Here is a 72,089-nt window from a genome sequence, read left to right as displayed (position 1 = left end):
TGTCTGGATAAAGGGGGCCTTGATAGGCAAGGAAGTCCTCCTCTTCCTGCCTCTGTTCTGGCTCAAGTGCCCTGTCCATTATTCCACGCAGCATATGCTCCAACATGTGGACAAGATGTACAATGTCACTGATGCATGCACTGTCACTGCTCACCATCCTCATGACCTCCTCAAATGGTGACAGGACAGTGCATGCATCCCCGATCATGCCCCACTGGCGTGGTGAAAAAAAAGGAGCTCCCCTGACCCTGTCCTGGTGCCGTAGTCACACAGGTACTCATTGATGGCCCTCTGCTGCGTGTGCAGCCACTGCAGCATGGCCAACGTTGAGTTCCACCTGGTGGGCATGTCACATATAAGGCAGTTCTTTGGCAGGTTCAACTCCTTTTGGAGCTCAGCCAGCCGAGCACTGGCATTAAATGATCGACAGAAATGCACACAGACTTTCCTGGTCTGCCTCAGGACATCCTGTAAGCCCGGGTACCTGCCCAAGAACCGCTGCACCATCAAATAAAGGACGTGAGCCACAGATGGGAACATGGGTCAGTTGTCCCTGTTGGAGGGCAGAGAGGAGGTTGGTGCCATTGTCACAAACCATCATTCCTGGCTTAAGACAAAATATCTGCCCCACTGTGGCTCCTGTCCCCCAAACAAACTAGCGCAAGCACGGCATGGCATCTTTTTGCCAGCGTACTTGCGTAGCCCCTTGAACGCCTACAGAGCACCGCTGGTTCCGAGGCCAAAGCACTGGAAGAGGCCATGGAGGAAGAAGAGTAGGGAGTGGAGGTCACAACCAGTAGTAGCATTTTGGAGGCGTGGTGGCGGAACAACCTCCAACACTACTGTACCTTGTCCTGCATCCTTCCCAGCTGCCAGAAGAGTGACCCAATGGGCCATGAAAGATAGGTAACGTCCCTGTCCATGCCTGTTGGACCATGAGTCAGTGGTAATATGCACCTTACTGCTGACTGCACTGTCCAGAGAGACATGGACATTGCCTTCCACATGCTGGTAGAGAGCCGGAATCACTTTCCGGGGACCTGCCACTGTGGAACCGCACATTGAACAAACTCACGGAAGGGGGCCGAGTCTACCAACTGAGAAGGCAACAGTTGACATGCTAGCAATTTAGCCAAGCTAGCATTCAACCGCTGGGCATGTGGATGGCTGGGAGTGAACTTCTTTCGATTGTCCAGCAGCAGGGGCAGGGAAATTTGCCTGCTACAATCGGACATGGGTGTACTGCTAGCAGAGTACTTGGCTGTGGCACACCTTATTCTACACCTTCATTCCTCTCAGTGCAGGTTTCAGAGAGGACTGAAGGTCTAGTGGGGTTGGGGATCCCAGCTGATGAGGAGAAAGGAGAGGTCTGCTTTATTCTTTGGTGTGGGTCTTTAAGGTACGCTTGCCAATGAGCCACATGGCAGGTCAACATATGTCTGCTCAAGCATGTGATGCCCAAGCGGCTCATGTTTTGGCCATGCGAGATACGCTTGAGACATATGTTGCAAATAGCAGCAGTGCAATCTGATGCACTGGTCTCAAAAAAGGCCCACACCAAAGAACTTTTGGAATAGCACGCAGAGGCAGCGCCCTGCACAGGCAGAGCTCTGCGGTGTGATTCAGTTAGTGTGCTGCCCCTAAGCTGGCCCCCGGAGGGCATCCTGGCACGTTGGAGATGTGCCTCCTCCTCCTCCTCTCTTCTACCAGGCACCCACGTGGAGTCAGTGACCTCATCATCCCCTCCCTCTTCATCACTGGAGCAAACCTGGCAGTATGCTGCAGCTTGTGGAACATGACTGCCAGATTGCTGTCCTTCTTGAGCATCCCCTCTCTCTGCACTCACGCTGCTGCCTTCCTCTAGCTGGGTATCATCAACAGAGCCTTCAAAACGCTGGGCATCCTCCTGGAGCATGTACCCAACACTGTGCTCAAACATTTCAGGGACTCCTCAGGAGGACATGGTGGGTCTAAGGAAAGAGTGACTGTTGACATTGAGACGAAGGGAAGAGGATGCGTTGGCAGCTGCTTTGCTAGTACCCTGAGCCTGGGTGAGAGAGGATGAAGAGGACTTGGCCATCCACTCTACCAAGTCTTCGGCAAGATGCGGCTCAATGCATCCAGCTGCCGATAATAAGGACAAGCGTGTCCCATGGCCACGTGCTGATGACGATGCACCGCGTCCACGACCAGCACTGTTGTCTCTAGACACAAAGCCTGCTTGCCCTCTTTTATTGGCTCATGACTGTCTGCCTCTCCTTGCTGGCCTTCCAGGCATGTTAATGGCCTGCAGGGAGAGGGGAAAACCAGCAATTGGGTAGTGTATATTGTGCAGATGCCTTTATTATAGAACACCAGCAATAAAGGGTAGATACATGTGTATACTGTGCTGTGCTGGAGGCACACAACACCCATTAACTCCTGCAGATGCCTGTATTAGAGAACACCAGCAAAAAAGGGTAGATACGGGTGTATAGTGTGCTGTGTTGGAGGCACACAACACCCACTAACTCCTGCAGATGCTTGTATCAGAGAACAACAGCAATATAGGGTAAATACAGATGTATACTGTGCTGGAGGCACAGAACACCCACTAACTCCTGCAGATACCTGAGAAAAGAACACACTGTCCCTGCCTATCTTGCTCTTTTCCTGCACGCCGAAACACACTACACAAGGCCACCGTGCTGGTGGCATTTTATAATGTGGGCAGTGTACTAAACCCTCTGAGCTATAATTGGCCACAGACATCCTGCCTGTGGCCAATTATGGCTCTCTTCGCTGCCGGCGCTGTGATTGGCCAAGCATGTGAGGGCACAGTGCATGCTTGGCCAATCATAAGCCAGCAATGTACTGCAATGGCATAGTGCATTGTGGGCTGTGAGCGGCACACTAATTTGGTGCGAATGGCCCATAATGTTCGGAATGTGCAAACAGCTGGTGTTCGAGTTGAACATGTGTTCGACTCGAAAACCAAGCTCATCCTTAGTCCCTAGAGACCAATTTGAGAAATACGGCCTCATTTTGATTGGAACTTGGTGGTGGATATAGGATGGACTTCTTTTTCAAAGGTTTAGTAGATGTTACAGGTGGTACATTGGTTGGATCATCCATATCTGCCAATAGAGCTTCAATGTCCACAGAGTCTATGAGGTCTGATAATTAATTTTCCCCTAAAAGTGAGATTAAATGGTTAAGTGCCTGGAGATCCTAGTGGGTTGGGCCAGGTTCCCCAGAAGTGCCTTTATTGGCATAGAAACTTTTAAGTAGTAATTTCTCCATGAAGAGGTAAACGTCCTTGATGGTCCCAAACCTTTCCAGACAAGAGTCTGGGCAGAAAGTGAGACTACGAGCAAGGATGATCGACTCATCAGGGGTCAAATAATGGGACAATAGGTTTACAACATTTAACAATGTTTCTGTGAATTGTGTTTTGGTGTCTTTCCTTAATATGTTTGCATCCTGCCCTGTGTTTGATGTAAAAAAGTTCCCATCATTTGTTGATGTGGAAGTGATGTGGATGGTGTGGACTTAGGCATGTTGCTGTGTGGCCCCTCATCCCGCGTAGGGGGAACATAGGAAAGCATCATGTCACCACGTGCATAATTATGGGAACTACCATAACTGTTACCTGATTGTGAGGGAGAGGAATCCATGTGAAAAAAAAAATTGTATGACCCATCATCGTGACAATGGCGTTTTTGATGCCTACATCCTTTAGCCATCTGAAACACTATGTTAATTGCAAAGCGTCTGGCATAATATATCTACTCTTATGTGACTGTGCATCTTACTGTGTCGGGAAGATGAAATTGGAATTTTGAAAACTGATTTATCACCATCTCACGAGCATACGTAAATGCGACCCTGACTTACCGGTGGTTCACCACATGGCCCTTGTTTACAATGACCGCATCCTCAAGGTGCAATTTCTAGCTCTGGACCACATTCACTACAGCCCCAGGAGTGGCCATTTCAACAAAAGCCTTCTCCAACTCGAGTTGAAGTGGATCTTTGACCTTAAGGTCACCTCACCACTAGGGCCTGAATGAGGCATTTCATTTTAAGCCTTTCCTCATTGAATTTTCATCACAAGGCTATGAACGCAACTTATGATGTCAAGCATTCCTAGTTGTTCTGACCAATACACTTAGGTGATTGAACATATGTATTTGTACTTTGTGTAAGGTAAGGTGTCATATATCCTTATACTTACCTATCTATTATTCTCCTTGGTCACCTTCTCTCCTCACCTTACCCCTATGCCATGCTCTCTACAGCTGTTCAAGTGCCTGCAGATGGAGACCCGGAAACCTGTAGCATGAAGTTGCAGCTGGTCGCAGGACTGTAGCTGCTGAGCAGGAAGTCACAGTTGATTGCAGGACTGTAGTTGCAGACACTCGGGTAGTAGTGCTGGGCCTAGCAGAACAAGGTCACAGGGATACCCAGGTTCGAGAACAGACGGGCAGCAGGGTACCGGAACATCAGGCAGAGACGGGACAGATAGGAAGTCAGGATCAGGAACCAAAGATCAGGTATAGCAGAGTTCAGAGCAAGGTCAACAGGAGCCAAGGTCAGCAACGGGAATCAGGCAGAACAAACACAGGTTTCAGGATAACGGGAACACAGCTGAAGACCAGTCAGCACCGATCAGTTTCGGGGACCCCCTTTAAGTAGGCTTTATGGTGCCAACTGGCACTAAGGGCACACTCCTGCGTGTGTACACTGGGTGCCGCGCATGAGCGTGCATGGGCATCTGTAGTCGCCCGTACGCACCCACATGTGCACCAGCACGTGCCAGGCGATTTCCACTGGTTTCCTTACACCCAGCCTGCTGATACTGTGCTTGCTAAATTAGTTCCTGATGCGCAGCTCACTGCTGCCACTGCCTAGCCTATTGCTCCAGTGCTCTCTGTTCAGCCTGTCACTCCAGTGCCCACTGCCCAGCCTAATGTTCCAGTGCCTGTGGCCAGTCTGATGATCCAAAGCCAATATCCAGCTTGATGTTCCAGTTCCTGATGCCCAGCTTAATGTTCCAGTGCCCTCTGTCAAGTCTGATGTTCCAGTGCCCTCTGTCTGACCTTATGTTCCAGTGCCCGCTGCCCAGTCTGATGTTCCAGTGCCTGCTGTCCAGTCTGATGATCTGATGTCCGGCTTGATGATCCAGTTCCTGACACCTAGCCTGCTGTTACAGTGCCCGCTGTCCGGTCTGTTGTTCCAGTGCCTGTTCTCCAGTCTGATGATCCGATGCCTGCTGACCAGCTTTATGTGCCTCTGCCCTCTGCCTAACTTGACATGCCTCTACCTGCGGCCTAGCTTGATGAGCCGTTGCCCAGCTTTATGTGCCTCTGCCCGCTGCCCAGCTTGATCTGCATCTGCCTGCTGCTCAGCTTGATGTTGCCGCTGCCCAGGTTGATGTGCCTCTGCCTGCTACACAGCTTGATAAGCCTCTGCCTGCTGGCCAGCTTGATGTGCCTTTGCCCGCTACCCAGCTTGATGTGCCTCTGTCTGTCACCCAGCCTGATAATCCAATGCCTGCGTTCCAGCCTACCTCTGATGATTCTTTAACCAAGGATCGGCTTAATGTCATGGACTTTTTGCAGCTATGACTAGTTACAGCGTCCAGAGGTCACTCCATCGAGGAGGGGGGTGCTGTCAGGAAAGTTTTCACCTGCTCGTGGCACTGTCAGATCTATGGGCCGCAGTACTGGTGTCCAACAGCGGGTGTCTCCCAGCAGTCTGGATATGTACCGATGCTGCACATATTTGCCTTGGTATTGTTCCTTGAGCCCTGACCTGTGTTCGCTAGCTTGTGATCCTGATCCTGACCCTGTATCCTGTTATCCTGCTATTCTGTTATCCTGCTATCCTGTTATCCTGTTATCCTGCTATCCTATGACCCTGTGTCTGTTCCTGGATACCTGCCCTGCAGCCTGACCCCTTCCGCCTGTCCCCCTCATCTCCTCTCTTTCTTGTCTTGTTCCCAGCCCAATCTACTTGATCTCCTGTGTATGACCCTGGCTTGTTTACTATTACCTCTTACTCCTGTATATACTTTTGGTTTAGGCAGTTATTTTTTGTGTGTCACTGGGGTTGGTTGCTGGCTAATCACTGTTTGTCATATTGGAGGTGCGTTTACTTTTGTTTATTTACTTTCCTTATAATAAATTATAATATTTTCACTTTACACGTGTTTAGTTCACTCTGTTGCAGTCGTTTACACAGTCCTGGTCACACCAGTCCATGACACCCATATTGTCAGATTTTTTTGTAAGGATTGGGCTGCCATGTGCACCTCCTCTCATTGGAGGGCACTGCAGGTTTTGCTGGTGGCCTTGCCATGCACAACGCAGAGCACAGGCTCTCGCTGTGTTAGGGATTGTTTGGTCTCCCACTAGATGGAGGCTTGCCTTCTTCCTCTGGGTCTTTCTGTGCTCGGCTTCTTGCGAGACCGCACTTCCACTCACACCACAGCAGTCAGCACGGTTGGGCTTATGACGCATGTGGGACATTGACGCATGATGTCACTCTGCCCCCTTGGGCGGGATGGCGCTGCAGGTCACCACCTCAGGAGAGTGCCCCTAGTTTGCCCCTCCCCCTAGTTTTTTTTTTATTTAAACCCCCTGCACTATAGCAGGTGGAATCAGACATAATTTTCCCAGCCATGCTTGATAAATATCAATTCTTGACTCCCAGGGGCTTTATGTATACCCTTTGCCTAATCACCAGCCACTTGCTATGATGCATATCTGCAAATGGCACCTTACTCTCTAAAAACTCTTCCCAGATATGACTATTTGTGGCTATCCTCTTTGGGTTAATGGATGTGACACTATATTTACACTGCATGGTTGGACTCTCTATGTCCTTTATGCGCCATATTATGAGTCTAAGTTATTACATTCATATGCTTACTTCCATTACTATCTTCCATCCATTTCAGATATCTTTACCTGCATACATTGCACTGGTTGTCTATGATTTGGTGGTCCTTGTGGCTGCACGGCTGTCCACCTTGTTGCCCACTCACCTGTCATTGGGTGAGTGGTCTACTTGCCAGCTCCATCTATTGAGTATCCTTCCAATGATCCATGTACTGTAGCTCCATGGCTATTTGTTTGTTCAGCCATATATGTTTGATTTTTGTAAGTATGTACAACAGCTTTTATGTTGGTCTATATTATGATACACTGTAATACAGATATGATTGTACAATAATTATATATTTGCATTCCAGTAATTGATGTACGACTATATTTGCATCTTGAGGATTGAGTACTTGGATCTCCACTGAAGAAGGAATATAATTCCGAAACATGTTGGGATTCAACGCAGCAACTCGTGTGGACTGACCACCATTTATCTTTAAAAAAAAAAGGAAAAAAGGAGGTAGCACCGACCTTGTGTATTACCAATGGCAAATTTTTATTTAAAGCATAAAAACAATGTTTATACTCACAAACGAGCAAGAAGTTAAGGCTTGTCAAATAGTGTAACAGTGTCTCTGAACACCAGCAAACCGGACCTGATGTTGTGGGGATCACACCATATCCTAAATGGTTGACGAGTTTCAAGGGCGTACCCTTTTTCTCAGAGCCTAGACAGACAGTAACTTGTCTTCTGCAGGGACTTCTATATATATTCAAGTGCCCATGCACCAAAGGACACCCACCCAATTAGGACACACCTATCTGCATGGGCTAACGCCGCCCAGTGGATCAGTAAAAGTACATTCCTATCTTCTGATAAGGTGGGGTGGGTTAGGAGTACATAAACCCCCATCAGATATTCCATCATGTACATAAACCTCCATCAAATATTCAAGCATGTGTTACAAACTAGGGTTAGTAAGGTTATATCTCCCTCACCCCCCCACAGAGAAAGGTAACCAATAGTGTCACTGTGTCAACCATATCCTACCTTCACTTCATGATCCCAGTGTATATTTCTAAGGAGGAGTGTTGGGAGGATCATACCAGGTGGTGGGTGGTAAATAGCCTGTAAAGTGCATGATGAGAAGAACAGGCACCAACAGTGGATGAAGCACACGCCGCTTTCGTCTGCCAGGAAGTGTGGGTGTATTTGTGTTTCACCCACAACTTTCTGTAAACCACAGCGTTGCTTCCGCTCCTGCGCACACATTCTACCAATACCATGTACGCAGGAGACATGGCCAGGAAGCATGAGTGCGCATCCACGCATTGCGCACATACCTAAACCCCTGTGAACCTGATATCTCCCCCCTCTAGTGGCCTAATCCAAGATTTCAATGGGGCCCTTTGGTGCAGGCATATCGAAAATTAAATGCATAACTATAGCAATATATAATATATAATGGTCTCACAATGAGCATATATGGCACGCGGATATATACAGAAGACCTACTAGCTGCACAGTGGATAGAACCAATGGCCCGCTCCATAAAAGCCACTAATTGCAATTAACATCAATTAAAATTTGATTTGAATAATTAAAATCGATTAAAAACTAAATAGTTTCACCTTTACCATAGTGGACTTCCCCACTCTTCTGGGGAGGCTCAAGTATATACTCAATTGAAATCAATAAAATCATATAGACATATACATGTATATGTGCGTGTCTATATATATATATATATATACTGTATATAACGTGTGTGTGTGTGTGTGTGTATACATATATATAGGACAGGACAACTATTTTGTCAAACAAGATAAGTGAACAAGATACATGATGAGGGGAAGATCACATAAAACAACAGAACCTAAAACCCCGAGGGAGAGTTTAAATACTAGTGTAACAGCTAGTTCAATACAAAAATACTTGACAACTAAAGAGGGTAACCAAAAAAGCCCAGATGTAGAAAAAAAAACATCCTTGCCAACCAAAAACGCAAAAAAGGAAATGGCTAAGTTAAAAGGAGCCCAAGGAGATAAAACAAGAGAAGAAACACAAACAGAGAGAGAGATGGAAACTTACGAGGGGGAAGGGGAAGAACAGCGAAGTATAGCTCAAATGCCCACGAAGATCGAGATGATGGCAATGTTTGAAAGCATGGAAAGTTTAATTAAGAGTGAGATTACAAATGTCCGGATGGATCTGGGCCATTTGCTGCGGAGAGTAGAAGAGGCTGAGGAGAGAACTGAGAAACAAACACAAGAAATCGCAGAATTAAAATCGCAAGTGAAAGCACTGCAAATAAACCAAAGAAATACCTTTTATAAAATGGAAGCACAGGAAAATCAAAATAGATGCCAAAATCTAAGGATAAGAGCCCTCCCAGAGCAAAATGGTGTAATTTATTACAAAAGAAACGAGATGGGAGAGGTAAAGTAAATAAAAGTTAATGTGGGTATGGGTGGAAACGGGAAGAGCCTCCCTGGACTATCTGCTCCCTCCTCTCCCCCCCCTATGTCTACCGGGCCTTCAAGGCCGGGGGGGAGTGGAGGGACACGGAATGCCGGGCTTGGAGCTTCACCCCAAGGGGTGAGGTACATATTCCAGGATGGGGATATATTCTGGATATAGGTACAAGGACCAAAGAGGGGTCTGGGAGGGTTGGGAGGAGGTTGGGAGGGGGGGTGGGAGGGGTGGGGGGAGAAAGAAGACCCGACAGCAGAGAACCTCGTTAAGTGAGAAAAGAGGAGAAACCAGCCTGACTAAAATATATGTCTATAGTTAATTGTTTGTCATATAACGTTAGGGGGCTAAATGAATCAGCAAAGCGGTTTAAAATTCTGAAAGAAATAGAACAATATGAAGCGGGTATAGTGTTCTTACAGGAAAGCCATCTATCATACGAAAGCAAGATTAGAATATACTCCCCTAGGTTCCCGGTGTGGTTTTATGGAGATTCTTACTCAAGGAACTCAAAAGGGGTAGCTATCGGTATAGGACGGGAGGTATACTATAAAATAGAAGAAAGATTAGTCGACCCGGAGGGTAGATTCCTCTTTCTGAAGGGGAAACTATGGGGAGTAGACTATACCCTCGCTAACATATACTGCCCAAATAGAAGTCCAACGGTTTTTCTGAAAGGAATATTGGAGAAATTATGGGATTTTAAAAGAGGAAGAGTAATTATAGCTGGAGATATGAACTTTTGTATGAATCCGCAAATGGATAGTTCGTCCCGTGTGCAGGGGATTGGGAAGGAGCAGAGGAGAATAATAAAACACAGGCTATATCAGTACCAGCTTATGGATGTGTGGAGAACTATGCACCCAAGGATACGAGACTACTCGTTCTATTCCCCGGTACACGGGACGTACACAAGGATCGACTACTGGTTAGTGGAACATAGGGTTCTGGACGAGGTGATATCCACAGATATAGGAATTAGAACATTGTCTGATCATTCTCCAATATGCCTGAAGATCAAAATCCCAGGATTTCAGAAATCTCCTTTTTCCTGGAAATTGAATAGGGAACTGTTGGACGAGAAGGGAGAGGAAATAATTAGAAAGGAATTGGAGTTTTTTTTTACCACTAATTTAAATGAAGAGAATATGGAAAATATTATTTGGGAGACACATAAAGCTTATATAAGAGGGATATATATTTCACTAGGTACAAATAGGAAGAGAGAAGGTATTAAAAAGAGTAGAGAGTTGAGGGAGGAAATCCATGGATTAGAGCAAGAACATAAAAAGGCAAATGGCAGGGAAAGTGGACAGGTAGTGGACCTATTACATAAACTGGCTATGAAAAGAGAGGAACTCGGGGAATTAATGGAACAGGAAATGAGGACGATATATAATAGGATTAATAAAGAGAGATATTATAGCGGCATTAAAAATAGTAAGATCTTAGCAAAGATATTGAGGAAAAAAAGATCGAAGAATTATATAGAGAAAATATTAAATAAAGAGGGAGAGTCGGTCTATAAAACTAAGGAAATAGCAGAAGTTTTTAGAGAATATTATGGGCAGTTATATTCCGTGAGAAAAAAAGAGACAGAAAAGCAAGAGATGAAGAGAAGGGGAAAAATCAAAGACTATATATTTCAAGCAAATATCCCTAAAATACCGGGGGAATTGGCGCAGGAATTGGAGAATCCAATCTCAGTCCAAGAAGTAATACAGGCAATAAAAGAGACCAAAGGAGGAAAGAGTCCAGGGCCTTATGGCTATACAATAGAATATCTAAAAAAGTTTGGAGACATACTAGCCCCAATTTTATGTGCATATTATAATGGACTAGGTACAAAATATGGACTGAGCGAGGAGGCCTCCACTGCGACAATCTCCACGATATTGAAAGAGGGAAAAGAGAATACAATATGCTCAAACTATAGACCGATCTCACTCCTCAATACGGACATTAAATTGTTCGCAAAAATATTGGCCGCTAGAATAAAGAAGTTAATGCCTAGCTTAGTCCATGCAGATCAGGTGGGATTCATTGAGGGGCGAGAAGGAAAAGATAATGGAGTAAGGTCATTATTACTGCTTCAGAGGATGAAGGAGAGTAGAATCCCCAGTCTACTCCTATCAATAGATGCTGAGAAAGCTTTTGACCGAGTAGACTGGGGATTCATGATGGGTACCCTAAGGGGAATGGGGTTTGGTCCCAAAATTTTGAAGTGGATAAAGGCACTATATAACAGCCCCAAGGCAGTGGTAAGAGTTAATGGGGTACTATCAACAGCCTTCAGAATGAACAATGGGACTAGACAGGGGTGTCTGCTGTCCCCCCTATTGTTCGTTCTGGCATTGGAGCCACTCCTGGAGACGATAAGGAGAAACCCAGATATAAAGGGGGTTGAGATAGAGGGGGAAATACATAAGACAGCCGCATTCGCGGATGATATTCTGTTTTATGTATCCAGCCCACGAATCACCATGCCAAACTTGTTAAAGGCTTTACAGGAATACGGAGAATTATCTAACTTTAAAATCAACCCAAGCAAGTCAGAAATCTTAAACGTAAATATAAATCCGAGAGAAGAACTTGACATTAAGAGAGAATTCCCATTTCTATGGCAAAAAGAAATTAAATATTTAGGGATTAAACTGACTGCATCAATAGAAAAAATTTACCTAATAAACTATATCCCCCTTCTAGAACAATTGAGAGAAGAAATAAGGAGAATGAGAACAAAGCCCCTGTCATGGTTAGGAAGAATTAATGCCTTAAAAATGATTATTCAACCTAAAATCCTTTATAAATTTCAGCTATTACCAATATATATCCCCCCCCCTATATTTTAAAATGATAAATTCTTTAATCTCTAAATTTATCTGGAACAACAAGAAACCTAGAATCCCACTGAAGACTTTGCAAAAGGGAAAAGACGAGGGGGGTCTGAATGTCCCAGACTTTAGAAAATATTACGAAGCAGCAGTGTTAACACGGGTGGTGGAATGGGCAAAATTAGAAAGTAAAAAAAGATGGGGAAAAATAGAACACAGTTTATCAGGCACAAATTTAGGTAGAGAAATCTGGACTCCTTTAAAATATAGATCACTAGGGAAGACAACACCTTTGGTCACAAAAAATGTGTTTAGAGTATGGGAGGGAATACACAAACATAACAAGTGGAAATATAATTCCCCTTTAATTTATTTAAAAGATAATGATTTTTTTGCACCTGGTAAAAGTACAATAGGAGGGAAAAGGATAAAACAAGATAATATGCAATTACGACACATAATTAAAGAGGGGAAATTGAAAACACTAGCAATATTACAGAAAGAAAATGATTGGATGGATTTGAATGAGTGGCGATACCTGCAGCTTAGACATTTTGTCTCAAGACTACCACAACCGCTTAGAGATGGAGAAAATTTGACTGCCTTGGAGCGGATATGTGAGGGGAAATCCCCAAGGGCAGGTATTGCCCAGTTTTATAAGGTCTTGAGACGGGAATGTGAAGCGGAGGTACCAACTTTCATTAAAAAATGGGAAGAAGAGATAGGAGCACGGGGTGAAAACCAAAATATAGAAAAAATATTGAAGATGGTGCACAGATCCACAGAAAATAGTAAGATGATAGAAACAAATTATAAAATTTTAGTAAGATGGTATAGGACCCCAGATATAATGGCAAAGTACCAGGAGGGACAATCTGGGAAATGTTGGAGGAATTGTGGACAAACGGGAAGTTTGGCCCATATATGGTGGGATTGTCCCAAGATTAAAGAATATTGGAGAGAAATAATAAGATATATAGAAGTAATAGCTAAAATACAGTTACCTGAGAACCCATGGTTATGCCTATTCCATGCAGTAGATACCCCAATTAAGGAGTATAGGAATTCCCTCACAAGCTCATTAATAAACGTGGCAAAAAGCCTGATTCCGAAAAAATGGAAAGAAATAGAAGCACCCAAAGTAAAGGAATGGCTAGGAAAAGTTGAGGAAATGTATAGTATTGAAGGGCTGGGAATGGAGGAAGAAAGAGAAAGAAAGAGATTCCATGTGAAATGGAAATACTGGAAAATCTTTAGACAATCTATGATTTTTAACGAGGTAATGAGTCGGTAGGGGTGGGGAGAGGGGTGGGAGGGAGATATTTTAGAAGAACTCGAGAAGTAAAGAAAGAAAACCAGGATAATGTGAAAAATTGAAGGGCATGAATGTATTTTGGTCCTATGGTTTTCTTTTATAATACTTGATTATGTTTTGTACGCAACTTAAATGAAAAATTTAAATAAAGAATAAAAAAAATATATATATATATATATATATATATATATATATATATATATATATATATAGACACGCACATGTAAAAAGGAGTACGCATTCATGTGCACGCACACGACAAAATATTTGATTATCACTAAATGCATATACACACACACACAACTACAGTAGTATATACTTCAATGGACGCACCATTGCTAACCCACTGTGCATTCGATAGACGGAACTAGACTAATTAATACATAAAAGGTCGCAATACTACAAGAAAGCAATAATGAAGCTTCCATATGTATATTAAGGGTATTTGTACTAATTATAACTAGTTAGCCTGAAATGTATAATCTTTCTGTTCCATTCTACTAAGACAGGCCCATTGGTCTGCTTTAATCTAACAAATTTTCTAAAATCGAATCATATTGGTTAAAAATGTTATTACTACTGTAGTACTGACCCCCGAAGGAGCGGCTGGTTTTAATGGGCTTACCGTTACCTTCTTTACCTCAATTTGTGTCTAGGGGTTTGGTTTCCCATGGTAGATGGCCCAAAAACTTTAGAGATTGACGACAGATCCACTTAAAGGGATTTTTATTTGCAAAAACGTCTCTCAGTATAGGATCAGAGGTTTAGGAGAAAAGTCCAGGTACTCTTAGGCCGCGTACACACGCGGGGACTGTTCGCTCAACTTTGTCCGCTGAACAGTGTTTCAGCGGACAGTCCGCTCGTGTGTGGGCTTTCAGCGGACAGTTTCAGCGAACAGTCTGCTGAACAAAGTTTTTCGGAATTTCTGAAAAACTGTCCGCTGAAACTTTGTTTCAGCGAACAGTCCCCTCGTGTGTAGGCTTGTTCGTCAAACTAAGTTCCGCGCATGCTCAGAAAGGATTTACACGCCGAAGGTTGCATTGCAGTGTATAGGACGTCGTTTTCTAGTCCCGTCGTACGTGCCGTTCACGTCATCGAGCACGGTTTCAGCGGACTGTTCATTGATCGTGTGTGGGCAAGTCCGTCCATGCTAAGTTTGAGCGGACTGTCCGCTGAAACTGTTTGACAAACAAAGTTGAGCGAACAGTACCCGCGTGTGTACGCGGCCTTAGTGTCAAAGTTCCTCTCTCACAAGGCCTATCAGCCAACAGGGTATGTGAGTCAAGAACAAGTCTCTGCCACTGACTTTGTTGTAGAACATGAACAAGGAAACTAGAAAACTTGTAAAACACTCATGTGGTACCATTATCTTACAACCAGTCCGGTGATACCACGCGAGATTGGATTCACTTAGATCCTTCAGCTTTACCAGGCTCCTGCTCAGAAGCCAACCTGTGCGTGGCCTTCTTCTGAAGATTCCTCCCCTGGATAACTATGAAGTTGCTGGGCCTCTCCACAACCTGAAATGGCACCGGACCACCTTCGAATCCTTTCTGTAGTTTCCTCGCCTCGGGCTAGCCAGCCCTGAGACGTAAAGTCATAGGCCACCTGGGGGCTGCTCAGGAGGACCAGGACCATGGAGTCACAACATACTTCTGGACTGGAACCCCGGACCACATGACATCCGCATCTTTTTTTTTTTTTTTTTTTTAATAATTTTTTTTTATTTAGAAAAAAAAGAAATAAGAACATACAAAGGCATACAAGAAGGCACAATCAGCGATAAAAGGAAAAGATATAAATATCCAGGGCTAGCCCTGGGGCAGAGGAAACCGTAAAACACAGAAGAGTTCAACGAACAGTATTACTATAATAGCATAGGGCAGCAGGGACCAACTGGATGAATCGGGGACTGTTTCGAACCCTAAGTAGCACAGGTATTGATACCAGCTCCCTAGCGGAACAAGTGCCTAATTACACTTTATAGATCCAAGTAATTGAGAGGGAGGGGAGGGGGAGGCGGGAGGAGGGAAAGGTAGGGAAGGATAAATAAAAAAAAAAAAAAAAAAAAAAAAAGGGGGGAGGGGGGGAGAGAAGGCAGATTAGGAACAAGGATGACAACTTAAGAAGGGAATCATATGCAATGACCACATAGGAGAAACCTGGGAAGCAAGTAAGGACTAAGGCAGTCTAGGCAGTTAAGCAGATCCTGAAGATATATTAGGAGTGAAGCAAATCATTGTAGGTGAAAGACAATTGATCCAATGCACGTTGATCAGGCGGTGACATGGTTGCGGTGATAAACAAACACCATTTGGCGAAGAAGGCAGCTTTTTGGGAGACATGGGAAAAGTCAGCCAGAAGCCTCTCCTTGTACAGAAGAGATAGAAGGTCCTTGGGAAGTTGGGAGGCCGGAGGTCCAGGAGGCGAAAGCCAAAAACGAAGAATAAGGCGGCGGGCCAGAAGTAGACATAATAAGATCCAGTCGACTGTAGCATATTGGGAGTGGGGCCCTAGTATGGGTCCGGCACCCGGCAGTGTAGACCATGGCAACAGCAAGGGGTCCCAATAACCAAAAATTAGGAGCAGAGGGTCCTTGGGTAGTTTCATTAGAGTGATATCAAAATGAAAGCTATGACCTGGTCCCAGAATGCAGATATTGTTTGGCAAGTCCAGAAACGATGAGAAAGGGGTGGCTTTAAACATTGACAATGGGCCGGAAGTCGAGGACGTCGGACGTGTCTGGGGAGAGCTCCGCCGAGGCCTAGCTCAATCTTACCCCATCCTCGTCCACCGCATCCCTGTTTTGTCCACCGACCTCTCCATCTCGCCGGTGGGACATTGGAGCTCCGGACGGAGCCGTTATTTTTGTCGGATCCGCCGCCGTTATTGCCCTGCGGCGGCGGGCGACGCGACAGGCTGGACGCCGCCATCTTGCGGCCTACACCGCTACCCGGAGCCTCCGGATCGAGCATCCTGGGTCCCCCCTCAGCCGGGATCGCAGCAAGCGCTCACCGCGGACCCCTCGGGACAGCCTCTCCTGAGCCAGACCACCGCTAATCACCGCTTGGATGCCTGAAGGGACTCCCGGACCCCAGCTAGACAGGTGAGCTCCGGCGGCCATCTTGCTACACCCAAGGCCTTCAGCAACGTGCCTGCCCTCTCCTGCAGCCGGATTATTGCTCCTGCCAGCACAGGCATTGCCCCTGCATCAGACTAACTTGCTAACCCTCCTGAGTGCCTGCCTGTACTCCCCGGTCACATCCTCCTGTACTGCACTTATCTCAGGCCTACTCAGCGGCCATCTTGGTCCACTCATCGCCTTTCCCAGCTGCCTGTGGCCTACATTGGCCTGCTACTCACCCTGGTTTTTGTGCCCTACTTTGTGCCTCCCCCCTTTGTTTCAACCAGTGGGGCAGTGGTGTCTGGATTTCATTCACCTGGCTGTTTGGAACTGCTGCGGCCTGCACTCCTGCTTCATCCCCCCCCTCCCCTCCCCCCCACGGTTGGTTTGGGCCTCCTGAACGGCAGCTTACTATTTTGGGGTCTCATCTTGGGTCCCAATTGTTTGACAGCCATGTGATCATCTCACGTAGGCCTTAGCCGCCTTCCAATGCTCCCGTGCTGCTCACAGCTGCAACTTTCCTATGGGAATCACTGCATGTAACTGAATATACGCCTAGTCCCAACGCCTCATGGTGAAATACGGGCCGAAACACCTTCCTCAGTCTACGTCCCCGGATTTGCGGCCCTCACAGACACAGACTCTGGATCGATTTTTAAGCAGGCCAGTCTCCCCAGCCCCTTCTCCAGGTTCTTTCACATACGCACAAGTGGCGTCCCAAGCACCGGCGCACGACAGTCCACAATCCCTGTCACACAGCCACTCAGACGCAATGTCCGCCCCGGTCACAGTTGATGTACTTGACGACAAACTGCGAGCTCTCCTACAAGACTTGACGAGTAATGTTTCTAAGGAAATGGGTAAGCTGGCCCATGAACTGCGGGGAGAGCTTGCCCAGATTGGAGAACGGACTGATGTCCTGGAATCCAAATTTGATGACCTGATACAATATGTCCACGTTCTGGAAGAAGACAACGCCGGTCTGAAACAATCAGTCTCTCAGCTCCAATCCCAACAGGAAGATTTGGAGAATAGGGAACGTCGCCAAAACCTTCGGATCAGAGGCGTCCCGGAGGCTATTGGTGAGGGGGAGATCAGACCATACCTACTCAGCCTCTTTAACGTTGTTGCCCCTAAAGTCCCGGACATAGACTGGAGAATGGATAGGGCCCACAGATCTCTGGCCCCAAAACCACCGGCCGGAGCCAATCCCAGAGACATTATCGTACGCTTCCATTACTACGATAGCAAAGAAGCTTTGACCATGGCCACCCGGAACAAATCCCGTTTGGAGTTTAAAGGAGCCAAGATACAAATTTTTAGTGACTTATCCCCTATTACTCTTGCCAAACGTCGCAGCTTCCGTCCCGTGACTGCCCACCTACAAAACCATCAGTTTCCGTATCGTTGGGGGTTTCCTTTCCGCCTTTCTGCTACTAAGGATGGGATTCAATACTCTATGAGAGATCTTCAGGAGAGTGAAGCTTTCATACGTAACCTGGGCCTACCACCGCTTCCAGACGAAGACCCCATGCCGCTTCCGACGACGCCCAGACCCTCATCCATTCCTGCTCGGATCTGGACCCCAGCACGCCAGAAGCCGCAGAAATCCTTTTCTACTCCTCAACGTAACCTGCATCCTAGACTCCCTCCCTGATGGACGCTTCCATGAGTTATGTTTGGCTGATCCTGGCCTCGGCCCCTATCTCACCATGTTTCCTCTTTAACAAGGGATTTTTGCAATTTTAGTTACAGGTTCTATTTTCCACCGCCCCTGTTTTTTTTTTTTTTTTTTTTTTTTTGGTTGTTGGGACTACAGTGTTTTGCTCTCATTTCCTGTAGATATTGCTGGAAGGTGGCGGGGTCTCTCCAGATGAGCTGGAACCCCTGATGTGCCTTCTTTGGTTCCATGGCTACGGCTGTGGACTCCTGGGTGGTTTTTACCCCCCAGGCTTTTTTTCTTTTAGTAATGTTTTTTTTTTCTATTTTCTAGGCCTTTTTTTTGGCCTTTTTTTCATCTTTTGTTCAATTTGGATACACTCTACTACAATTCATAATTACATTGTTGTTATTATATGTCTTCATTTGCCTTTTACTTCTAGGACACACCACGAGTCCCGATTTCTTCATGGTTGGTATGGTTATGTCCGTTTTTTATGTGTATATTACGGTTGTCTTAAGCTTTCTCTGATTTCTAAACGATGGCTTTGAAGGTACTTACCTACAATGTTAAGGGCCTGAACTCAATCCATAAGCGTTGGTTGGCTTTGAAGGAGTTCAAGTCCTCTAACGCAGATGTGGTCCTAGTCCAGGAGACCCACTTTCGCCCGGGGGGATCTCTTAAATTTGCGGCCAAACATTTTCCGGTCTCTTTTATGGCCTCCGACCCCTCTGGCAAAGCAGGGGTGGCAATACTGATTAAAAAGACATGCCCGCTACGGGTTAAGTCCTCATTTATTGATCCTCAGGGCAGATACATTCTCCTGGACTGTGACTACTTATCTCGTTCTCTTACTATAATCAATGTTTATGCTCCTAACTCAGGCCAGATTCACTTCCTCACTGAGGTCTTGGACGGCCTGGGCACCTATGCCCAGCCATTCATGATCCTTGGCGGGGACTTTAATATGGCTATGTCTGCTAGGAAGGATAGGCAGACCCTGTTTTCAGACAATCCCTCTTTAAAAACGGAACGTCAATCTGCTGCGTTTCGCAAGCTTATTAGGTCTCATAACTTTTTAGACACCTGGAGGATTAAACACCCTACACATCGGCAATTCTCCTTTTACTCTCCCCCACACAAGATGTACTCTAGATTAGACTACATCTTTGTTTCGGCGCCTCTCCTAACGTCGGTAGTGGCCTCGGAGTTAAATCCCATGACGTGGTCTGATCACGCATCGGTACAGCTCGATCTCGTCCTCACCCTCTCCACACCTAAGACCTGCCACTGGAGATTCAACGAGTTCCTCCTCCGCGATCCAGTTACCGAAACTCATCTATCTCATGGGTTAGCCGAATTTTTTCAGCTTAATGAAGGGTCAGTGCGGGACGTGTCCACCCTTTGGGAAGCTCACAAGGCTGTCTTTAGAGGATTATGTATCTCGGCTGGCTCTCGCCTAAAGCGGGACTCGGCAGCGCAGAGACTGAACCTCCTCTCGCAATTGCAAAGAGCTGAAGCTCTGCTTGTGTCCTCCCCATCGGTGCCGCGTCTTCGCACAGTGACCTCTCTCCGCGAACGGTTAAAGTCTTTAGACATGCACAATTGTTCTAAGGCTCTGCTTTGGACTAAACAGCGGTTCTATGAATTTGCCAACAAGCCTCATAGGATGTTGGTGAACAAGCTTAAGCCCCGTCCGTTTCACTCCTATCCTGACCTCCTGCTGCAGCCGGACGGCACTCCGACTTACTGCCCCTTGACGATGACTAAAGTGTTTGGCACTTTTTACAAAAAATTATATAACTGCCTAGCTTCTGACCCCAATCATGAGTTCTCCCAAGGTAGCTTTGATGACTTCTGCGCCTCCTTGAAATTACCAGTGCTGTCTTCCCCACAAGTAGACACCTTAAATGCCCCCGTTACACCGGAGGAGCTGGCTGCGGTTGTAAAAGACCTTCCGTCCCATAAATCCCCGGGTCCTGATGGGCTTCCTTATGTTTATTATAAAACTTTTCTCCCGACACTAAGCCACCACCTGCTTAATCTTTTTACCTCCCTGCAAAGGGGCAATATCCCGCATTCTCAGTTTCTCCACGCACATATCACAGTTATCCCGAAACCGGGTAAATCCCCTACACTGCCAGATAATTACAGACCCATAGCCTTACTCAACTCCGACTATAAAATCTTCACCAAAATTTTAGCTAATAGGCTTTCCTTATTGATTCCTGCTCTGGTTCATAATGACCAGGTGGGATTTGTGCTGGGCAGACGGGCTGGGGATAATACCAGGCGTACCATTGACCTCATCGATCTACTCGATAAAATGTCTCGTCCGGCCATTGTTTTGAGTTTAGACGCACAAAAAGCCTTTGACAGGCTGGGATGGCCCTATATGTTTGCAACGCTTAAGCGCTTTGGTTTTTCTGGTTCTTTCCTATCAGCCCTGCAAGCCCTATACTCGTCTCCCACGTCCCAAGTCCAATTGGCATCTTACAGATCCCCGTTATTCACACATAGTAATGGTACCAGACAGGGATGCCCCCTCTCCCCCTTGCTGTTTATATTATGCTTAGAACCCTTGGCTGCAGCTATACGAGCGGATTCGGACATAAGGGGAGTCTCCCTCAGACTGAAAGAATACAAGCTGTCTCTTTTTGCAGACGACATTCTCCTCACACTGACGAAACCCCTAACCTCCCTTCCCAAACTTCACACTATTTTAGATTCCTTCGGTAGGCTCTCAGGTTATAAGGTAAATGCGTCCAAAACCGAAGCGCTCCCTATTCATGTCCCCCCCGCACTTCAAGCTTCCTTGGAATCCACGTATCCCTACCGTTGGTGCCCCGTTTCTCTCAAATATCTTGGCATTAACCTGACCGCCAAGTACGGCTCCCTTTATGAAGCTAACTATACATCTTTAATAGCGGAAACGCATAGTCTACTCAGAAGTTGGTCGTCCTGCCCCCTATCTCTCCTGGGTAGGATTAATGTATTGAAAATGTCCATACTCCCTACGTTTTTATATCTTTTTGAAACATTGCCAGTTGCTATCTCTATGCCTCAGCTTAGGAATATTCAGCGAGCCTTTGCTAAATTTATATGGGGGAATAAGAGGCATCGGATTGCCCAAACGGTGGTTTTTGCTCCACGATCTCATGGAGGACTGGGAGCCCCCGATATCGTGAAGTACTACTATGCGTCGCACCTGGTGGCGGCTATCTCCTGGTCGTCGTATTTTGCTACCAGTAGATGGTCGGAGCTAGAAATGAGTGTGGTCACCCCGGTCCATCCATGCTCCATGCTATGGTCTGATTTGACCTCCTCTATGGCGCAGCTTAGGCGTATATGCCTGGGACCGATGCTTTTTACTCTCTCCGTATGGAAACAGTGTCACAAACGGTTCTCTCTCTCTTCTCCATGCTCACCCCTGCTGAATGTCATTTTTAATCCGGATATGCCTGACAGCCTCTCGGTGAAGAATATGTTTCCTTGGTATAGGTCTGGCGTCTTTCAACTCCGCCATCTGGTGCATCCAGTATCTCGCAAATTCCTATCCTTTTCTGAGCTTCAGAACAAATATGACATTCCTGATCGACTCTCTTTCTCTTACATTCAATTCAAACATTATTTCCACTCTAGATCTCCTGACCTGATTCTGGCCAACCCTAACACCTTTGAAACTTTGTGCTCACAAGGCCCGTGCCAGAAAGGACTTATATCCTCTATTTATAGTGTCCTCCACAATTCGACCTCACCCACTACGGACACACATCTCTATATGAGAAGATGGGCTGCGGTTTTACCTTCCCCCTTAACCATTTCCCAATGGCAGGACATCTGGACCTCTACCTCTAGAGTCTCCAGATGTGTGGAGCAGAGAGAGACGGCCTACAAGATACTAATGTTCTGGTACAAAACCCCTGAAATGTTACATAAATATGATCACTCCGTATCTAAGTTGTGTTGGAGATGCCAACGAGATGAGGGCACCCATTACCATATTTTCTGGAGCTGCCCTTTGATTGTGCCTTTTTGGTCCATGGTCCAATCCTTACTACAATCTGTTCTGGAGGTAGATATTCCATTAGACCCTAAACATTATTTGTTAGGCCTGCCTGTCGCGGCGTTATCTAAACACGCCAAGAAATTGACAGCCTATATTCTTCTAGCTGCTAAGAGAACGATTCCCACTCTTTGGTTATCCACCTCCCCTCCGTCCCAATCGCAGCTAATCTCGGCTATTGCATATATACGCAGAATGGAACATATGACTGCGTTGGTGCAAGATACTCTGCCCAAGTTTTCTAAAATATGGGACAGGTGGGATATTTCCATGGTTAACCCTGAGACTGTACCTTAACTCTTTTGACCATTTACTCTAGGGAATGGTTTTCTCAGGTTTGGCCCTGGGACTTCTACTCCACAACCCCTTCCACAATGATATATATATCCTTTGGTTTATCTATGTGTTCTTACTGGTAGACTCGTGGTGTGTCCTTTTTTCTTTTTCTTTTTTGATGTGCTATATTGAAATGTTCACAGTCCATTTCCCGCCTGCGGCGGTTTTCTTTGGTGATGTTACATTATCAATAAGTGACTATTTGTATCGCTGTGTACGAATTCACCTGTTGTATGGAAAATTTTTCTTCAATAAAAAACATATTTAAAAAAAAAAAACATTGACAATGGGGGCAGGATGCCCCGTCTTGCTTTGATTTAGGAGACAAAAATGGGACATAGGCCCTATGGGCAATCTTAAGCTGGGTTTCCCTCCAGATTTCGTTGGGCGTGAGTCTCATAACTTTGTTGAGACCTAGCATAATCTTATAGACGATGTCGGGGTCAGGGAAGGCCGAGGACCAGTTTGCAATGGAGGTGGTGGAGGCCGGTGGCGTCGAGCGTTCCAGAAGGGGTTTGTAGATATCAGAGATCTTAAAACACTCATCCCGTATCAGCTGATCCATGAAGCTGGGTTGGAAACGAAGAAGCTCTTCCTTGCAACTCTGGGCAATAAAGCTGACACACTGTTGGTAGTGCAGAAAGTGTGAGGCGGGTATGGAGAACAATTCCATCACTGACTGAAAAGGAAGAGGTCTGCCAGTAGCCGGGTCACACAGGGAGGAGAAAAGGGACAGGCCCGTGCTGTCCAGGACGAAAAAGCTCTGCAGTGAAGGCCTGGAGTGAAGCAAGGATTTCCTTGAATGGGCAGGTGAGTAGAAAGGAAGGGTGGGAGTTTAGCCAGTTTCCTAGACTCCCTCCAAGCTACCGCTGTGTCTCTGAGGACAAGGTTATGTTGATGGGGGGGGGGGGGGGGGGGGGGGTACCGACTTCCAACGGCAATGCAGCAGGGCCGTTAAGGAGAAAGGGTAAGCCATAGCAGTTTCGAGATCAAAATTAGAATACCTGGACGAGTGGGTGATCCAATCTAGGCTGGTTCTAAGTAGACAGGCTAAATTATACAATCTAACATTAGGCAAACTGATACCCCCTTTGCCCCTGGGAAGGTGTAGCTTTTTGTAAGCAATACGTGGTCTTTTGCCGCGCCATAAAAATTTTGAAATAGCAGAATCCAAAGAGGTAACATCTTTGTGTTTAAGTAATAGTGGGAGAGTTTGCATTGGGTATAAGAGTTTGGCAAAGCTGACCATTTTCACAAGGTGGCACCTTCCCAGGAGCGAAAGGGGCAGATCCATCCAGTTGGTCAGTTCTTGGGAAATCTTAGAGAGCAGGGGAGGGTAATTCAGCTGGTATAATGAGGAAGGTAGTTTCCCAATTTTGATTCCTAGGTACGTGATATAGGAAGGAGCAACTGAAAATAAGGAGCCAGTAGCCCGGGGGGGGGGGGTGGAATGGGAGCCAATGGGAAGAATCTCACTTTTGGAATAATTAATGCGAAGCCCTGAGCAAAGTCTAAATTCGTCAACATTTTTTTTAATAGTGTGAATGTCAGCTGCTGGATTAGATGTGAAGATAAGTATGTCGTCTGCGAACAGAGATGTGCGGAGTTCCTTGCCTCCTATGTCTATGCCGTGGAGGGAAGCCGTATGGGTTAGGTGTCTAGATAGAGGTTCGAGGGCGATGTTAAAGAGTAGAGGGGATAGAGGGCAACCCAGTCTGGTGCCTTTGTGCAGGGGAAAGCTGGGCGAAAGGAGGCCAGACTGGCGGAAGGGGAGGAGTACATAGAGTTAATGAGGTGGGAGAAGGGGCCTGAGAAACCAAATTTGGAGAGGGTTAAAGAGAGCCAATCAAAGCTGACATTATCAAAGGCTTTCTCTGCATCTAAAGTAATAATGGCATAGGTGCCCTTGGGGTTTTGTTTGGCTGCTTCAAGAGCTAGTAGAACTTTGCGGATATTTAAAGTGGCCATTCGCCCCTTAATAAAACCCGATTGGGCTGAGTGGATTAAGTGGGGAAGGACATCAGCCAATCTCGTGGCAACGATCTTTGAGAGTATTTTTACGTCTAGATTGAGGAGGGAGATGGGCCTGTAAGAGCCGGGCTGTAGTGGATCCTTTCCTTTTTTTGAGAGGAGCTTTATGACAGCTTGATTCCCTGAGGGGAGATATGGACCTCCCGCCCAGATAGCGGAGTAGACGGAAAGGAGTGTGGGTGCCGCGATTTGGGTATGATTTTTATAAAAGTCACTAGTGAAGCCATCGGGGGCCGGGCGCCTTGTGTGAGTTGAGATGGCGGATGGTGTTCTCTATTTCAGGGAGAGTGATGGGGCCATTAATGGCCTCTAATTGCTCAGTCGAGATGGAGGGGAGAGACAGAGTATCTGAGGGGAAGAGAGTGAGCGGCCCGTGTGGTCACAAAGGGCGGTGATGTGTGTGGGGCGATGACTACCTTTACATAATCTGGAGAGGAGTTTCCCAGATTTATTACCATACCTGTAAAGAGTGGCATCTAAGTGAGCCTTCTTCGTGCGCTCAAGGGTGTCCGCCCAGTTGTCAAAATTTGACTTGGCGGAGACCCATTCGTCGTGGTGTTTAGGGGTACTGGCGGAGGATAGCTGCCGTTGGGCAGTGTGCAATCTGGCACTGGCCAATTTGTAGTGTTGGAGAGCGTTGCGTTTAAACGAAGTGGCATAACTAATAATGCGCCCCCTAAGATAAGCTTTCCCGGCATCCCAGAATAGGTTAGGATTAGCAGAATGGGTAGCATTCGTGGATGAGTATTCTGCCCAGGCCTTGTCTAGATATGTGATAAAGTCAGAGTTATTGGTTAGAAAAGCAGGGAAGCGCCATAGGTTAGGTTGAGGAGGGAGATCCAGCCTATCAAGGGAGATTGCTACTGGGGCATGGTCTGAAATCGCAATGTTGTGTATTTCGGAATCCGAAGTCAAGGTTATGATGTCGTCTGACACAAAAAAGTGATCAAGTCTTGCCAGAGATCTATGGGGGTTGGAGTAAAACATGTACTCCTTGTCAACCGGGTGTGACAGACGCCAGAGATCTGTCATGTGCAGGGAGTCCATGGTGGACGAAAATAGGGTAGGGTTTGATGCGGCCGTGCCCGATGTCGGTGGTCTTGGAGAGGATCTGTCTAACGAGGGGTGCATGATGTCATTAAAGTCACCACCTACCAAATGAGGCAGGCGGGTGAAGTCAAGTAGCCATGTAGAGAGTTCCTTATAAAATTGTTTAGTGGGGTTGTTAGGAGCATATACATTGGTGATGAACAGCTCTTTGGTACCTATCCGTACCGTCGCGGTAAAGAATCGGCCTGTATCATCCGAGTCGGTGGATAGGATTGTGCATGGGAGATTTTTGTGTATTAAAAGCAGGACACTAGCCTTCCGTCCCAGTGATTCAGCTCCATGCACTGAGCCCACCCACATTTTTTGCATGCGCGGAAAATCGGATGCAAGTAAGTGGGTTTCTTGTAGAAGGGCAATATCTGCCTTGAGGCGTTTAAGATGCCGAAGGATCTTCACCCTCTTATGAGGAGAGCGAAGGCCCTTGACGTTCCAGGAGACTACTCTAAGAGGGGCATTGGTAGGGGACTTGGAAGGCTGGTGTTCTGGCTAAAAGGTGCAGGAGAGATTAGGTGGCCTAGGTTGGAGATAATATGGATCTGAGATGATGAGCCTTGTTCATAGATCCTAAACGGATGGGGGGGCGAACCCAGGTAAGCAGGGGGGGAAGAACGGGGGGGGGGGTTGGGGGAAGTAAAGGGGGAAGACGGTGGTGAAAGAAGGGTAACCAAACCAATAAACAAAAACACACACTTCACTTTTTTCCGCATGAGTTCACTGTGTAGAGAGGGAAGCTCCTCAGACAGAGCCCCTGGGAAAAGATGGAGTGCCAGCGGTTCGTCGTGACGGTGCTCAGTAAGCACATAATTCAGGGACGAATGAAGCGGCGTGACGGCCGAATAGTAGCGGTGGAAGAGGATACACAGTGGAGTCATGCCAGAAATTGTCACGCTGAGGTAGCCATAGTAATGTATGACATGACAGTATAGTACATAAAAAGAAATAACAACAACGAGCATAGTGCAAAATAAGACAAAATGAGATAATAAACATAACCTGAGTAGTCCTACGTGAGCTCGGGGGAGAACAACGAAGGTGGGGCAGAGACAGGAGGCCTGCAGTGCCCAGTGTCCAAGTCCTCCAAGGTTGGCAGGGAAGCGGCTCCCAGAAGCGGGGGGTAGCAGACCTTATGACCTGTACGGAGGAAGGAAAAAAGGATAGATCGTCATTAGGAGACAGGTGAAGCTTCAGCGTGGAATATTGCGGTGTCGGTGATCCGGGGCAGATGCTCTAAAGCGCTTAGGTGAGTCCTTCCCGGGGCTCCTCTGATCCAGCGCTCGGATTGATGAGGCTGGCTTAGAGGGTGTGACTGGCAGCGTATCCGGGCGAAGAGAACGTAGAAACGCTTCTGCTTCCGAGGGGTCCTGGAAGGAGAGCTGCTCCCCTTTAGGGGATTTGAGACGGAGTACTGCGGGGAATGCCAGGGAGAATTTAATCTGCATTTTAAACAGTTCCGAGCAGATCGGTTGAAAAGCTTTGCGTTTCTTTGACACTTCAATAGAATAGTCCGCAAAAATTAGAGTTTTGACACCATCAACATGTAAGGATGGGGATTGCCGAAAAGTTTGAAGAATAACGGCTTTATCTGCATAATTAAGATACTTGGCAATGATGGGGCGAGGATTTTTGCGGTCAGCGTTGAAGGAGCCCATGCGGTGTGCCCTTTCCACTGTAAAGGAGCCCGAAAGGCCCATGGCCTCTGGCACACGTTTGGAGCAGAAGTCGTTCAATTCGGCTGTGGGGAGCGACTCAGGGACACCGACGAATCGCAGATTGGATCGTCTGGATCTGTTCTCCAAATCATCTAATTTCTGGATGATATATTGGACTGTTTTTTCCTGGGACTGCTCTGTGGCCTGGGCCTGATAAAGATCATCTTCCACCTCAGAAACACGGTGCTCAAGGTCGTTGAGCCTGGTACTATGTTCTGTGAGCTGGGCCTTGATCTGCTTCATGCCTGCCTGGATGGCTTTTTCCACGAGGCAGTGATCATAGGAGACAGCAGGGCCGCCACCGCCTGAGCTATGCGGTTGGTGTGGCCATCCTCACTGGGGGACGGCAAATTGGTATCCCCAGGCATATTCTGAGGGGTTACAGTGGCTTGCCCCCGTGAATGGAGGGGTCCGGTGAAGGCAGGGGATGTGTGAGAGGTGGCCCCGCTTACCTCCATGGCCGCATCCGGGAGATCTGGAGCTGAGGCCTGTGACGCCGGAGCGGAGTAGGCCGAAGCCGGGGACTTGATTTGCGGCCGTTCGGGTGGCGCGGCCGCGGCCGCGTACGACCGGGCCCCCGTTTTTTCCACAAATCGATCCATAGTAGCAGGGATCGCGGGGGGACGCTCGGGTCCAAGGCAAGGTGCCGTGACCGCTGGCGATGGCTTTATAAGCCGATTAGTGAGGCTCTGTGGCGGGAGCTAGGCTGAGACGCAGCTAGCTCATGCGGCGCCGGAACCAGAAGTGACATCCGCATCTTAAGTACCCTCTCTCAGAAAGCACAGCAAGAGTGACACTCCCACTGGGCTGACTCAGAGAGAAAATAATCTTAAAGCACCCAATCAGACTGTGTTTCCATGCCTGCCAGAAGAGACAGCGCCCCCTATAGCCAGGCCGAACACCCTATAGTCCAGTCAGACTGAAGTTGAGGTCAAAATTTAGAATAATTATACCCAAACCAAACTGCAGTTCAGGTGTAACGTTAAATTTCAAAACACATAGCGCGTGTTCTTCAGGAGCCGGCGCTACACACTCCCCCTGGTGATTTAGACAATGTCCCCATCGTCTAGGTAAAAAAATAGTTCCTAAACCTAGAAAAATGTGAGTACCTGAACTTTAGGGTAGGAATGGGGAAAGGGAAGGAATGAAGGAAACAACATATTTCAACATCACAGTATACAAAACCGTTTGCATTAAGAGAAATACACATACCACCAAATCTCTACCTATCTACACCACCCCTGCTCCGGCAGTCTTGATAGGAGATCTTTGGTGTATCCTAAAAGAAAGAAGAAAACACACAAACAACAAAATACACACAAACTAATTAGAGAGCAGGATTCCATCCCAGTCTAAATGGAATCCTCTCTTCTAAACTTTAAACCCTTTTTTTTTCTAAACAGGTGAGAACAGTAAGATTTGTGCCGACTCATGCCATCTAGTGATCAGAGTCACTGAAGTGAAGTCTTTCCCTAAAGCAGGTAGTGTGACCCATAAGGTAGCCTTGACACAGTGTTCTGTTGAGCTGGCCCTGTCTAACTACCCGTCAGTCCTTGCTTTTTTTTTTTCAGGAACCAGGGAAAAAGTAAAACTCTTGCAAATCCAGAAAAAACACAGTTCCGGTAGCCTCTCTTCTGCCAATAGAAACGTGGGTCTGGTAGAGTTAAGTCTTTTCCCTGTGCATCTACTGTAGTAATGAAGTAGATGGCACTGTCTTTGTCCGGTTGGCAAATAACAACTTTGTCCTCATAAATGTGCCGACCGTAACTCCAATGCTGCAGACATCTGACAAAACGTTCATACAGCTCCAGTGAAAAGGCCTTCTTGCGAAGCGGCTTTGGTACTTTTAAATAGTTCCAAACATCGTCCTCATACCAGGCCTCATGGTTCTCCTCAATTACATCCACAATTTCCCTTGGGACATATGGGAATTCTAGTCCATATTCAGTGGCTACTCTTTTGTTAAGGAGCCGCTGCGACCTTGCAAGTCTTGGCAGCACGTGGGCACTCCCCTTCCTGGGAGGTATGCAGGAGTTTGGGGACCTTTGCACCAAAGCGGCAGAGTCCTTCTGAAGTGTGGGGAAATTAACGATTCACGGGTTTGGGCAAAGTCACATTCACCGTGATGGGATTTTCTGCACTCGGCGTTCCACCCCTTGAAGTAAGGGATAACCAGCCCGAAACCTCTGCACAAGTGGTGGCTACATCATCCCCTCCAGCCCATAACAACTCCTGGGACAGTGTCTCAGAAAGGTCATCGTCCCCTATGTCTGACAAGGACTCTAACTCCGAGTTCCGGTATTCCTCTGCCGGCAAATAGTTCACTACAGTTTTACTTACTGTCTGTGTAGCTTTCCCTGAAGCAACCTTCTTCCACCGATCTGGTCCAGCTGGACTTGGTAACGGTCTTCCGTTGCGATTACGGGAAGATTTTGTACGCCCCACTTTCTCCAAAGTAAGCATGGTGGCTTTGGTAACAGTAGAAGAGGTAGTATCCATCCGCTCCAGAGTGGTCTCTCCGGCAGTCACAGTAGTGGAGGTGGCGACATCTCTTTCAGGGATGTTAACGGCATCGGGTATCACCGCTGTGGAAGGCCTCACTGAAGGAGCAAAGATGGCAACTCTTCATTTGTCACGCCCATGGCCCAGTCCACGCGGTAGGCCCTCGGCAGCGTGATTGACTATTCTACTTCAAATAAATATTCCCCACAGGCAGGACAGTGGACAAATGGCCGGGGATTAACAAACAGTGCATACAGAATGAACCACTCTTGAGGGGCCAGGCGAATCCCTGTATCAGTCAAAGTAGCTCCCGGGAGACTCACATCCATAGGACCTTCTCCTACTGGCATTCGGGTTTCCATGCTGGGTAACACTCCCGGAGCTCGGAACATTTTTGTGTTTAAAGTCTCTTTTCTCCATGACCAGACAAAACAATCTGCTTCTTCCTCTCCCGCAACATATTCACGCAGTGCCTCGTACAGGGAAACTAAACAGGCTAGACTCCTACCACTGGTTCCCTCGGCTGTGCAACTCGCAAGCTTTTTCCAGGCTCCCCCCATGCTTGCGCACCAACAGTGGATGTCCATCATTTCACAAAATGGCATAGTCAAAAAAAACAACCCTCTGTCCTGTATTCACCACGTACACAGTTCTTTCTTTCTAGGGGTAACGCTAAATCCTGGACTACGAGCCTCCACATGTAGCACTGACTCCTGAAGGAGCGGCTGGTTTTAATGGGCTTACCATTACCTTCTTCATTTGCGTCTAGGGGTTTCCCATGGTAGATGGCCCAGAAACTTTAGAGACTGACGACAGATCCGCTTAAAGGGATTTTTATTTGCAAAAGCGTAGTTAATGAACAGTCTCTCAGTATAGGATCAGAGGGTTAGGAGAAAAGTCTAGGTACTCTTAGTGTCAAAGTCAATAATGAAGAACACTCCTACTTTGAATAAATCCAGAGAATAGCCATTCACAGCTGGATATTCACTCTAGTTGGATAGTCCCTCTCTCAGAAGGCCTAGCAGCCAACAGGGTGTTTGAGTCAAGAACGAGTCTCTGCCACAGACTTTGTTTTAGAACATGAACAAGGAAACTAGAAAACTTGTAGAACACTCGTGTGGTACCAGTATCTTGCAGCCGGTCCGGCAATACCATGCCAGATTGGATTCACTTAGGTCCTTCAGCTTTACCAGGCTTCTGCTAAGAAGCCAACCCGTGCGTGGCCTTCTTCTGAAGAGTTCTCCCCTGGATAACTGAATGAATGAATGAATGAAATACTTGTATAGCGCACAATGCAAACTGAATCGCCTCTAGGCGCTGTGGCGAGCTTTGATCATCTGCTAAAAGAGGAAGGTCTTGAGTTTTTTCCTAAAAGCCAGGTGATTTTCTTCCAGGCGGATGTTGATTGGTAGAGCATTCCATAGCCGAGGCCCTTGGACAGCGAATCTCCGATCACCCTTGGATTTATACCGGGCTTTGGGCACGAGGAGGAGGTTTTTGTTGGCTGATCGAAGACTGCGGTTTGGTGTGTAATGATTTATTTTCTCCATTAGGTATTGCGGAGCTTCTCTATGCACGCATTTGTGGGTGAGGCAAAGGGTCTTGAACGTGATCCGATTTTTTACGGTTAGCCAATGTAAGCTCCTCAGTGAAGGAGAAATGGATTCCCAGGGTTTCTTTCCTGTTATCAGCCTTGCCGCCGTGTTTTGGATCAGTTGTAATCGCGCAAGTTGATATTGTGATAATCCTATGTAAAGCGAGTTTGTGTAGTCCAGTCGTGAATTAATGATTGTTCCAACTACCGCTGCTTTGTCATTCTTTGGGATAAAAGGGATGAGTCTGCGAAGCATGCGCCGCAGATGGTGAGATCGACTGACTACAGATCCTATTTGTGCATCCATTGACATTTGTGCGTCTAAAATAACCCCAAGACTCTTTGCTTTGGTCTTTGGGGAGATAGTCTGCCCAAAGACGGTTGGTGGAGACCAGGAGGTTTTGGTTGCAGGCTTATGATTTGGGTGTAAGATAAGAAGCTCTGTCTTTGATTGGTTCAGCTGGAGGGAGTTGGTGGTCATCCAGTCCTCTATCGATTTGAGGCAGTTTTCAAGTTGTTGTTGGTGATCTTTTTTTCCATTGATCCGGAAATAAAGTTGCGTGTCGTCAGCGTAAGAGTGGAAGCAGAGATCTGAGCATCTGATGATTTGAAGGAGTGGGCGAATGTAAATGTTGAAGAGAACGGGTGACAACGGAGAGCCTTGAGGGACTCCGCAGGTGACTGCCCGAGTTTCGGAGAAGAATTTTCCTAGTTTCACTGTCTGTGACCGATTTCCTAGGAAGGACGCGAACCATTGGAGATCTATGTCTTGGACTCCGGCTACTTCTGTGAGGCGGACGAGTAGAGTATTGTGATCTACTGTATCAAACGCTGCACTTAGGTCTAGCAGTACGAGGAGACACAGCTCTCCGTCATCTGCTGCTTCGAGGGCGTCATCCCAAATCTTGAGGAGAGCTGTTTCTGTTCCATGACCCGGGCGGAAGCCTGATTGCAGCGGGTCCAGGAGTTTGTGAGTATCCAGGTGAAGTTGTAGCTGATGTACTACAGCTTTCTCTATGATCTTAGAAATGGTGTTGAGGCTTGTAATCGGCCTACGGTTGTTTGGATCCTGAGGGTCCAGGTTTGGTTTCTTGAGTAGAGGTTTGACGATGCCTTGTTTGAGGATGCTGGGAACAATCCCTTCGTGGAATAATCGGTTTATGAGGTGGGTTATGGTTGGAGCCACGATGTCGGAGCATTCTTTTAGTAGTTTTGTGGGGATGATGTCAATAGTTGAGGTACTGTCACGCAGTTTATTAATGATGTTTTTTGCAGTGTCTACGGTAATTGGGGATAGTGAAAATTTTGGCGGTTGCGGTATGTTGGTGCAGACATCCTCTTTATGTATTTGCTGGCTGAGGTTGGATGTTTTCTTCTGACAAATTGTTTCCCTGATGGTTTTGACTTTATCGATGAAAAAATCTGACAGTTTGTCACAGTAATCCTGGGATTCGCTTTCTGGGGGTTCTAGGCACACCGGATTCATTGATTGATTAACCAGTTGAAACAGTTCCAGTGGTTGGTTTGCGGCCGTTGACATTGTATATGAGAAGTGGTCCTTTTTGGCTTTGAAGATTGCTTTCCGATAATTCTCTGTCAGACCTTTGTAGTTAAATAGGTTTTCCTCGGTGGGATTTCTTCTCCATGTTCTTTCCGCTCTTCTGCGTTCTTGCTTTAGTACGGAGAGAGAGCTATTAAACCATCCAGCATTTTTCTTCCTGATGAGTGCCCTGCATTTTGGTGCTACCGAGTCTGCTGATTGCAGTAATGCCTTGTTCAGGGAGTTGAGTGTTTCCTCCGTAGAGTGGTTTAAGGTTATTGTAGATATCTTTTTGGACAGAGTGGTTTTGAAGGCTTCGGAGTACAGTTTTTTATGCGATCTGGTCCAGTGCGTTGTTACAGGTTTCCGTTTTGCGTTGGTGATGTTGGTAGTGATTTTGAATTTGATGGCGTGGTGATCCGTCCATGGCAGAGTTATGTTGTCGAGTATGTTGACGTCGATGTTCTGTTTGAAAATTAGGTCCAGGGTGTGTCCTGACCCATGCGTGCGATTCTTTATCAGTTGCTGTAGACCCAGTTCTTCTAGTTGATTGATGCAGGCAGTCGCGATAGGGTCTTTAGGCTCGTTTGCCCAAAGGTTGAAATCTCCGAGTGCCAGGAAATTTTTTAATTTTAGGGTGTGCATTGCAAAGGATTCCGTGAGGGGTGAAAGAAGATTGGACTTTGGTCCTGGTGGTCTGTAGCACAGTAGAATATGAGTGGTGTCATGGGGTGTTGGTTGAAGATGTAGCGTCAGGGTTTCCATAAAAGGAACTGGGTTCTGAGATGATGGTTTAGTGAGATCCAGGTGACCTTTAAAGATCACTGCTAGGCCTCCTCCTTTTTTCCCTATGCGGTGTTCGGTTAGGATCCTGTAGTTTTCCAGCACCAATTCGGTGAGGATGGTGTTGCAGTCCTATGTTGCATAACTATGATGATGCTGGGCCTCTCCATAATCTGAGACGGCACCGGACCACCTCCGAATCCTTTCCTTAGTTTCCTCGCCTCTGGCTAGCCAGCCCCGAGACATAAAGTCAGGTGGATCCGCACACCTCCTGGGGGCTGGTCAGGAGGACCAGGACCATGGAGTCAGAACATACTTCTGGACCGGAACCCCGAACCACGTGACATCCACATCTTAAGTACCCTCTTCCAGAAAGCACAGCAAGAGTGACACTCCCACTGGGCTGGCTCCGAGAGAAAGTAATCTTAAAGCACCCAACCAGACTGTGTTTCCATGCCTGCCAGAAGAGACAGTGTCCCCTATGGCCAGGCCGAATACCCTATAGTACAGTCAGACTGATGCTGAGGTCAAGATTTAAAATAATTATACCCAAACCAAACTGCAGTTCAGGTGTAACGTTAAATTTCAAAACACATAGTGCGTGCTCTTCAGAAGCCGGCATTACACTACAAAAAGATTCATATATCTAAAAGCCTAATAGTAACCTTGCTATCAAACACTTATCTCAACCTACCAACTATATCCATGAATCATATCCATATTGCAGTAAAGGGGCTAGTTGTACTTAATTTCTAGTCCCAGCACAACCCCCTATCACCACGGCATGATACCATGGGAATATCCAGGCTCGATGTTTGGGCCAAGCCTTAATGAATAAAATCCATAGAACAGAAAGGGAAGGTCCCATACATCTAAGATGATTTTTCGAAAAGAATATAGGTGAAAAATCACCATAACGCGTGTAATAGAGGGCCCTACAAGTCCTACAGGAGTCATACCACAATTCTATTTCCTCGTTCAGAGAATGCGCTGCATTAAACAATTTAAAAAATTTCAACATGACGAATATGCCATCTCCATTACGAATGGTAGATTTAACATACTGAGCGCTTCTGTATTGTACTTGATTCTGAGCATGCGTGAGTTTTTTTTGTGCATCGGAACTGCCACACACAAACGCATTTTCAGATCAAAAAATAGAGAACCTGCTCTCAATCTTTTGCTGGGGGGAATTCGGCCAGCAAAAGTCAGATGTAGCATACACGCGGTTGCATTTTCCAACCAAAATCTCTCATCGGTCTTTTGCTGGCGCATTTTCCGTTCGTGTGTACGTGGCATAAGTCTAAAAAACTGGCCAAAGGGGACATTTTTGATCCACCTTGGATGATGATGGCTGGGGACCAAGCCTTAAAGAATAAAATCCATACCACAGAAAGGGAAGGGCCCATACATCTAAGCCAATTTTTCAAAAGAAAGTAGATGAAAAAATCACCATAACACATGTAATAGAGAGCTCTACCAGTCCTACAGGAGTCATACCACATTGTGCAATTCTATTTCCTTGTTCAGGCCTTGCGAGGCTAAAGTCCCCAAAGTAAAAATCCAAATGCTTCTCTTGTGCATAAAATCTGATACATTGCAGTACTTGGCGACTGGGAGAAGCCTACAGGACCTCAAGTTCTCGACAGGCATCTCCCCCCTCGGCTCTGGGAATCATTATTCCAGATACCTGTTCTGCCATCATTCAGGTCCTGCAGAAAGACTATATTAGGGTAAGATCTCTCCTTTAACATCACATTCTATGTATTTAATGTTTTCTAATGTATCGTATTTCTTTCATCATTCCCTAATTACCATAATTGTAAAATGTTGTGAATGTCCCCTTTGTCCTCATGCATGCTGGAAGTTTTTAAAGTTCCTTTTTTGTCCTTGATGCATTTTTTGCCTTCACTAACCTCCCCAGCATGCTATCCTGGGTAATAGAGGGCTCTACCAGTCCTACAGGAGTCATACCACATTGTGCAATTCTATTTCCTCGTTCAAGCCTTGCGGGGCTAAAGTCCCCAAAGTAAAAATCCACAATGCTTCTCTTGTGCATAAAATCTGATACTTTTTATCGCTCTCCAAGTCATTTGATATGGCCTCTATTCTGAACACTTTGAGGCCATCTATCTACTGTTATGGGACTCCTTAAAGTGTCTTGGTACCGAGTACTTATCTTTTTCTGTTGAAATATTGCTTCTGTGCTCATTCATCCTTGTCCTCATTAGCCGTGAGATTGGGCCAATATATATGAGGCCACAGGGGTACAGGAGGCCATATATGACATAGGGAGTGCCGCAGTTGATAAACGGCTTGATCTTATGGCTCTTGCCATGGACTCCAACCACATCTTTCTTCCTATGGCACACATGCACACAGTTCTCACAATTGCTACTCCCACACCTATAGCTACCTTTTTGGTCGAAGATAGTGGTCCAAACATTATTGGACCCTCTATTTCCTATCTTCTTTACTCTGCTCGGGGTAATGATACTCCTTAGATCCTTTGGTATCCTAAAGACTAAATTTGGATGTAGTGATAGGCCAGTCTTTAGGATTGGATCTGGCTCAAGAATCTTCCAGTATTTTCTAAAGATTTTTTGTATTGTAGAAGCTTTGTTATTGAAACTGGTGCAAAATCGTACTTGTGGTTGTTCATCCCTATCATATTTAGTACTTTTCTCATCCCCTGCACAAACATCATCGTACAGCTTTAGGTATTTTTGGTAGGCCTCTTCAATATGCTCATCTTCATTTACTCTTGGTAGTCTGACTTTGTTCTTCATCGTCCTTTTTTGGGGTATAAGTCTGTCTAAGTCTACAAAACTGGCCAAAGGGGACATTTTTAATCCACCTTGGATGATGATGGCTGCGGGCATGGATATAAGAGTTCCCAGCGGTTGGCTTAAAGTGGGTTCTTGAATGGATTACTCCATTATTGTTGGCCTGTAACTCTAGGTTTAAAAAGACCAGAGACTTTTTGTCTACCACATGTGTGAATGAAATACCAAAAAGATTCCTTGCACAATGACCAAGAAATCCTTCCATTTCATCATCGGTACCCTTCCAAATGATAAGGACATTATCGATGTAAAGTGAGTACAGTGCTAGGTTCCTCCCAAAAGGGTTGTTCGCCCAAACATACTTGAGCTCCCAATACCCCATGAATACATTTGCATGACTGGGAGTGAACCTAGCACCCATGGCTGTGCCTTTCACCTGCCTATAAAAGCTATCCATAAATGAGAAGTAATTATGAGTCAAAGTGAACTCAATACACTCATATATGAATTGAGCTTGCATATGATTAAACAAATGTGCTTCAGCCAGATAGTACTCAATGGCTCTAAGGCCAAATTCGTGCTGGATGGATGTGTACAGGGATGCTACGTCAAGCGATAGCCATCTATACCCTTTCTCCCATGTATACGCACTAAGAATCTCCAGGGCATAGCCCGAGTCTTCGATGTATGATGGCAGGCTTGTTAGCAGTCTCTGGAGAAAATGATCAATGTAGCTACCCAGGTTGCTGGTCAGGCTATCAATTCCTGCAATGATTGGCCTGTCTGGGGGCTTCTCTATGTCCTTATGCACCTTGGGTCTGTGGTAGAAGTAAGGGACCACTGGATGTTTTGAGTACAAACATTGGTGCTCACTTTTAGTCAGTATCTGATTTGACAGTACCCTGTCCAGAATCCCTTTGAGTTCCTTATCTTAACTCTCAGTAGGATCCCATAACAGTCTCTCATAAGTGCTTTTATCGCCAATCAGTCTAAACGCTGTCACTGTCCGTCTAGGCTCTGAGGAAAAGGGTATGCCCTTGAAACGCGTCAACCATTTAGGATATCGTCTGATCCCCACAGCATCAGGTCTGGTTTTCTGGTGTTCAGAGACACTGTTACGCTATTTAACAAGCCTTAACTTCTTGCTCGTTTGTGAGTATAAAAATTGTTTTTATGCTTTAAATAAAAATTTGCCATTGGTAATGCACAAGATCGTTGCGCCCTCCTTTTTTTCCTTATTTTTTTCTAGTTCCGAGAGTACCCATTATTCTGAGAAGGGCCCACAAAACTGTAGACATTACTTGAATGCAAAGAGTTGGTTGGACCACGTATTAAAGACTACACCAAAGCGCTTGCCCTGGCTGCAGTCTAGTATATTTGAGTACTTGATTTTCACATGAATCAAATTCTTAGTATTTTCACATTTTTTACTGTATGTATGTTCCTACTTGATCTCTGTCCATAAAGTCCAAGGGGGTTATATCCTGCTGCACTTGTGCATCATACATATATTGAGGAAGGTGTGATCCAGAGTGGTGAACAAACCCTATTGTGCCCCTTTTATGTGAAGCAGTAAGGCAATGCTTGTTGGGTTACGATCTACAGGAAGTTATAAAAGCATTCAAGCCGTATGTGTGGATTTTTCAGTTGTATCTCCTCCCCTTCTGAGTACAGTGGGAAGTTCAGGGAGATATTGGATCACTGGACTGATTATGACCATGTGGTGTTGTGACATCGGGAAAATATGTGTAGTACCCTGGAGTTTAGGCAGGGATGCTCCTCACAAATTTACTTGCCAGGAGTAGTTATCCTGGTTGATTGTTAATGGTCTATTGACTCCTCCCTAAGTTTGGCCTGATTGCACTTGTCTCTACTGCCACTGGGTGGCCGAGCACTTGGTGGTGCTAGATAGGAGAAGGGCAATTCAAGGTCAGGTTATGGGTATATAGATAGCTCAGCCAATGGGTAAGGGTTTCTTTGAATCCCATGGCCTGCTGGGAGCACCTATATATTTGGGTGGAGTCACGTGATCTGTGTTCTGTGCTACCTGGATGGCTGTCATATTGCCCCGGGCTGCTAGGCCGGAGATTGACCCTATCCCGGGGGCATCTGACTGCTAGATTGTCTGAGGCCCTATCCAGAAGCAAGAGAGCAGCGCAGGGTTGGGATTGCGGCTTGCATTCTAACCAGAAGTGACGGTTCTGTCGGACGGAAAACATGTCAGTGGTCAGAGGTAGAGGGGTAGCTGTTGCCACTAAGGTACCATATGCCTTATCAGCATGGGGACAAGGTGTTTTGATGTCCCACCCTCCCCATGTTGAAGGCATGTGGCCTGGTACGCTTCAGGATAGGGGTGCGGCTCTCTCGTCCCCCTTTTCCTGCGGTTTGCCAGGTTGTGTACTCGGATAAGGGTCTGGTATGGATTTTAAGGGGAATCCCACGCCCGGTGATGGACTGGGGGTGACCCATGCCAATGGGGGACACCCTGCGGTACAATGTTTCAAGAAGCAAAAGTCAGGTCAAAGGCGGTGGGGTAATGCCTCTGGAAAAGGAGAAGACCCCCAGTGAACTTAGAGGTGCTTCCTCCATAGCTAGTCAGTATCCTAATACGGAGGTTTCCGCTTTGCTTAGGGATGGATATTTAAATGGCTTTGTGATACCTTGCACTTCCTTTCCTTAAACTACAACTCATAAGAACCTCAAATCTGCCAGGGTTCACCATGATGTTGTACAGGAAAAACTGGATAGGGAGGTAAGTTTGGATAGGATGGCGGGACCCTTCTTTGTCCTTCCTATCCCTCATTTAGTGCTGTCCCCACTGGGAATTGTGCCAAGAAAGGTTCCAGGTAAATTCTGGCTTATTAATCATTTAGTGTTTATGAAAGGGGGCTTGGTGAATGATGGGGCCCTGAAGGATCTGTCCTCTGTTACCTATACAAACTTTAATTTTGCACTTAACCTGGTTAGGGAAGCTGGTCCGGGTGCCTTGATGGCAAAATCAGACATAGAGTCAGCTTTCCAGTGCAACCTGAGATCCTGATATCCTTCCTTTCTTGGGTTGTAAGTTTAAAGGGAATTGTTTTGTGGATCGCTGTCTTCCAATGGGGTGTGCCATCTCTTGTTCATATTTTGAAGCATTTAGTACATTCCTGGAGTGGTTGGTGAAAGAGAGATCGGGTATGTCCTCCATCACGCACTCTTGATTACTTTTTTCTAGAGCTGTGGAAATTAAAGATTAATTCCTCGATTAATCGTTAATTTTTTTGATCGATCAATTTTTTTTTGATCAATCAAAATTCTTTTGACTGGTACTCACTTCTCCACCAGCTTCCGGGTCTTCTGGGAGTTCCATCGGAGAGCCACTGATGTCACTGACATCAACATCACCGGACTCTTCCCCCCTTCCCCAAGTGCCTCCATTTGCTAATGAAGGGAAGGGGGAGGAGACCAGTGACATTGAAGTTCTGATTGAACGCAACGTGTATGGGGGAGGAGCTATGCATGACGTCATCCGCTGCTGCCCTACAGAACTAACACAATTGTCAGCTTTACATGCTGTGTTTTTATCATCTTTATGTGAGTAGTTTGTGTTTGAACACAAAAATTAAATCTTATACTTAAGCTGTGAGCACTTAGATCTTTTCTTTCTACCCATGACCTGGCGTCCTTGCTGAGATCTAAGGAGAGGTGAGAGAAGTTTATGGTCCGTGTTAACCCTTTTGATACCCGCTTGCATGACCACCTGTTTGCACAGGGGTCCATGCTTTAAGGTGAGAGTGATTAGTTAGACCGGAGGTGGAGGGATTGTCACGCTACTGTGGAAAAAAAATTACTTACGTCAGTGCTACAGTTTTAATTTAAAACGTATTTGTGTGGAAAGTCATGGATTGTGGAAACTAACTAGTGTTGGGTGATTGTATATAGTGTATACCACATTTACCACTGACTAATGCAAGGAGATCAGCTAAAAGTATTTGGATCTGTATGTGCGTTATAATTAATCAAAATTAGTCGATAAAAAAAAAATGATTCATCGAACACAACATTTTTAATCAGTAACAGCCCTACTTTTTTTTGGTATGCTCTTAGATTATGACCTGTGCGGGCTACTGTTGTGCCATCTTCCTTATGTTTTTTTAAAGTTTCAAGGTCCTGTTGGCAAGGGACAAAACAGAGGGTCCTTTGGTTCGGGGCATTTCTACTTTGCCAAAAAATAAGTTGGCAGGACATTCATTTTGCATTGAGAGAAAAAGAAAAATTGACCCTTCATTATGTGCAACACTCAACATGCAAAATTAATTTTCCTAAAAGCAATTTCACATAACGAAGGGTCAATTTTGTGTTTGCTCTGTCTCTGTCTCTGGCCATGGCAGTCCCATCATTTTGTTCCCTGTGTTTAAGTCATAAGGCAGATTTATGCATTTGGGCACACTTCCTGGAGTGTTTTGATGGAAAATCTTACTGCTTGGCTCCTATTCAGACCAATTCTGAAATGGAGCTGTACACAGATGCAGCAGGTGGGTTTGGCTTTGGAGCTTATTTTTTTGGCCATTGGTGTGCCGTGTCTCTTTGGGGTGATCTCAGAAATAGAGAAGTGTGCTTTTATTCTCATAATTTTGTGTTGTCGTCTCCACCATTAATCCACTCTCAGCTTCCTCACTCCCAGTGTTGATATTACTATGTCAGTTTGTATTATTATGTTTGTGGTATAATGTGTTTAGAGCTTGCACATTCCTGGTCAATTCAATGAAATTGCGGATTCTTTGTTCCTGCTTTCAGCAGGAGCGATTCTGAGCCTTGGTTCTAGAGGTGAGGGAAGAAAGTGGCTTGTGTCCAGCCTGGCTATGGAAAATCATTTAAGAGCAGCATGTGGGACCTCATCAGAAGTTCTCTGGTTCCTTGGTACTTGGACGGTATACAGAAGAATATGGCGTTGTTGGTTCATGCTCAAAAGGCAATTGGGTATAGGACCCTTTCCTTCGGTTTGTTGGGGAATTATTTGCTCATTGGTTATTGATAAAAAAAAAAAACTTGGAGCCTTTAGCTTTTCTTTTTAAATTGCTTGGTTGGCTGGATTTTACAAAACTGTTCCTGGTGTGTCAATTCCTTAACGGTTGGAAAACGGGAAGGATTTTTGCGGATCACTGTCCGCTATCTTGGGACATGCTAAAAGGCTTAGCCCTTGTACACACATCGGATATTCCAATGGACAATGTCCGATAGGACCTTGTTGTCGGATAATGCAACAGTGTGTGGGCTCCATCAGACTGTTTCCGTCGGAATATCCGACGGACCAATTTTGAGAGCTGGGCTATAATACTTTCCGACAACATGATCCGATCACGTCAGTTCCGATCGTGTGTAGCCTAGTCCAACGGACAAGGTGCCATGCATGCTCAAAATAAAATTCGGAGACGGAAGCGCTCGCTCAGGCAAAACTACCGCTCGTAATCGATATAGCACATTCGTCACGCTGCAATGTTAAAAATTCTTTCATGCAGCGCATTCTCTTTTTCTTTACAATGCTATAAGAATGAAGTTGTTTTGCTGCTCGTAGTAACACACACTTTTCACAAACGTATTTCTTTATTCTTTTTACTAATTTCATCAATACAATATTTTAATTTTATTTTATTTTTTTATTTTTTTTTTTATTTTTTTAATTTTGTGTTTTTTATTTTTTTTTTATCAACATCTCCTTTTTTGAAAGTATGCTCATCTTTGCATATTTTTTGGTGTGTTTTGTGTGTCAACTTACCACAACACCATTATTATCTTTTTAATTGATTGATTTCTTTTTAAATCTACAGGAGGTTGTTTGGTGTTGGTGCCCCTTGTTATTCATTCACTTTGTATTTTTGAAATGTACCTGCCTACTCACAAATAAACTGTCCTGTTTGAAGTAAAACACATACACAAGTATTTCTTAAACCAAAAAAAAAAAACTTTATTTAGGTGTCAAACAAATAAACAGGAAGGCAACGGTGGAGTAACTGGTCAATTTGGCAAAGCCTTTGGCCCCCAGGGCAGACATAAACTAATTTGAAAATGCAAAATTGGTGGCCTGAGGAGTACATATCTCAGGGAGAGCAGTCTGGTCCAGAAGTCCAAGAGATCAGGAAGAGCAAATGCCATCTTTGTCCCCAGGCTGTGGTCCTACAAGAGGCTGCATCTTCTGTCAGACCAGACGGAACCCAGGCCATCACTCTCTGGTCTTCCTTGGGCACTTCCCTCCAGGCTACCTTCCATGCTGTGGCTCGGCTCCTGTAATTGTGGCAGGAGGAGGCGGAGGAGGGAGATGGTCGACCTCCCAGCTGCCACTTGCCACAGCCTCCCCCCGGCTGAGGTCTTCCTGTTTATGAAAATGGGATAGTTTTAGTTTTTTGTTCATCAATCACACAATTTTGTGCTCATGACTGTTGAAAATTGAATTTTACCAAATAGAACAGACTATCCTTCTGAGCCCAGCATTTTTCATTCTTGTCCCAATCATTTTTGGTCACTACTGTCTATTGAGATGTAAACCACTTTGTTAAATCACAACTTACTGATCAAAAATAACATCTAGTTAACATCATTAAATGTACGACAAGGGCGAGGAAAGCCCGGAGCCTGAAACGTCCCGATCCTGGAGGAGAAGATTTAAGGCCTCAAATATGTCTTTTGGAGAGATGTTGGAGATGGTGGACATATTGAAGAGGAACGACTATGATGGGAAGTATGGACCTTACCCAAACCCAAATATCAGAAAGGCCAAGATCATGACTAAAGTTGTGAAGAGTCTTCAGAAGAATTTTGGGGTCCAAGGATCAACTGAGAAAATGCTGGTCAGACCTGAAACTGAGGGAGCACGATCAGTACAGAAGGATCAAGCGAGTTCTTCAAAAAAGTAAGCAGTTCTCGTGTGTTCATATTATTATTATTATTATTGCTTGCATACTGCTCCATGTGCTTTGATTTAATGTTGTACAGTTTAAAATGGCCACTTTCAAGTTCATGGGTTCAATATTTCATTATAAACATAGTTCGTTAGCCCACTCCCAACAACGATGTTTTCCCAACTTACACTTCACTACATTTGTTCACACTACAGATAAGTATTCTAGCTTTAAACTACATTCCCTTGGCCTCCGAGATTCTGCGTTTTCCTGGTTCTCTGCCTATCTATCACAGCGCTCCTTCAGTGTCACCTACAACTCTGTATCCTCCTCTCCATTGCCCCTTTCTGTGGGGGTCCCCCAAGGCTCTGTTCTTGGACCCCTTCTCTTCTCTATTTATACCTCCTCCCTTGGTCACCTGATAACCGCCCACAGCTTCCAATACCACTTATACGCCGATGACACCCAAATCTATCTGTCTACTCCTCACCTCACTCCTTCAGTCTCCTCTCTCATTACTAACCTGCTAACTGACATATCAGCATGGATGTCACACCATTTCCTTAAACTAAACCTCTCTAAAACTGAGCTATTAATAATCCCCCCTGCACATGCCCCCCTCCATGACTTTTCCATCAAAATCAACAATGCAACCATCAGGCCCTCCCCTCACGCCAGGGTACTAGGTGTAACCCTAGACTCTGACTTGTCATTTCAGCCCCAAGTCCAATCGTTGACAAAAGTTTGTAGATTTCACCTCCGTAACATTTCTAAAATTCGCCCCTTTTTAACAAATAAAACTACCAAGATCCTCATTCACTCCCTTGTTATCTCTCGCCTTGACTATTGCAACTCCCTTCTCATTGGCCTGCCTCTCCATAGGCTATCTCCTCTTCAGTCTATCATGAATGCTGCTGCCAGACTTATCCACCTTACCAACCGCTCAGTGTATGCCAACCCTCTCCTCCAATCCCTACACTGGCTCCCAATCACCCAGCGAATTAAATTCAAAATACTAACCACCACATACAAAGCCATTCACAACTCTGCCCCGAGCTACATCACCAACCTTGTCTCCAAATATCACCCAAACCGTCCCCTCCGTTCTTCTCAAGACCTCCTACTCTCAAGCTCTCTTGTCTCCTCCTCCCACACTCGTCTCCAGGATTTCTCCAGAGCCTCTCCAATCCTCTGGAACTCGCTACCTCCACCGGTCCGGCTATCCCCTACTCTTGCTACCTTCAGGCGATCCCTGAAAACTCATCTATTCAGGGAAGCCTATCATGTCTCAAACTAATCTCCTACCACTTCCATAAACTCATTCCCAACAGTTATAACCTTCTGTACCACCTGCCCCACCCTTTTAGATTGTAAGCTCTTCTGAGCAGGGTCCTCTTAATCCTCTTGTATTTAATTGTATAGTAACTGTATTGTCTCCCTTTTATATTGTAAAGCGCTGCGTAAATTGCTGGCGCTATATAAATCCTGAATAATAATAATAATAATAATAATAATAATAATAGCTTTAGAATGTGTCAAAAATAATGTTCTCACCTTTGAACTTGGCCAAAAAACACAATTGTACGACACTTCCAAGCAATGTTTCATATTCCTATTTCTGTGCTCTGTGTGCTAAGTATTCCTTTTTTACATTCTCATAGGGGAGAGAAGACTTGGGACATCTGAGGACACCAGGGACCCCACACCACCCAAAGAAGGGGAAATACCAACACCAAAAGCAGAGGAGGAGGAGGAAGGAGAGATTGTTGAAGTTGGACATATTGTCACCACAACAGGTGAGTGTCGGAGACCACAGCTTCCGGTAAGTATATGTCTGCATATTTATAATACATGGTGTGTATATTTATTTTTTTAGGTGATGTGGAAGAAGAATCACATTTTACCAGTGAAAGTGCCCAGATCCTCATTGGGGAGATAATGGGGTGCAATCGCGATTTAGAGAATATACAGAAAAACATCAATGATGTTCAACAAAAAAGAAAGAACATCATTGATGTTTTGGGGAGAGTCTGAAACACCCTAAACTAGCTAGCATAGTTTTTTATTTTTCCAAAAAACTTTTATATTTTTCAAAAAGCCAAATTTGGAAGATGCACACAGTGTGTCAACATGTGCTATCTCCCATCATGGGGGATCAATGTACGTGTTTTGTGGGTGCAACCCCTTCCTTGCTAAAGTGGCTGAGATGAAGGGGTTGCACCCCCAAAACATGTACTGTACATTGATACCCCATGATGGGAGATAGCACATGTTGACATTAGGCATGGGATCAGGAGGAAACTGGCCACTTTTGGATTCTCAATGTGTGTGCATCTTCCAAATTTGGCTTTTCCAGGGGTAACACCCCATCCGATGAAGGCAATATCAGCACAGTTTGTACATACTCATGTCTGATATTGTCTTCACTTTTCAAAGTTAAACGTGGTAAGTTCCTGTGTTCTGTATGTTATGCTTTGATACATGCCTGTTTATACAAAAACGCCAAGTTATAAAAATGTTACCCAAAATAATGTTTTCTATACACCAAATATGTTGGTTTGTTGTAAAACCCTTTTCTAAAAGCACATGTGAATGTGATTTGAGTAAAAAGTGAAATTATCAACAATGTGTGGCTTCCTTTTTCAATGCGCAAAAGCAGTATTTGTAGTAAAGTTGTTGGTTTCTGTGGCAATGGGTATTATTTACTAAAGGCAAACCCACTTTGCACTCCAAGTGAAGTTTCAGGTGTACTTTTGCAGTGCACTTGTAGTGCATAGTGGATGTGCCTTTAGTAAATAACACCCACAGTGATTTTTAAATTTCCCCAATCACGCCATTTTCATGACCCCACATATTTCTGCCATGGTGCTGAAAATGACCAATACTTTTGTCAGTAATGCACTACATACATTATCAACAAAAAAACAAAGTGTATGTGTAGCAGACCCACAACATAATAAGATTATCTGAAGAAGAGACTGTCACCTCATCTCGCTCAGAACTTGGGTTTGCACTGTTGTTAAAAAAGGCCCAAAAAAAACAGCAAAAATACCTATGAGACACCTAAAACAAAGCCAAGCAGTAAATGAAAACAAAGATTATTGGAGTTTCAAAGAAAAAATTATTAAAATAATGCCTCTCAGACATTGTCTGGCTTATCAATGGCCCCCCTACCCACAAAGGACTCCATGTATTGGTTTCTGACCTCGCAGGCACTTTGGGGGGGGGGGGGGGGGGGCAGGATGAGAAGCTTCAAGGGCCGTGAGGTTGTCATTTTCTGGCGAGTCTGCATCTGGGCCAACTGAGCTGAATGTTTTTTTCAAAAAATTGTGCAGAACACAGCAGGCAAGCACAATGTGATTTAGTTTATATTCTGCCATGTGTATTGGCATCAAAAATAGGTGGAACCGGCTGGCCAGTATTCCGAAAGTGTTCTCCACGACTCTTCTGGCCAGCCGGAAATTAAAGATCCTCTGATACAGGGTGAGGGTCCTCATCAGGAAAGGCCGCATCAGATGGTTTGACAGAGCAAACGCCTCATCTGCGACGAAAATCCTTCCAGATTCTCCTTTGGAGGTGGCAAGCCCAGACTGCCAATCTTGAGTCGTCAGTAGAATTCCGTCCGTGCGAACACTCCACCATCCGACATCCGGCCATTTTGCCCCACGTCCACATACAGGAAGTCATAGGTCGCTGACACCACCGCCAACATCAACGCATAATCCACGACAAAAATCCTTCCAGATTCTCCTCTGGAGGTGGCAAGCCCAGACTGCCACTCTGGAGACGCCAGTAGAATTCCGTCCGGGCGAACACTCCACTAGGTATAGTGTGTATTGGGTTTGGCAAAGTCAGCAGATAGAGGATTGCTATCAGCTGACCTAGCAGTTGGGGGGAGGGGGGTTCCTAATGAGTTTGGCCCAACCCCTAAAAAAAATCTGGCACTCTGCATGAATTTAAGCACACACATAATATTTGTACACATTTTAGGGGGTGTTTAGGGGAAAGTAATACTATGGAGTTCCCAAAATACATTGCTAAGTGACTAGACTATAGGTGTATGGGCCCAGAAGAGCATGCTGGGGAAGTTAGTGAAGGCAAATATGCATGAAGGGCAAAAAAGGAACTTGAAAAGCTTCCAGCATGCATGAGGACAAAGGGGTACAGCATATCAATTAGAGCATATTCTAATCATGGTAATTAGGGAATGAGGAAAGAAAACCAATACTGCTCCTGCCAGTGTCCTAACAACCAAGGACTCTTCCCTGCTGTCAGCAGCAGGGATATGTTATGCCGCGTACACACGACTGGACTTTGTGGCAGAAAAGGTCAGACGGAATCATTTCATCGGATATTCTGATTGTGTGTGGGCTTCATCTGACTTTTTTCTTAAAAAATTCTGATAGACCTAGATATAGAACATGTTTTAAATCTTTCAGATGGAATCAATTCCTATCGGGAAAACCATTTGCCTTTATGCTGTTCCGATGGACCAAATACGACGCAAGCACACCTATTGGCTACTGGCAATTGAACTTCCTTTTCTAGTCCCATCGTATGTCATTGCATTCGAAATGAACGGACTTTGGTGTGATGGTGTGAAGGCAAGTCCGTTCGGTCAGAACTCTGTCGGAAAGACTGTCAGAGTTTATTCTGATGGAAAGTTTGGTCGTGTGTATGTAGCATTATTGGTTGTTAAGGAGCTGGCACCCGCCCACTTCCCTGCTGTCAGCGGGGAATTCCTCTGCTGACAGCAGCATGTAAACAAAAGATCTGAAAAAAAAAAATGCCATGAGGTCTCCCCTCCAATCCATATCTGGCCCTTTGGTTTGGTATGGATCTTGGGGGTCACTCAAGCCAATATTTTTTTTAAAATGGCGTGGCCCCCAAATTCCATACCAGGCTCTTATTGGAGCATGCAGCTTGGCAGGACAGGAAAGGGGAGAACAAGCATTTGGGGGAAAGACTGTTGATATTATGATCTAATCTTCTATGGGTGACAGATGTTTGGGTAGGGGTGCAATTTTAGTGCTTGTTATAGGTGCTTCTTTCCATGGATTCATCCCTGTTTGTGTGCTATTCATTTATTCCATTCTACACTATTTTAATTATATAATTAATAACATCTCATTTATGCATTTTCCAACATATTACCCAGATCACTTATCGAGCCACTGACCTACACCTGAGTGATGGAAATATATATCCGACTTTATTCCGTATGACACCAGACGATTGGGCTCGTTTTGCAGCTATTATAAAACTTTTGGAGTATTTGGAATGGAACTGGGTTGGAATATTAACAGCATGGGATGGCAGCGGTGATGAGGAGGCCCAAGAACTGAGGAAGAAGATGAGCCAACATGGGATCTGCACAGATTATATCATTCAATTCACTCATAATGAAGAAGGTGCTTTTCAGAGAATAAGGATTATTAGGAAATCAGCAGCTAAAGTTATCATAGTGTGTGGAATCTTCACACCCGACTTTTATTATTTTATTTCTCAAATGCCCTCTGTAATAGAAACAATCACATTTATTTTCCCACCGTCGTGGAGTAAACTATCTTGTGTCAATGCTTCGTGTGAGGCATTAATCAAATACAGCTTTATTTTTATTTGGTCACCAAATGAAATACCAAACACTGAGCGTTATGAGAATGGTGTCAACTTCTCCAGCTGCCCAAATGACCCAATTCTGGAAGATATTGGTCTGTATGTATTTCACTGCCTTTCCTCAAACATAATAAAAAATTACCGTTTACAGCTTTACAATGAATTTTCTGCAGAAAGTTGTACAGATTTAAAAAAAGTTTCATACTTACTTGATGGTTTTTCAGCAATGCTCTCCTATGCCTACAAGGCTGTATATGTTATGGGCAATGCTCTTCATGCAATGTACATGGAGAAAAATAAATCGGAACAAAATAGATTACAGCGCAAAGTAAGTTGGATAATAAGTGTTTATATTACTATGATCCTATCCTATATTATAGGACAAAAGTGTGTCTTTGGTTGGCTCAATAAAGTTGTAATGGAGAAGTGATGTCATCAGTGTGCCACCATTTGTTTGCTTTGAGCCAGTACAATCTGGTATATGGCAACACAGCTGCCATTGCTACAAAAGTCTAGAAATTCATGACACCAGCATTGTTCTGTCCATTATCTTGTGTTCTACAGTGATGACATAGCTGTGATTGCCAACAAAACGCCGACCCCAGGTGACATTTTATGGAAGACCACATCTGTGTTTTCACTTTACCTCCTTTCTGGCATCTCACCAGCACTCCAAGTCATTCACGTTCCCTACAGGCAGTTCAACTTCCCTCCGCTCTGATAGAACAATGTACTCTCATCAATTGATTTCCCTCCATTGCTACCTACCTTCCATCAAATTCTATACACTCCGTGCTTGCACATAATGCTTCTCTACTGTACATAATTCTCTCTGTCATACATTATGCACTCATCTCCTGCATATACTGCTTAGCACAACCCCTGCAGGAGCCACTGAGTATAATAGGTTCTTGCCAAAACAAGACAAAACTGTTACTTTTATTAAAAGATTCAAAAGAGTGAAAACTCTATCAAAAATTGCGGACTTTGTGGGCATAATATGAGGAAGTAAATTATACAATGTATATCTTTATTATAAAATAGTTCAAAAAACATACAAAAAAAACCCAATAACACCCTTTAATTGACAAGGTCAACAGATACCCAGTAGTGCAAAGTGTGGAGGCATGGATCCTCAAGAGCAAATCAAGTCCATAAATCACTCAGAAAAAATGATGATGAGTTGTATCAATAGATTATGTCCATGATCTCCTCCATGCTAGCTTGTCAAATTGATGCCTGATGAAGGAGCATGCATGTTCAGAACGCGAGAGGCTGACACGCCCCCTTGTCCATCACTGCTGACTTGCCGACTTCCTTTAGTCTGCGCCTTGGATGCCACCGGAGTGGCCGGGATTGATGACCGCTTCATGCCCAGCTGTGCCGAAGGGACTACCGTGACCTCACCTCCTATGTGCCTGGTTTTTATCCTCTCAAATGTGTGTTGAACTCATTTTAATCAAGCTTTTGGCATTTAACCCTATGCTACACTCAGAGTGGTGTCGCTTTTTATCCCCCTTTCACTGCACACAGAGTAAATCTTTTACTCTGACAGCTGGCTGCCTACTGATTCTAATCCAGACTTACAACTAGGTCTGACTACAACGGCATATGGATATTGCCTCCCCCCAGGATTATTGGTGAACTTTGTGGACTCACCTTGTTCCCTTAGTCCATTTCTGCTTTTCCAGTCATACATCCTGAGCTGTGCATCTAGTGATCCATATACACCATTAAATAAATAAGAATTATTCCTGCGCCAGCTCAAAATGACTAAGAAAGAAGTACTGCTACACACACTGAAGACAATATCTAAACCCAATATCGTGAGCAAATTTAAAAGTGAGTAGTGGTGCACTGTACTATAAATCTAAATAAGAATATATATAGAATCCCCAAAATGTATTGAGTTAAATTAATCCAATAATTCAAAAAATTAGGAAATATGAAATAAATGAACTATGTAGGGAATGTGTCTCAGAAAGGGAACAAATACAGCATCAAATATAGGCAGTGAATAAAAATATAGTGTTTCAAACAAAAGAAAGTACTAACTATCCAATGATAAAAAAAATAGAACAAGAGCTTGAGTATCTAAATCACCCAATGCATGAGATGTGCACAATAAGAAGTAAAGTGCATAAAAATATCAGATAGTGTAAAATTGATTATATAACCACACCTAGTGCATAAATAACATAAAAACAATAAATAGCATAAAAGCAATATCCATAAAGTTCATAATATTTATATTCTATATGTGCAGTGTAAACATAAAACAAAAGTGCACTGTGCTGGTAGTCCAAACTTCAAAAAAGTGCTGCTAGTGACAAGTGACGAGTAAATTCCCCCATGCTGAAAAACTTATAAAGGTGTCCCCTTACCTTACTGCTGTAAGGTAACAGCATAAGCGTAAAGCTTTAAGGGGTCCTTGGTGACCGTTCTAGTACAGGGTGATGATGTCAACCTTCAAGTTATGGCAGAGAATTTGCCTATGGCTGGTCTCCTTTAAATGGTGATCTTTTGGCAACTCTGGAATGGAAAAATCTCATTAATGGGTTATGAATTGCGATTGGTGGACAATAAAAATGTGATCTTGCGGAATATGTACAGACGGGGGCACAATAATATACAGAAGTCCCTCAAATCAGGAGCAGATAAGGTTTATGTCCCCAAGCTATGATACTTCAATAAACTCTGTTTTCTTAATGACCAGACTGAAGCGAGGCAATCACTTCCGACCCTTCCCTCCACCCTTTCCTCCACCCCAGCTGAAGCATCCCAGGAAAAATAGTAGTGGCCAAAAATGTTGTTAAAATATTGGCGAACAGCTCAAAACATGCTGGGTTCAAAATTATAGCCTTTTCTATTTGTTTAAAAGTTATAAGCTGAAAAATAAAACTATGTCTCTTTTGTTATACACTGGATGAGCTCATCCAGGAGGAGGCCATGCCCAGTGGTAGAGAGGTAGAGGCCATGCCCAGTGGTAGAAAGGTAGAGGCCATGCCCAGTGGTAGAGAGGAGGAGACCATGACCAGTGGCAGGCAGAAGGTGGCTGGGCCTAGTAGGAGCCTCACAGAATGCCAGGTGACTCCCCTCCACCTCCCCTCTGCCTTCCCACCAGAAGGCCCAGGAAGATGACCAGAACTGAGGAGGAATCACTTGCCCTCATTAGGGAAGCAAGCCAGTTCCTCAGTACCCCCTCGCAATGCTGAAGAGGTCTATGGTACATATTTGGCCACCAGGTTGATGGAACTGGAGAAGGGCCAATGCCTCCTCTTTGAGGGGCTTTTTTTTGAGGCCCTTTAGAAGGGTTTGAGGGGCCAGCTTATAGAATCCAGTCATATTTCTAATGAAGCCCCTACTCCTCCTCCTCCTTCTCCTGCCACAAGTACACCACCAGAGGCAAGCCTCCAAGGAAGGCTTCGGAGAAGCGTGGAGGGAAGGCTGCAGGGCAGCATGGATTGAAGGCTGCATGGAAGAGTCGGAAGTGATTGCCTGGCTTCAGTCTCGTCTGACAGAAGATGCAGGCTGTGGTAGTACCACAGCCTGGGGACATAGATGTCATCTGATGCTGTTCCTGATCTCTGGGAGTTCTGGACCAGATTGTGCTCCTTATTATATTGACTCTGCAAGATCCCAATTTTATTGGCCACTGACTTGATGAAGTGTGCCCTGGGGGACAAAAGGCTTCACAAATTACAAAAGGGTCTCCAGTGTTGCCTTCCTCTTTATTTTGTTAACCATAATAAATTGATTTTTTTTTTTTTTTTTTACACTTTCCTATGTGTTTTTATTCAAAAAGGACAGTTTGTATGTGAGTAGGCAGGTACATGTCAAAAGGACTATGGGGGTTATTTACAAAAGGCAAATTTATTTAGCACTACAAGTGCAAAGTGCACTTGGAAGTGCAGTCACTGTAAATCTGAGGGGAAGATCTGAAATGAGGGGAAGCTCTGCTGATTTTATCACCCAATCATGTGCAAGTTAAAATGCTGTTTTTTTTATTTCTTTGCATGTCCCCCTCAGATCCACAGTGAACGCACTTCCAAGTGATCTTTCAGTGAAATGTCAAGTGCACTTGTAGTGCTAAATGTATTTGCCTTTTATAAATAACCCCCCTATGTCAAATTAATAAGGGACACCAACCTCATTAAGGTTCATAAAAAATACAAGATAATAATGTTATTGTGGTAACTTGAAACTCCCCAAAAAATTATTAAAATGGAAATCACTCCAATTTTTTATATTTGAAAAAAAATTGGAAAATATATATTGTTAAAATCTAAAATTATAAAAGATGAGTCTAAAAAAGAATTGTAAACATTATTTATGGAGATTTGGCTTTTAAAAACTCGAATATTAGTCATGAGATGAGGATAAATAATGAAGAAAGAAGTTTGTGAGAACTCTGTGTGAATATGAGCAGCAAAACAACTTCATTCTTCTAGCATTATAAATAAGTAAGGAATGCGCTATATTAAAAGATCACAGAATTAGCAGCGTGAGGAATGTGCTAGCTTCAATATGAACGCTAGTTTTATCAGACCGATCGCTTCCGTTTTGTACTTCAGAGCATGCGTTATTTTTGGTCCGTCGGACTAGCACACAGACGAACGGTTTGCACGCTAGAGAGCCGAGTACGTCTGACAGAGTTGAAACATGTTTAAATTCTAGGTCCATCTGACTTTTGGGAAGAAAAAGTCAGCTGGAGCCCACACACGATCAAATTGTCCGACGGATTCCTGTCCGCCGGACCAAGTCTGCCGGAAAGTCCGGTCGTGTGTACGCAGCATAAGTGATTCTCCTGATTCATTCATTCCAATTCACATTGATAGGAAGACCGCCTAGTAACTGGAACCTAACCACTTTGTATTTTTTAAGCAGGCTTTCATTTCAGAACTCCTATAACTGTATAAAGTAATGTGTGTATCTCTCTCTTCCATTAAAAGCTGCACAAATATGTGAGGAATGTTCATTACAACGACCCAAACGCAGGTGAGGTCTACTTTAATGAGAGAAGTGAAGTTCCAACCAAACTTTTTTTACAAGTCTGGATTCGTGTTCCTAACATGTTGAAAGCTAGAACAATTTATATTATTCAAGGCCCAGACTCTGTGCGTGAAACGAGGATCAATATTATCCGAAACTCTGGAGAAGAGGCAAAGTAAGAAATGACTTGATTGTTTTCTGTTTATAAAGTTTGCTGAGGAGGTCCATAATTAGGATGATTTATATGGATTTTTAACCTTATTTTAAATCCGGCGGACTTAGAAAGTAGTTTTGACTCAAAAACTCAACAATACAGCCGTGTGTGTGCTTTTGAAATGAACAGACTTTTCCCACACAGAGAAAAGACCGTTCATTTTGAACACAGCTCCAGGTAGCCAGGACTAGAGAAGGAATTAAATGTCGCCGCCTTCGGCAGTGAGATTGACACATTACTGGCCCCATCATCTGGTATGGACTTAAAGGGGAAGCCCTACCCCAAAAAATGGCGTGGGGGTCCCCCCTAGGTCCATATCAGACCCTTATCCGAGCACACAACTGGGCCGGTCAGGAAAGGGGTGGGGACGAGCGAGCGCACCACCCTGCTGAGCCGTACCAGGCCACATGCCCTCAACATGGGGGGTGCTTTGGGGAAGGGGGGACCGCGAGGGTCCCCCCACCCCAAAGCACCTTGTCCCCATGTTGATGAGGACAAGGGCCTCTTCGCGACAACCCTGGCCATTGGTTGTCAGGGTGTGCAGGCGGGGGCTTATCAGAATCTGGGAGCCCCCTTTAATAAGGGGGCCCCCGGATACCAGCCCCCCACCCTATGTAAATGAGTATGGAGTACAATGTAACCCATTCGCCTATGAAAAAAAATCAAATAAAACACAACACACAAGGGTTAAAAATAATTTATTACACAGCTCTGTGGGTCTTCTTCCGTCTTGGGGGGTCTTCTTGCGGGACTCCTCTGCTATCTTCTGCTCTTTTACTAGCTCTTTTACTAGCGGAGGAGTCCGGCTTTCTTCTTCGCCGCTGCCACCATCCGGGGGTCTTTTTCTGACTTCGGGGGTCTTGTCCCCCTCTTCGGGGGTCTTGTCCCACTCTTCGGTTATTCTTGCCGGGCCTCCGCGCCTTCTTCCAGCTCTTTTACAAGCGGTGGCCCGGTCTTCTATTGCCGCCGCCTTCTCTTCTTCTTGTTTTTCTTCCATGAGATGTTGACTCGATGCGCTCTTTGGCTGCAATGACAGGGATGCAGCATACGGCGACTTATATAGGGACATCGCTGGGTGATGTCCCCGCCCATTATGATGTCACAGTCCCAGCAACCTCTGGGACTGTGACATCATAATGGGTGGGGACATAAACCGGTGACCCTGGCCATTGTCCCTATATAAGTTGACACGCAATACGTCCCTGTCATTATGGCCAGAGACAGCGACGAGTCAACATCTCAAGAAGAGAAGAACAGAAGGTGGCGAAGACAGCGGCGACAGAAGACCGGGCCACCGCCAGTAAAAGAGCTGGAAGAAGGAGCGTAGGCCCGGCAAGAAGAATCGAAGAGGGGGACAAGAAGAAGACCCCCTCACGGTGGCGGCGATGAAGAAGAAAGCCGGGCTCCTCCGCTAGTAAAAGAGCTAGTAAAAGAGCAGAAGATAGCGGAGGAATCCGGCGAGAAGACCCCCGGAGCTGTGCAATAAATTATTTTTAACCCTTGTGTGTTGTGTTTTATTGACATTTTTTTCACAGGTGAATGGGTAGGGGTTCCCCTTTAAGTCCATACCAGGTGACAGGGCCAGCGATGTGTCAATCTCGCCTCCGAAGGCGGCAACATTGACTTCCTTCGCTAGTCCCGGCTACCTGGAGCCACGCTCAAAATGAACGGACTTTCCCCCGTGTGGGTAAGTCCGTTCATTTCAAAAGTATGGCGGATAGTGCGGCGGACCTAGTCCGCCGGAAAAGTCCCGGGTGTGGGCAGGTCCACTCGTTCGGACAGTCTGGCAGACTTTACAGTGGTTTGTCTGCCAGACTAAGTCAGCTGGATGTCAAGTTTAACCGCTTCTGGACCAACCACCACAGTTTTATTGCTACAGGTTGGCTCCCCTGGGCAAAACGATGTCACCTTACGCTGCTTCACCTTTTGGCCACTAGGGGGCACGCCCGCGCAGCCGGAGGCATGTGCGCTGCTCACCGCCGGAGCCAATGCGAGTGCCCGGTGGGCGCAATGGCCGCCGGGCACCCACGATCGCTCCTGACAGAGCAAGAACCGGAATCTGTGTGTGTAAATATACAGATCCTGGTTCTCTCAGGGGAGAGGAGATCTCTCCTAGTCAGTCCTATCCCCCCACAGTTTGAACATACCTAGGAAACACATTTAACCCCTTGATCGCCCCCTAGTGTTAACCCCTTCACTGATAGTGACATTTATACAGTAATCAATGCATTTTTATAGCTCTGTATAACTGTCACTGGTCCCAAAATATGTGTCAAAAGTGTCCGATCTGTCCGACGCAATATCGCAGTCCTGATAAAAATTGCTGATCACCTCCATTACTAAAAAAAAAATTATAATAATAAAAATGCCATAAATCTATCCCCTATTTTGTAGACACTATAACTTTTGCACAATCAATATACGCTTATTAATAAAAATAGGAGTAATATCCGTAGGAAAGCAACAACATACAGCAGCTAAGCACTATAACCCAGATAGTAGGTACAAAAACAGATATATAACAAAAAGTGCAGCGCTTATAGAAAATTGATACAGATATGCAGATACCAAAAACGTAGGTATTAAAGTGCAAATGTGCAAATATTGACCATGGCTATTACACATTAGTCATATAGTATAATCATATAACCATAAAATGTGAAAAGAGTTTATGAAATGAGAGTCCAATGCATCATAAGGTGCTCAGAAATTAGCAATTATACACATATGCATATAATTCATAAGTGACTTGAGTTCATAAATCAAAATCCTGGTGCAATGTGAATTTGGTGAAGTGGATCATTCATAACAAGAGAATCTTAATATATGAGCTTGACCATGTGAGACCCGTCACCATGAAGAGACAAGAGGCTTAACAGAAAGCCAGCAACCGCCCTTACTCAGGGGGGTCATAAAAGGCTTATTGGATCTGCAAATCGTTGGAAAGATATCCTGATGATTCCCCTCCGGACGATTCCCACAGGTGCCAGTTAGTAATCAGATCCAATCCCACAGAATCAACGTCAAACAGCAAGTAAACAAATATGTAAAAGGAAGAAAAAACTCCAATAGTGCAAAACTGCTAAAATAGGCTTTATTGGAGGGCAATGCAATGCTGCATATAACGAGATGACCCGCAGCCGAGTCACTCGATCACTTAAGTAAAAAAATGGAATTACAAACAAAATAAAATCACATCAACATGTGAGGGCAATCAGGGCGATCACGCATGCACAGAGAGTGTGTGCGTAGCATCCCAATAATCGTTTCGTCAGATGTGACGTCATCAGGGGTACCTATTTTAGCTATTTTAGCAGTTTTGCACTATTGGAGTTTTTTTTCCTTTTACATATTCATTTACTTGCACTTTGGCATTGACGCTGTGAGATTGAATCCGATTACCGCCTGACACCTGTGGAAATTTACTGCCTGACACTTGTGGGAATCATCTGGTGGGGAATCATCAGGATATCTTTCCAACGATTTTCAGATCCAATACGGCTTCTATGAACCCCTTGAATAAGGGCAATTTTTTTTTTGTTAATAACTCATGTTGTGTCTTTTTACACTTTCTTGGTGAATGGGTACCCATATTCATTTAAGAAAATATATGGGAGGCAATAATTTTACAATTTTTGTGTGCCACATCCAAAATTTGAAACAGAACTTTTGAGGTACTCCTACTGGTGGACTTTTAAGGCATGTACAATAACTATCCAGAAAAGATTTTTTTCAAAAAGTCAAACAACAATTTTATTGAAAAAGATAAAAACAGAAGTAGAAAGGTATATATAAAAACAAGGAATGTATAGGTACACTTAAAATTTGTACATATATCAATTACTTCAAGTATCCTACGCGTTTCAGAGAAACTAAATCTCCTTCTTAGGGGAATATGTACAACTGTAAGATATAATCTATTAAGATAAAGGATAGAGTATGCATTAGACAAAAGAATTCTAATTTTAAAGAGAAATACATGAAATGCTTCACTATTGTAATTATCACTTACATTCTCAAAACAGTGTGTTGTAAAGACATTCCATTTTAAAAAACACGACAGAAAGCCAGGGTAGTTGTTAACGGTAATTGTTCTGCCCCTTGAGGTCTTCTCATAGGATCACTCCGATAGAACAGGCCACAAAACTGGCAAGATATTAAAGAAAGGGACCAAGACCCCCCACAATGGTGGACAGTTGGAGCTTTTGAGCTCCCACCCAGAAAAGACACTGGGGCAAAAGCAAACAGTCCTAGTAATAAAAATAAATAATAAAAATATATCCTGTACTGTATAGTATATTGTAACTGCAAAAAAATAAAAATAAAAAAATTATATATATATATGGAAAAATACATCTTGATGCTGTCAAAAACAAATAGGAGAGAAGAGGGATTCTGTAGATTAATTTAAACTAGAAACTAAATTTTATGAAAACCAGCATATTATAATATTATATTAAAACACACACATATATATATATATATATATATATATATATATATATATATATATATATATATATAATATATATATATGTGTGTGTGTGTTTTAATATAATATTATAATATGTTGGTTTTCATAAAATTTAGTTTCTAGTTTAAATCATCACCACCACCAAATTCCTAAATTATGCATATATAAAATAACACAAGATCATTTTCTAGATTGTTTTGGGGAGCTGGGATCTTGGGGCCCTTTAAGATTCCAATAAGCCCCCTGCCCGCAGACTCCCACAACCATCAGCCTGAGTTGTGCAAAAAAGGCCCTTGTTCCCATTTACAGGGTGTCACGGTCCCTACCATGTCTTTTAGACATCCAGGCGTGGTCGTGCCCCAAGTGGCTCTGGGTGGTATTGAACTAATGACTGTTTCTTCTTGCTCCCGTTTCTTTATCTCCGAGCCACACCTCAGTTCTATTCTGTCTGCTTTCCAGCCATGCCTAGTTTTGCATAAAGTACTGTTGGCAATTCTGTTTGTACCTGTCACTATTGGATCAGCTGTGGCAGGTTACCTAATCAGCTGGGTATAAAACACTGCCTCACTCTGAGGGCTTTGTCAGTTCATTGTCTCTTGTCACCAAAGGTACCTGTGTTCAAGTTACAATGTTCCAAGACTGACAACGGCTTCTGACCCTGGCTTGTATATTGTTTATTCTGACTTCTGACTTCTGGCATCCCGGACAATGGCTTTACTTTGACGATCCCTTGGCTATTCCTGTCAAGCCCCTGTGCACAGATTCACAGCCCAGGTAGCTTATCTCCTTGTTAGCTTGGGTTGTGTGTATTTGCAAAGGTGAGCATACATCTCTGCACCATGGATTCCAACCTAGGTAAGCCCTCACACATGGGGACAATGAGCTTTGGGGGGCTGAGCCCCCCTGCCCCAAAGTACCCCCCCATATTAAGGACATGTGACCTGGTATGGTTCAGGAGGGGCCTCTCTCGTCCCCTTCCTTTCCTGATCTGCCGGGCTGCATGCTTGGATAAGAGTCTGGTATGTATTTTAACGGTTACCCCACACAGTTTTATTTAATTCTGGCATGGGGTTCCCCTCAAAATCCATACCAGACCCAAAGGGCATGGTATGGATTGGAGGGGCCCCATGCATTTTTTTTTGACAATTTTTTTATTGCCAGAAATTCTTTTTTTCACATTCAGCTGTCAGTGGTGAACCCTGTTGACAACTGATGACTCATCATTTGTTAAGGGCGTGGTGGTCAGATTCCCAGCCAACTCCTTAACAACCAGCTATACACAGTTTGTTATGTAGAGAAAAAAAACACGAAATGTATGTAAAATTGCATCAAAAATGCAAAATGTTAATTTTTGGTATGGATCCATTGACGTCTATTTCATGCAAAACACAAGTCCCTGACCCTTTCCAAAAACCTCACTCGCTTAAAAATGCACAGATGTGAACGTGTACCACCTGAAACCATATAAAATAGACTGTATCAAATTTCTGCAAACTGAAAAACTTACTAAAAAAATGCATAGGTGTGAACCTAGACTTAACGTGAACAAATCACCAGGGCTTACACTCAAGAGTTCTCAAATAACTTAGCCATGTTATAACCACACTGTTTTAATAAAATAAATGATTTAAATACCCAAAACTCCACTCTGAAACCAAAGCTCTCTATTTTTAAAGGAAAGCCTTGTTTCAAAAATAAATAAAAAAATTTAATAAATAAAAGTTTGTTCTAAAATAGGGTCCCTATCAACATACAATAGAAATCAACAAACACTCCAAATGAATGAAAGCCCCATAATATGTCCCCCCTCCCCCTGATTGAATCTCAAACCCACAGAAATTGCCTTAAACCCCTGGCATGGGGCAAAGTCAAACCTCATTCCTATGTGTAACTCTTAGTGTTTATAGCCTCATGAGATATGATGGACATTTAAAAAATAGTAATAATAATAATATCTGATTTCAGATCCCGATATCTCGATGTTCAGATCCCTGTTTACCTGGCAGCAGAAAAAAGTTTGGATCTTCAATTCATAAATGTTGCTATGAGTGCATCCCATGCCCAGAAGGAGAGATAGCCAACATTTCTGGTAGACTTTGTATTTGTTAGCAAGTTATTGTTGGAATAGGTAGAAGTGTTGTAGGTAAAGTGTGTGTCAGGGAAAATACATATGAAGTACATCTCCCTGTGCTTTATCCTTGCAAAGACTCTGCAAATACAAAAAGATAACCTGTTGATCCTGCTAGAAATGCACTCAGCTCCTAATTCCTGCTGTGGGATGGCAAAACACCAGAGACTGTGGACTGAAATCACAAGAAATGGTATCAGCCCTGCCCAGTTGTATTTTGCTACTTCTATTACTGCTACAACTACTACTACTACTACCACCACTATTATCACTACTACAAAACTACAGAATCCCTCTTCTCTCCTATTTGTTTTTGACAGCATCAAGATGTATTTTTGCATGGTACAGTAAAGTGGAATTGTCATAGCCTTACAAGTTTGCCTGAATCAATGCCTGATATGTCACAATGCACAAAAACTGTATAGTTTATCTTCTAAAATTCCACATTTAATATCAAAAAAAGTTGTCCTTGAGCTCCAGTCAGTGCCTTTTAATTAGGCTAAGATGAAGTCATCAGTCTGCTATAGGCTGGAGGAAGGCTTTATTCTCCTTAATTTTCACATTGGTGACCTGGCCAGTAACACATTTCCTGTCTTAGGGATTTAGATGGACTCCAGTTAACACTTTATTTTATTTTATCATTTCTATATTCCAGACACAACAAATGAACAGTCACATTGGAAAAAAAAAATGATTATGCTGGGTCTAGTAAAAAAAAACCGAGGCAACTATTTGCATCAACTTTTTAAGTACTGTCAACTAAACTTATTTTTGTCTTACTCATTCGACTTTTCATGTTTTCAACTTTGTTGTTTTAGGTAAAGCCAACCAATTTTTTATTTATTTTTTAGTTTATAGACCATACTGTTTTAAGTTAGGAATACATACCTTAAAGTGGAGTTCCAGGCTTTTTATGTTTATTAAAAGTCAGCTCAGCAGCTACAAAAAGTGTAGTTGCTGACTTTTAATAAACAGACACTTACCTGTTCCACGGTCCAGTGATGTGGCCGAACGGAGCGTCGCTTCTCTCCCCCCTCCTCTCTGCGGGCGCCTCCGTTGCCACTCTGGGCACCTGACCATGACAGCTTTTGGGCTTCATGGCCGGGCACGCACGGCGCATGCACGAGTCCCGCTGCCTGCCTGTAGTAGACAGGAGATCTCCTGGGACCTGTCACAGGTCCCAGGAGATGGCAAAAGGAGGAGTCGCCTTGATGGCCCCTGGGCAGAAGGAGGAATTGGGACAGGAAGACCCCCTCCTAACGAAGCCCCCACTACCCTCCCAAAAAAAATAACATGCCAAATGTGGCATGTAAGGGGGCGAGGAGTGCTTAAAGTGTAAGTTCCATTTTTGGGTGGAACTCCACTTTAACTTGTGTGGAACTATAGGTTTAAGTAAAGCCAACTACATTTTTCTAATTTATAGACCATTGGTTCAAGTAAAGCCAACTCAATTTTTCCAGTTTATAGAAAAGTTTAAGTTAATAACACATACATTAACTTTTTTATTTCAAGAACCATCAAATTATAGAGTATTTTACATATACATCACATCAGTCCCTGCCCTCAAGGAGCTTTCAACCTAAGATCCCTAACTCACATTCATACATACACATACTAGGGCCAATTTATGCAGGAGCCAATTACTCCACAAGCATGTCTTTGGTGTGTGGGAGGAAACCTATGCAAGCACAGGGTAGAACATGCAAACAGCAGGCAGGTAGTGTTGTGGTCTTAGTTACGTATTTACTTTTTTTAAGTGATATTAACTTGTAACTCTTACTATTTTTTTTAAGTTGGTAAAACGTATTTTCCAAATGTATTTGATATATATGTTTGAAGTTTTTTATATAAAAATAATACAATAATATGGTTTATAAAAAAAGGTATAGCCTCATGAAAAAGGATTTCAAAACTAAAATCACGTTTATTATATAAAGTGTTACAAATGTAATATTATTAAAGCAGCATCAAATGTAATGTAAAAAAAAAAAAAGGAAAAAAAATGCCTCTTTCTCAGCTAACAAATCTGAAACACACACATGTATATACAATATATCTGTAAAGAACATAGAATACAGAATGTATTAACTATTTTTTTAAGCCTTTTAGGAAAGTAATTTGCACTTCACCCACTTCAGCCCCGGAAGGATTTACCCCCCCTAATGACCAGGCCATTTTTGCGATATGGCACTGCGTCATTTTAACTGACAATTGCGCGGTCATGCGACATTGTACCCAAACAAACAAAAAAATTGTGGTATTTGATTACCTCTGTGGTTTTTATTTTTTGTGCTATAAACAAAAAAAAATACTGTCAATTTTTATTTTTTTTTTATTTTTTTTATTTTTTTTTACTTTCTGCTATAATACATATCCAAAAAATATATAAAAAATAAATCCATCAGTTTAGGCAGATATATAATCATCTACATAGGAGTATATTGATTGGTTTGCTCAAAAGTTATCCCGTCTACAAACTACGGGATAGATTTAGGGACTTTTATTTATTTTTTATTGTTTTTACTGATAATGGCAGCAATATGCAATTTTTAGCAGGACTGCGACATTGCGGGGAACAAATCTGACCCCAAATGAAACTTTTTAGGGACCAGGGAAATTACTACACTCATTAGTGCTATAAAAATTCACTGATTGATGTATAAATGACACTGACAGGGAAGGGGTTAACACAAGGGTTCCCTGGGTGTGTTCTAATTGTAGGGGGGAAGGGCTACCAGGTACAGAGATAGCTGTTTCCGAACACTGGGAACAGAAGACCTCTGACATGTCATCTGGCAGAACGGGGAATTGCCTTGTTTACGCTGGCAGATCCCCATTCTGCCTTTGTATACTGCTGGTGGATATTGAGTCTGCCAGACTCGCGGGCATGCTCCAGTGGCACACAGTGGGTGCGCACATGCCCACTATCCCCTGTGCAAAGATGGTGTAGTATAATGACGGTGGCTGGTCGGCAAGTGGTTAAAGTGTGAACTTTTGAAGATAGATTCCCCACATCTAGCTCTAAAAAGATATTCTGAAAAATTTCAAAGGTATATTTTATGTTTTTAGGGTAGCTCAGGCTAAAAAGCATAAATGAGACCCATAATCATTCTTTCTGAGAGTGCTATATGGAAAAAAACACACTTTCCTGACAGACTCCATGGCAGCCTACGTATGGGTTAATCCCGCCTCTCCTACCTCATAGGACCCCACTCCCATAAATCTTTGCTTCTAGTCAGAGACTATATTCCTTTTTTGTTCTCCTCCTTAAGGACCATGTGGTAGTTCTTACCTGAAGGAGTTGTGAATCCGGTCCTGGTCCCCTTTTTTTCTGTTTCACACATGATGATGAATTTTCGGTGTCTGGATTTCAGCTTCCCAGCTATTAGCAGGGTGGACCTGGGTGATTAAAAGCAATGCCCTGAAGAGCTTACTATCCAGCCATTGGCTGGCAAGCGGCAGTGTGGCCATTCGTCCTAGCTATTAGCGGGAGGACCCTTCTCTGTGATGTCTGGTTATGTGCATGTAATTTGGAGCTAGGTCGGATGGTTGGCATGCTAGAGTGGTAATGTATTCATGGCAGCCTGTATTCATGGCAGCCTGTATGGATGAGCCGAACAATCCCCAGTTCGGTTTGCACCAGAACTTTCGAATGGACCGAAAATTTGTACGAACTTTAGAACCCCATTGAAGTCTATGGGACTCGAACGTTTTGAAATCAAAAGTGCTAATTTTAATGGCTAATATGCAATATATTGTCCTAAAAAGGGGGTGTCTATAGTATGCCTTTGAAGTGCCCCGTGTTTCCCGTGTTTAGAACAGTCCCTGCACAAATTGACGTTTAACGGAAAAAAAGTAATTAAAAACTTTCTGCCAAATGCTGACAGAAGATCCAGTCTGTAATGACGGACAAACATTAGATAACTGGGGTGGCACCAGCTTTCTCTGCCCATGTAGTGGCTAGAGCTCGAGTGGAGTGCGCTCGTATCCCCAGCAGAGGAGACAACCCCATTTGCGAATAGGCTTCTGAAATAGTCAATCTTAGCCATCTGGCAACTGATCCTTTTGAAGCTCGGGGTCCCTTTCTGCTACCAGAAAACAGAACAAATAGAGAGTCTGAAGACCTAAAGTCTTTTGTTACCTCCAGGTAATGTAACAAAATTCTTCTTACATCTAAATTATGGAACAATGCTTCCTTGCTTCCTGAAGGATTAGGACAAAAAGTTGGCAGGACAATTTCCTGCGATCTATTATGAACTGATGCTACTTTTGGTAAAAATACGTTTTAAGCACAATCCTGTCAGGGTAAACCATAAAAAAAGGCTCTTTAACTGAAAGAGCATGTAGTTCACTAATTCTTCTTGCAGTTGTAACCACAACTAAGAAAATGGCCTTGAGAGTCAAAGTCCTTAATGAAATTGTCTGTAAAGGTTCAAACGGGTCTTTTGTAAGTGCTTGTAAGACCACTGATAGGTCCCATTTCGGAAAATGTTTTACTGTGACTGGTCTGGACCTGGTAAGTGATCTAAAGAATCTCATAACCAAGGGAACTGAGGAAATAGGTTGTTCCAGGTATACCCCTAAGGCAGCCACCTGCACCTTAACCACTTAAGGACCGCCTCATGCAGATATACATTGGCAGAATGGTATGGCTGGGCACAATCACGTACCTGTACTGCCGGTGGCACGCTTCTGACCCGGTCCTGAGCTCACATGATCAACACCAAAGTCTGACCGTCAAGAACACGGTGACGTACAGCAAGTATGACGGGACTAGAAAAAGGAAGTTCAATAGCCAGTAGCCAATAGTTTCCGTCTCGTACTTGCTTCAGAGCATGCATAGTTTTTGGTCCATCAGAACAGCATACAGATCAGCGGTTTTCCCGATAGGAATTGGTCCAGTTGGAAATATTTAGAACATGTTCCATTTCTAGGTCTGTCAGAATTTTCGATGAAAAGCTCCCGCCTGACTTTTTCTGTCAGACATTCCACTCGTACACAGCATTATATACACTAAGGCCGCGTACACACGGGCGGATTGTCTGCCCAACTAAGTTCGTCAGACAATCCGACAGACAGTCCGTTCAACTTTTAAATGAACGGACTTGACCACACGATGAACAGACAGTCCGCTGAAAGCGTGCGCAATGAAGTGTACAGCACGTACGACGGGACTAGAAAAACGACGTCCAATACACTGCAATGCAACCTTCGGCCGTGTAAATCCTTTCTGAGCATGCGCCATACTTAGTCCGTCCAACTTGCCTACACACGAGCGGACTGTCCGCTGAAACCAAGTTTGGACGGACAAAACCAAGTTTGAACGGACAAAATTTCGGAAATTCCGTAAGACTTTGTTCGTCAGACAGTCCGCTGAAAAAGTCAGCTGAAGCCCACACACGAGCGGATTGTCTGCTGAAACACGGTTCAGCGGACTAAGTTGGACAGACAATCCGCCCGTGTGTACGCGGCCTAACACAGGTTGAACAGGATGGACTGGTGTCTTTATTCAACCTTACCAACAGACCAAAGGATACAAATAAGAGATGTTCATTTTCAGAGTTTTCATACAATTTAAATTGGAACACCCCAATATTATTTTTCTACTTAAAGAAAATTTATTGTGCATGCTTTTTTTTTTTTTTTTTGTCCTTATTACCCCAACAGCCTGTTTTTTTTTTTTGTTTTTTTTCTCCACTTGCCAATGGACAATCACTAACTAAGAGTTCAACTATGTGATACTATCTATCTATCTATCTCTATATCTTAAATTAATGAATTTATTTAACCACTTCAGCCCCGGAAAGATTTGCCCCCTTCCTGACCAGGCCATTTTTTTTTTGCGATTCAGCGCTGCAACGCTTTAACTGCCAATTGCGCGGTCGTGCAACGTGGTACCCAAACAAAATTGTCTTTTTTTCCCCAAAAATTTGATGGTATTTAATTACCTATGCGTTTAAAAATTTTTGCACTTTAAACAAAAAAATGCGACAATTTAAAAAAAAAAAAAGTTTGTTTTTTGCTATAATAAATATCCCACAAAATATAAAAAATAAAACAAATTCCTTCCTCAGTTTTGGTCAATAGATATTATTCTACATATCTTTGGTTAAAAAAACAAAAAACACAATAAACATATATTGATTGGTTTGCGCAAACGTTATAGAGTCTTCAAAATAGGGGATAGATTTATGGAATTTTTTGCATTTTTTTTTTTACTAGTAATGGTGGCGAACAGCTTTTTTTATTGGGACTGCGACATTGCAGTGGACAGATCAGACAATTTAGATACTTTTTTGGGACCATCAACATTTATACAGCGATCAGAGCTAAAAATAACGGCTGATTACTGTGTAAACTGTACTGTGCCACTGACAGGGAAGGGGTTAACACTTGGGGGCAATCAAGGGGTTAAATATGTTCCCTCAGTGTGTGTTCTAACTGTGGGGGGGATGGGAGTGACTATAGAAGGAGAAATATCTAATAGGAACACACTATCTGTCTCTCCTCTCTTGACAGAACCAGGATTTGTGTGTTTACACACACAGATCTCCGTTCTGTCTCTCGTGCCCACAATTGCGGGTGGCTGGTGGTCAGCGCAACTGATAGCCACAGGCATGAGGCCATTTGCTAAATTCTACTTTATATTTATATTATATTCATATTGGTATTATATGTACAGTATATTACATTTATTATTTAAGATATTCCCTTTTACTCACCAACAATGTTCTGATGGAATTCCCATTGATAGCTGTGAGACAACACAAGGCAAGTGATTTTCTCAGAAGCTCTGACCCCGATGCTCATTGTGTTTGTATTGTTCTTCCTACAGACAGTGAAAACTGCATGAAATGTCCTGATGATGAATGGCCAAATCAGAAGAAGGATCGTTGTGTTCCAAGAGTGGTGGAATTTCTCTCCTACACGGATGATCCCATTGTTGCCGTGTTTTCATCTGTCTCCATCCTCTGTTGTCTTCTGACTGGTTTAATATTGGCAATATTTATACATTATCAGGACACCCCCATTGTTAAAGCTAATAACCGGGACCTGAGCTATCTTCTCCTGGTCTCCATCATGTTGAGCTTCCTCTGTGTCTTCTTGTTCCTCGGCCATCCAGTAGATGTGACCTGCATGCTGCGTGTGACCTCCTTTGGTGTCATCTTCTCAGTTGCCGTCTCTTCTCTACTTGCCAAAAGTATCATGGTGTGTATTGCTTTTAAAGCCACCAGACCTGGAAGTCCCTGGAGGAAATGGATGGGAGCCAAACTGCCCAATTCTATAATTTGTATCTTCTCACTGGTTCAAGTCGTAATCTGTGTCACTTGGTTGTCTATTTCTCCTCCCTTCCAGGATCGGGACACTCACTCTTATCAGGGGAAGATCATCATTCAGTGTAATGAGGGTTCAGTTATCGGCTTCTACTCTGTCCTGGGATATATGGGGCTTCTGGCCGCTGTGAGTTTCATTATCGCTTTTATAGCCAGGACATTACCGGACAGTTTTAATGAGGCCAAGTACATCACCTTCAGCATGCTGGTGTTCTGCAGTGTCTGGATTGCCATGATCCCGGCCTATCTGAGCACCAGAGGGAAATACATGGTGGCTGTGGAGGTTTTTGCTATAATGTCATCAAGTTCTGGACTTCTTGGCTGTATATTTTTCCCAAAAAGTTACATAATTCTGATCAGACCCGACCTGAATACAAAAACAGTTATCCGCTAACATGTATGGAGCAACACTGGGTTACCAGTAGTTATAGCATTATCTCTATTATTGTTAATTTTAGTATTTTGCTGGTGTATTGAGAATGAACACTGTTAAATTTTAACATTTAATACTTACCTCTCTATTGGACAGTAAGTTGAACTTTTGCTCTGGACATCGCTGGTATCAAACAATTTGGGTTTGTTGGAAACCTTTTCCCCTGCTGGGTGTAGTGGTTCCTCCCACCAGACATTACATTACTACAGAACAATGTTGTAACTTAGTGAAGAGGAACCACAGTGACCAGAGAGGGACAAAGTATCCAAATCATCCTAAAGTGTCAGATACCAGAGACACCCATCACTCTTCATGAGAGGGAAGATCTCACTCAACACCTTCCCGGAAAATAAATATTAAACATGTTGTTTTATAAGATTATAACAATGTATGGTAATTGTGTCAGGGCCAATTTATTATATTATATGTAGATTTATCTGGCTATATTAATAAATACATTTTGTTTGGTGTATTCTAAAATCATTTTAATATCAGTTAAAGTTGACTTAAAATAGTTTCCTTTTTAGGACCTAATAGAACATTGTTATCTTTGTATACATATCTTTGTGAACTGCTGCCACAATGGAGTGTTCGTACAATGATGCAGAGGCAACACTCCTACCCCACACCTCGCCATATCCTAATACGAAAATTTCTAAACATAAAAACAGGTTCCAGGTACTACATTGAGCAAGCATAGGTTTTCTTCTCAAAAAGACTTGAAACATCAGCATTACAACAACCAAGGAGATTAACATTGTTTTAGTTGGATTCCCCAGATGAAGTCATGTGACGTAACGCATAGAGAGTGGCCGTAAGCAGACGCGTACCAGAAGTAACACAAGGAGGCGCTGTGAATGCCATTATTTCTGTTTTTAATTGTAAGCCCTTGTACACACGATCGGAAAATCCGTCGGAATGTGTCCTATCGGACCGTTTTGTCGGATAATCCAACTGTGTGTGGTATGCATCGGACTGTTTCCGTCTGAATATCCGTCGGACCAAATTTTCCAACTTGTTGGAAATATTTTCCAACAAACTGGTCCGATAGGACATACTCCGATCATGTGTAGAGAATTCCGATCGGACAAAGTGCCACGCATGCTCAGATCAAATTCCTACATCAAAGCTATTGGCTACTAGCCTGAGCATAGTCCCATCGTAACGAAATAAAGTCATCGCGTTCTGAACGATCGGATTTTCCGACAACTTCGTCCGACCGTGTGTATGCAACAGTTTCAGACAAAATCCATCGGACAAAATCCGACGGATTTGGTTGTCGGAATCTCCGATCGTGTGTGCAAGGGCTAAGAGTCCATTCATCAGCACCTTAACCACTTGGGTACCGCGCTATTGCCGAATGACGGCATTAGCGCGGACCTAGATTTCCGGGACTACGTCTATTGACGTCGTCCCGGTTAAGAGCGGCCTGCGCGCCCCCTGAGGGGCGCGCGCGGCGCGCTCTGTGATCGGCGAGTCCGTGAGACTCGCCTGATCACCGATCCGTGTAAGGGGTCGATCCCGACCCCTTATCACGTGATCAGCTGTCAGACAATGACAGCTGATCATGTGATAGAACGGAGCCGGTAATCGGCTATTATTCCTCCTCGCGCTGACAGCGCGAGGAGAAAAAAAAAAAAGCCGATCACCGGCGGCCGTGATCGGGACATCAGTCCCGATCACGGCCAGCAATGAAAGTCACCACATGCCACCTGCCAGTGCCCACCTGCCTCCCGCAGTGCCATCCTGAAGTTTAACAAAGTAAAAGTAAGTGCCCCCCGTCTGTGCCCATAATGCCCACAGTGCCACCCACAGTGCCACCCCACAGTGCCACCCACAGTGCCACCCAATCTGCCTCAAAGGTGCTGCACCCCAGTGCCGCCCATCAGTGCCCAGCAGTGCCGCCCATCAGTGCCCAGCAGTGCCGCCCATCAGTGCCCAGCAGTGCCACCTATCAGAGCCACCTATCAGTGCCACCTATCAGTGCCCATCAGTCCCATCTATCTGTGGTACCTATCAGTGCCCATCCGTGCCACCCATCCGTGCCACTTATCCGTGCCACCCATCCGTGCCATCTTATCTGTGCCCATCTTTGCCCATCAGTGCCGCCTTATCTGTGCCCATCGGTGCCGCCTTATCTGTGCCTATTAGTGCCGCCTTAACTATGCCTATCAGTGCCCACCAGTGCAGCCTATCAGTGCCCACCAATGCAGCCCATCAGTGCCCACCAATGCAGCCCATCAGTGCCCACCAATGCAGCCCATCAGTGCCCACCAATGCAGCCCATCAGTGCCCACCAATGCAGCCCATCAGTGCCCACCAATGCAGCCCATCAGTGCCCACCAATGCAGCCCATCAGTGCCCACCAATGCAGCCCATCAGTGCCGCCTTATCAGCGCACTTCAATGAAGGAGAAAAATGACCCGTTTGCAAAATTTTATAACAAACTATTAAAACATGATTTTTTTTTTTTTTTTTTTTTGCATCTTTTTTTGTTTGTTTAGCAAAAAATAAAACTCCGAGCTGTAACTAAATACCACCAAAAGAAAGCTCTATTTGTGGGAAAAAAATGATAAAAATTTCATTTGGGTACAGTGTTGTATGCCCGCGCAATTGTCATTCAAAGTGCATCAGCGCTGAAAGCTGAAAATTGGTCTGGGACTGAGGGGGGTTTAAGTGCCCAGTAAGCAAGTGGTTAATAAATTAATCCACAGTTTATTTTAACATACTACACCATTGGTGGCATTTTTCTCTTTTTCTATCATTGTATTGCCTATATTATACCAGAGTATATTAGGACAGTTGTTTGGAGAAAAACAGAGGTTGAGGAAAGCCGCTAGTGCCATGGTCAATGTATAAGAGTCTGACTGGGTCCTATCTATGCTGCAGAAAGACCAACTTACTTGGTGATTGTCACGGTACTACTTACAGTGAACCCACAGGCGAGCAGGTGACATGGATCCCCCAGGGCGTGGAACCTAAGAGTCAGCCAGTGTTCCGTCACGACCCCCAGGTTCACCCTGCTCGCTAGGGAAGTACCAGAAGACACTGTAGACAAGGATGGTTGGATGGATGAAGCAAGGAAAGCCAGATAGTAAGCCAAGGTCAGGGCGGGCTGCAGACAACGTAATCAGAACAAGCTGGGTTGGTGCACAGAAGATCAGTTCACGAGAAATCAGGTAAAACAGGTTACACATGGGAGCTTCAGAAACAAATGTTGCTCAAGCAATGGTAGCTAGTTAGGAAGGGATTTAAATAGAGAAGCACATGATGGGCTGGACAGGAAGT

At 44.3% G+C, this 72,089-nt stretch overlaps 1 protein-coding gene across 1 annotated transcript; it reads left to right on the top strand.

Annotated features, from left to right (window-relative positions):
* Window positions 1-36,976: 36,976 nt before the first annotated feature.
* LOC143986469 (vomeronasal type-2 receptor 26-like) lies at window positions 36,977-69,201 on the top strand. The gene is made up of 5 exons (XM_077484813.1): window positions 36,977-37,044; window positions 41,134-41,249; window positions 48,863-49,074; window positions 60,872-60,995; window positions 67,870-69,201. Exons 1-5 carry the CDS (start codon window positions 36,977-36,979, stop codon window positions 68,760-68,762), a joined length of 1,413 nt encoding a protein of 470 aa, XP_077340939.1. The 3' UTR covers window positions 68,763-69,201.
* The last annotated feature ends 2,888 nt before the right edge of the window (window positions 69,202-72,089 follow it).

The sequence above is a fragment of the Lithobates pipiens genome, unplaced genomic scaffold (assembly GCF_037356315.1).
Source record: "Lithobates pipiens isolate NorthernLeopardFrog02 unplaced genomic scaffold, aLitPip1_a1.2 Scaffold_160, whole genome shotgun sequence".
NCBI classification, from domain to species: domain Eukaryota; kingdom Metazoa; phylum Chordata; class Amphibia; order Anura; family Ranidae; genus Lithobates; species Lithobates pipiens.
This window is presented reverse-complemented; position numbering and strand designations above follow the sequence as displayed.

Excerpts from the sequence above, each read along its gene's own strand:
- LOC143986469 (XM_077484813.1), top strand. The coding sequence starts at position 36,977 with ATGACCAAGAAATCCTTCCATTTCATCATCGGTACCCTTCCAAATGAT. Across the intron at positions 37,045-41,133 it reads AAGGACATTATCGATGTAAA|TCATAAGGCAGATTTATGCA; the intron begins GTGAGTACAGTG and ends CCTGTGTTTAAG. Across the intron at positions 49,075-60,871 it reads CAGCAGCTAAAGTTATCATA|ATCCCGATATCTCGATGTTC; the intron begins GTGTGTGGAATC and ends ATCTGATTTCAG.